The 72,089-nt window shown below is 37.8% G+C and overlaps 2 protein-coding genes across 3 annotated transcripts in view; both read left to right on the top strand.

The window, feature by feature from the left end:
- Positions 1-36,793, top strand: part of LOC145989156 (uncharacterized) — a 64,095-nt gene extending 27,302 nt beyond the window's left edge. Inside the window, exons 2-5 of the mRNA XM_083124453.1 lie at positions 27,507-27,657; positions 30,205-30,348; positions 32,594-32,980; positions 36,413-36,793. Of these exons, the coding sequence (XP_082980579.1) occupies positions 27,507-27,657; positions 30,205-30,348; positions 32,594-32,980; positions 36,413-36,499 (769 nt within the window). The 3' untranslated portion in view covers positions 36,500-36,793. The remainder of the gene's footprint in view (positions 1-27,506; positions 27,658-30,204; positions 30,349-32,593; positions 32,981-36,412) is intronic.
- Positions 36,794-51,550: 14,757 nt separating this feature from the next.
- LOC145989145 (uncharacterized) lies at positions 51,551-71,033 on the top strand. Of its 2 annotated transcripts, none has more exons than XM_083124438.1 (4): positions 51,551-51,642; positions 61,356-61,511; positions 62,105-62,331; positions 70,568-71,033. In XM_083124438.1, the coding sequence occupies exons 1-3, from the start codon at positions 51,588-51,590 to the stop codon at positions 62,302-62,304; spliced, it is 411 nt and encodes a 136-aa protein (XP_082980564.1). In that variant the 5' UTR covers positions 51,551-51,587; the 3' UTR covers positions 62,305-62,331; positions 70,568-71,033. The 2 variants fall into 2 exon arrangements, with proteins under 2 accessions (XP_082980564.1, XP_082980570.1); XM_083124444.1 differs by lacking the exon at positions 70,568-71,033 and adding an exon at positions 65,673-65,981.
- Positions 71,034-72,089: the final 1,056 nt, after the last annotated feature.

Below are 72,089 nucleotides of genomic sequence, written 5' to 3'. Positions count from 1 at the left end.
CAATTTCTCTGGTCTGTCTTCTAAGGGGCTTTCCAGAGCAGATTGTGGATTTCGTTGGACCCGGCATGATTTGATTTTTGCATTTCAAAAATATGCAGCCAAAAGTAAAGAGCACGAACATTCAATGCTTTAGAAAAGAACACAGGCAATCGTGTTATCAGATTGCCTTCTCGTAGTGATTGTTGTACACGATAAACAAAATAACCCCCACCCCACTCGGCTTAAAAAAAACCAGGCCACTGCTCGATGTCGCATTCAGAAAATGAAGTCATTCGCCCAGTAGTTTCTCTTCGTTATAAACGTTAACGCGCGTGCGTAATACTACAGTTTACGATCCGCGCACCGCACGCATTTTTAAAGACCGGATTAAATCAAATTAACCACTGATAAACTGATATGAGCCGGCACCGACAATCTACACAGTAAAAATAGTTTGTCATATTTGTTTTAGCTTAATTTTGCTGTTGGCACCACTCGTAGTCTCAAGGCCAGACCAGTACGTAGAAGAGTGGTGGGGAGGATGACGTAAGAGGAAGTGCTCCGCAGCGATCTGCGTATATCGGGACTTAACTTGTCAGGCTATAGTGATCAGTTTGCATTTCATTCTCCGTTATTTTATGTTACATTTCTACCAGTTTTGACTAATAGCGACGATGAGGATGAGTGATGATACTGATGAAGAAAAACTCACAAACAACACTCATACTCAGGTCGGGACTCGTGCCCGGGAACTTCGGTGACGAGATCAAAAATCGACTCTTTGACGTGTTCGGGCTACCGAGTCGACAGTGACTAATTTGATACGATTATATACTTCATTACAAATTTTGTTCCTACAAAAAACTGATGAGTACACATTTGATATGTAAGCACATTATGATAAGGAAGCAACAAATCCTTGCGTACACTGATTAAGGAATCGTGAGAATGAAGCCGCCTTAGTTCGGGTCCCGACTCGGGATGGGTATTTCTTTGCTTACGTCCCCCTTCATTACTTTCATCTAAGCATCATTTATCCTCATTGTCACAATCAGGGCCGGAGTTAACTCTTTCCCTCCTTGCCTGTACTGTTCAGATCTAAAAAAAAGGTAAAGTGTTCCCCTGTGCATACCACCACGCCATGAAGGCGTATAGGGGGTGTGGGGGTAACGCCCCACACTTTCTTGATCCGGTCGTGAGTGGAGGTGATGTGATCAGCATCACGCCCCTGACCGCCTTTACCCCCCAGTGTTTCTCCCAGGTACCCATGTTATTCGACGCTGGGTGGGCGCCGGGGCCGCTTCCATCGTTAGAAAAGTTCCCGGATTTGAACCGGCCGGGGATCGAACCCGGGACCTTGAGCATGGTAGTCAGACGCGTTACCGACTGAGCCACCGCGGCCACCCACTGTTCAGATCTACATACATCAATTTTTTCAAGACTCTTGCGTCACTGTTAGAATTTTCTTCTCTTTTGAGTTACTTCAATACCAATTTTCACTTAATGCTGCCTCGTAACCAGTAATCGGCCTCACATACTGTAATACTATTATTAAAAAATACATTTAATATTCCTCTCAAAACAGAAAACAATGTTTTCCCCGTTTCTTTGCTACTTTGAGCTCTGTGGACACGTTCAATACATTTGGACTTCCAAGGAAAACGTACAAGCCCTATTTTCTATTGTTAATTTAACATTTTCAATCTCTTTTTATGGAAAATATATTTCTGTAAACATATTGAACGATTGCTAAATTTCTCACACTCATAGCAGCAAGACTCACAAGACAGGATATTGCATAGTTTAAGGGATATACTTTTTTATGGGGCATTATGTGGCGCCTGAATCACCCCAAATTCGTGCACCGTTAGATCTGGGCCTAGGCTCAAGTTTCCCTGATCGGAATTGGACTTAGAAGGGCGAAAAAAACAAAAAGACACAAATACTGAGAGATAGTGTTGACAGACATGTTCCTATTTGTTGCTCTACGTGTGCAAGATCTCACAGTGGTTCTAATGGAAAAGGCCGTACCAACCAATCCTAGGCTGGAATAAGAAACGTAGCCACGCACATGGTATTTTCCGTGACAGATGAACCCAGCACCATATATGCATATGTTAACTGACAACGTCATTCTAAGAGCGGTCGTGAGTGGCGATTCTCTCACGCTAGAACGGGAAATGACGTCAAGTTCTCAGGTAAATCTAATGTGACGTATCTCGTGCAAACTGCAGAGAGAGATATTTGAAGGACAGAGGGATTTATAGGCATTAGTGTGGTATTGAAGACAAAAAGCAGCTGCTAGTTGCGGTAGAAGGGGCTTGCAGCGTATTGTATTTTACACACTCACCTGATATTCGAATATTGAGCCAGAATTGCGTTTTTTCGGGGGACAAGGGGCAGTGCTCCTGTACGTGAGGAAGATCTAATCCACTCGTCCGCCGCCCAGGGACAAGAAAATGTAGATAAATAAATGTTCTTTTAGCCCAGATATGCATCTTGTATGATATTTAGTACTTTAACTGTCAGGCCGAATTTTCTTGTGGAGCCCGGAGCCATTTTGATGGTGTGTGTAGTTATTATGAGCATGGCCTGTGTAATAATCTTAAAATTTTTTTCCCTAAGTCGTTTTATGTACAGAATTATACACACCCTATTATAACAAAGAAGTTTCATATACACATTTGTTTTAAAAAAAGCTGCTTATAAGAACTATACACGCTGTCTCCAATTTTTATATCAATCTGATACACGTAGCCTGTATCAATTTGACATATCTACACATGGCAGTTAAAGTTTTGGGGTATGACTACTCCCCCTCCCCCAGGAAACATCCCCCCCTGCCTCACCCACTCATTTTCTTCTGGCGCCATAACTGATGTTTGCAAAAGTTGTTAAAAGTTAACTGGACCTGCCTTACAGAATTCACAAAAGCTAGTTTGAAAAAAATAACAGTAACATATCCTTTGACGAACCTCCCTCAGGGAATTTCTGTTATTTCTCAGTGAAAACATTATATAGACAAAAATAACTTCAAACATGCAAATAAATAAAAAAAATAATTAGATACATAAAGAAAAACTAGATTTACTGTAACTAGTTACATAATCTCAGTTGACAGACAAAACGAACAAACGTGTTAAAAAGTAGCTTGATGTTAAAGAGAAAGTTAAAAAAAGAATGCGTATTACATTAGTAGCATATTTTTTTCTTTTTTGGGAAGTTGTTGTATTAACAATCCTTTTCAGATCAAAAAAGCTCGTAAAGTGAATTAATAATCCTGTTGCCTGGAGCAGTGACAGGAAACGAGGAACTAATTTCCTTACGAGAGCTTCTAGACAAGCCCCAGAGGGACACGAGAATTCCTGCCCCAACATACAAGGGGTTCATAATCAATCTTGAAATTTTAATATCGGCACAGAATGTGGGATGTTAAGTGTCGTCAGAACGGTGGATAATATTCTGAAAATTGATAAAAAATCGACAAAGGAGTAAATTCTAATTTCTATTTCGTGAACCTTCAATAACTTTTGTCTTTGTGCCGTGCACTTATGCAAGACGCGATGAAGCTTTGTCGCTCACGTAGTTTCGAACTTTGTTGTCAGGTGGCAGCACAGAACTGTTTTCCTTAGAATACCAGTGGAATGCTTTATACGTATTTTTGTGTTAGATAGAAATGGTTCATTTTTTTAGTAGATTCTCCTGCATTTCTACAACGTTTTGTGTTCCTGTACATCCGCTTAAGACTATGTCTAATTTAATGTAGTAGACCTTATTTAACACTTTCATAATCATTAAATCAGCACTTTTCCCGTTCGAGGTCATAATTATTTTTTTAAAATTCGAACTGCATATCTAAAATTCACAATCGATCAAATATCGATTCCACATTTAAATTTTAACAAAATAATTGTCTAAGACCATTTATTTAGACATTTGAAGAAATATACAAAAATGGGATGTTTGAAAAATCTATGCGATTGATTGATTGAATTACGTTATTTTACGTCGCTTTACGGCCACTTTTGGCTAATCGCAATGATGAGCATGAAATTGATGAAGAGACATTCACAACAAACACTCATGTCCAGCCCGAGATTCAAACTCGTATCGGAGAGTAATAGGGATTGGATCTTCATGACTACGGGGCGTGATGCTGATCACATCACACCCACTCATGACCGGATCAAGAACAAATGGGGCGTTACCCCCACACCCTCTATACGCCTTCATGGCGTGGTGCTAAGCACACGGGAGCACTTTTTTTATCTTCATGACTGCATTTTTTGTTGCTGAAATGTCTAGAAATTGATGTGAGAAACCTAATGAAATCATGGCGCTCCTTTAGTACATATGTATGCATATTTTGCCATTTCTACGTGGTTTATCAAGGTATAAGTAACTTTCTAAATGTACTTAGCTATTTCAGAAGTGCATTTAGTTTCTTCTAAAATATTGACTAAAGTTGTTAAATTCCATAGCTCTGCGACATATCAACTGGGTCAAGTAGCAAGAAACCTGCTGTTACTCTAATATTAAAGAATATGGAATACGTATTTGGAATATATAAAATAAATTTGCGTACATACTTTCCAATATCCTACTTTTGATTTGTTTCTCCTATATTTTCTTATTCTTACGTAAATAACCAATATGAGAAAACACAATCTATTTGTTGGAAATTTACATTACCAGGCGCCGTGCCACGAAGAAAGAGGTTCCGGGTTGGAAACCTGGGTAAGGCATAGGCGTATCATTGTATTTGTCCCATCATCCATTTCATCTCTTCATCATTCATCATCATCTTTGCGATTAACTCAAGAGGTAGAAAAGCAGCAAAATAGTAAGAAATAGAAGCAGGTTTATGTTGTTAGGCCATATTCTTATGTTTTAGGACATAGTGGAAGAATTAGTCATAAGTACATATTATATTTTGTACATATTGGTGATTAGGTCATAGAATTCTAGCCTGATTAATAACGTTTGCTAATAGGCTATGAGAAAAGCAAATATACTTTGCCAAGTCTTAAGACAATAGGAGACGAGCCCTCCATCCCAAAAGGAGCGGTTAAAGTTCATAACGCTATATTTAATGCTATCTAATTACATTAAAACAGTAATATTACTTAAGAAAAAATCTTAAATGAGCATCTTCATTAATATCATTATCTAAATGTTTTATTACACTTTTATTTAAAGTTTTGAAATTTTTCGATACGCAATGTGCCCGGATATTAAAATCTCTGTTCAACTCCCCTAATTTGAAAAACTGCTGAAACACCTGATCACTAGCGTTTATTTAATTAAATTAAGATTTATATGTATTTTCCGTCCAACTAACGACATTTATAAAAAAATCAAACATATCTTGGACTGCAATACTATTCCCTAATCAATGAATTCCTGTGGTAAACATATACGAACCACTTATTATATATAGTATATCGATCTTTCTCTCCTCTTCAGATATGAGAAATGACATTAAAATTGTCGTGTGGGATAAAAAAGAGCTTGGAAGCAGTTTCAAATTATCATGCTTGCACTGGCATGGTGTAAATTCCAAAGATCTACACTTTTCTGGACTTCAGCCTCAAAGGCACCGGGATATCTCAGACTAAGAAAAATAAACCAAACAGTAACAGTTACGTCACTAAATTCCACCGGAAACTTTAGCTGGAATTCGCTTCACCGTGAGAAACTACGAAGCGTGGGAGCAAACACATGGCCCCGCAATTAGCAAGAAGACCGAAAGTCCTAATTGCACTCGTAATTAACAGAGAAATTAATTTCACCCGGAAAAAATTGCTTCCGATGTAAACTGCAGGAAACCAAATATCGGACTTGTGTATTATTTATGGTAGTGCAACGACTCCAAGCTATGGGCATAAGATAGGATAGGATAATAAACCTTTTTCGAGCAGGCCTCATCTCCAGGAATCTATCAACTCCGGGCAAGCCACGGCACCTAGCGACCTGTTGGGTGAGATGAGTCAAGGTAAATGGATAATAAACCTTTTCTTGCTCCCACAAAAATAGGCAATAGCTAGGCTGGAGAGTTCAAATGAACTAACCGATCTCTAACTACGCACTCAGTAACCCTTATAAACACCGCCCTGGGCATAAGATAGTGCTCAGTTACTAAGTGATTATTGTAGATTGTCTTACAACGCCACGGAAGCCTGAAAAACTTTACGAATTGTTACAGACTGTTATTTACTAGAATTCATTTTATCCGTGTTCACATTTACAGTTTTAGCTGTTGAGAATTAACAGGAATTTTCCTGCCATCACAAGAGAGAGTTTCTATGTAAGAAACCATGATCACTGATAGTATTAAACTCACCCCCTCTCTTGACAATATAATGATCACACTTTTAACAAACAACTTTCTTGTAAGGGTACACATGAAAAGTTTTCCTGAAGCATGTAAATATAAAATTTGAAATTTGATCAAATTGAATATTAACATTAGGGTACTTATATTTTTTCAGTTTATATCCAATAACACATTGCTTTTATTGCTTTTAACCAAACGAGAGGTACAGTCACTTGCAATAAAAAGGGGCACCTATATCCTGAAATAGTCGCTTCCCTGCAAAGCGTTATGAGTGTGAAAAACTAAATATGCTGACCAAGGCAGTAATTTAATAAAATAAATTACTGCCTTGGTCAGCATATTTAGTTTTTCATAATCATGGAAACAAGGCTTAATGGCGTTATGAGTGTTCCCTAACTACGCGGTGGTAGACATAACGCCTTGCAGAGAAGCGAGTATTTCAAGTTTCAGGATCTATGTGTGTGTGCCGTGCCGTGACTGTACAAACAGAATAATACACACGGTACGTAAGATTAAACAAATTGTGGGTTTTATATTAGAATTTCAAATATTCAAATTTTCTCTGTAGAGCGTTTTCTTGGGAACAATGCCACAGATTACTATCCAAAGCGGTTGATTTTGAAGTCGTATTCATTCCTAATTGCGAACAGTCATAATTGCGAACACATGAAGCCTGAACAGGAATATACTCGAAGGACTATGTCCTAATCGCGAACACATTTTCTGTCTTGGGACCTACAACTTTCTCTCACACTTCCCGAGTCAATTTAACTTTTTATTTAATTTTAAAGGGACTTAGTTCCAGTTCCAGACTTGAGACTGGTCAGTATTTTTTGTTGGATCGTAGAAAATTCGACATGATAATTCGACTTACTGCACACTTCTTAACTGCAAAGAGCTTCGTCATTTAATAATACAATTGAAGGGCTCGGGTGTAGAACATGGTAAGTGACATTTTGGCCATTTTTGAATTACAAAGTAAAATGTGCCATCCTTCAATTTTCGAGAGAAATTGCCCATGTCATACAATTTGCATTGGACTCAGTGAAGCCTTGTGAAATTGGTAAACACAACATAAAAACAATTTATCTACAATATAGCTGATAACAACCTTTTTTCTTAATGAACTCAGAAATGACCAAAATGTCACCATGTTTTACACCCGAGACCTTCGATTATTAACTACCTAAATTTCAAATTCAAATTTCCAAACATATGACACTGTTATTATAAATTTATGTATACCACCAATCTCCTTATACTTATACCTCTCGCCAAAAAAACAAAAACACATTTTTTCTTCCGTTTTACATCTTCCAGGCTCATTTCCATCCTACGAATCATGCCACTAGACTTCTATGCCTAGCTCACTGTTGATTTCGCGGCTCCACCCCTCCATTAACACACGAACGAAAGTCAGATTACGTCGACACACTGAAAGGGGTGAAATGATCTTGGAGGGATTTACAAAGCGGAAGACCATGATAAGTCAATCAGGTCGGTTATTGTTGTTAGTCAGACAAGCTGTCTCTCTGCGTCACTACCTTATCTGCTTTTGAAAACAAGTTTTTCAGTTTCATGTGTTTGCAATTACAACATGGAATTATTTTTCACTTTTATGTGTTCGCAATTAGGATGATTTAGGCATTGTTCGCAATAAGGACTGTTTGCAATTAGGACACAACCTTCATTATAGCAGAAAATATTCAAAGTACATTTATTGGTTTTTGCACTCCTCTTCTCCCAAGCCGTGGCCCCCTAGGTAGTTTAACAGATGCCCCTTCCTAGTTGCGGTACTCCATAAGAGCAACGAAAAATGCATAAAAGTAGTTAGTGAAAATGGAAATGGAAAGGCTAATTTGCCTACCACTTTCCACACACAATTAAGATATTTACAATGTTAAATTTGTGAAGAAGTTGTTCAATGCACACTATAGATGACGTTGGATATAAGACTTCCAAAGAACAACAGTATTATAATTTTAACATTGTCATGTAATTGATTTTTTCAGATATAGGTAAATATACGTTCAGATGCAATCTAGAAACCAAAATACGCAAAATGCACTCTTAAACTGGGGTTTTGTTTACATTCTGAGTATCTTCTGCATAAGAGTATGTTGAAAATTGACAAATTAGAACTAATTTGTTTAGTATATATAGCTATAGTTCTTGGTATAGTGCGTTAATACATGTGCAGAGTCATGTAGTAAAAACAATTACTTGGCAACCCAGTCCGATCATAGACACGCATGCGCAGAGGTGTTCCAGAGGTTATTTCGCCCATCAGTAGGACATGGTCTGAATCTATACGAGTCCCACGAAATCTCTCTTGTACGTACCAAGATGTACGTAGTCTATCTGATATTGTTTATTGCCCTTTAGGCACGTACACGTATATCATCTTTTATGTTGTTGATATAGTGCATTTCCAACACTGTTTCTTTTACAGAAATTCACTAAGGAATCACCCCTATAATTTCTCTATCTTGTATTGGGTTGAATGGTGAAATTCCTTTTGGTGGTCATAATATTCCCCATATCTTCATAGTGTGTTTCCATCTTGACCTTCTCCTGCTGCAGCATTCCAGTCACCCATTATTTCTTCAGTCTTTTCTCAGTTCTCCTCAACTTATTCTTCTGTTAACCCATTATGTTGCATGTAAATTGCACGAACAGGAAATCATTTTTATTTCCTTATAGTCTCATCACTCTGTCATAAACACAACACACAGATGCCATTTTAAGTTTCACACTAGGTCCAAGATCAACTTTAAAACCTTATTTCGAGAAATCTAATTTAAAATGCTCAAATTATAATTTTACACATATAATTACAAGATACAATAATCCAATAGCAACGTCCTGTAATTATATTTCACATCCCTATGGGAGCCCATAAGATTAAGTACAAGGTACGTTTGGCTCCAAGAAATTTAATCAAAGAACAAGCTAGTTCATCAGACTGAATTTATCTTTATTTTAAGGCTGGTTGTCAAGATTATCGTGGAGTTAGAGATTTTTAAACCAGCACCCGTAATCTCCTTTAGATCGTACGTGAATGCATTAGGGTTTTATTAAATGTCCAGCGGACCTAGGGGAGAATTAAACATTAGCGTGATTAGATCAGGTGGTGTAAAAGCGTGAACGTAGCACAATTAATGGCTGATCGATCAGTGATTGAACTAATGCTACAAGAACCAGCTGCTTAGCCAGAGCGTGGTGTGTCCAAAAGCCATCAACAGTGGTTTTCTTAGCTGGTGAGGTTCAGATTTGTTATATAAAAGGTAATGTCTTTTTACATTTAGTTTGATCTTGTCGTGTTTTCATTCATGTATGATACCCAGATATGTTACTTCGGCTACATTATCAGCATTTTATTCTTATAGAATTTGTTTGACTTTGATTTGTTTTGTTATTTATTTGACTTTGATTTGTCTTGTTATTGTGTCGCATTTCTGTCAGTTTTTGCTAATCGTGACGATGAGGATGAGTGATGAGTATAATTAAATTGATGAAGGGATACTCTCAAATAAAGCCCATTCTTAGGCCGGGATTCGAACCCGGGACCTCTGGCGTTGGAGCGCGCTGTGTTAACCACTCTGCCACGGAGGCCAGGTTATAGAATTTGTATACGTTAAGTTTAAGTTAAGAGTGGCTTCTATCTCTACCAACATCGAACACAATATGTAAATATGTAAATTTAATTTTTGATTGGAGGAGAATTGCCATTGTTAAATTCAGGTGTGCACTCTGTTTTGGGGTAAGTTCCATCATCATCATCTTCATTATGATTAACAATTATTATACTTGATGTCAACGGACGGATAGACCGACCTGCTATGAGGCTCTATGGATTTCTTATCAACCAACTAGCACGAGTTTTATAGTTAATAGGTGTTATTTATATTTTAGCTACTTTACTTCGCTTTTCTTCTACCTCTCCACTTTAATAGCGACTGTGAAGTTGAATTGACTAACGAAAGAGGTGACTGGACAAACCAATGCTCATCCGAGGATTCGAACCAATGGTCTGTGGTGCCGAGGAACGGTATTCTAACCACTGCACCACAGAGATGGGTTCAACACGTTCTTAGATCTAGTAACTGCTCATATTGAAACGTGGATTTTCCACTCAAACGAATTTACACACCGCAGTTGTATTGTATTCCTGTCTGTATTCATATTTTCAGGAAATCCGTCTGTAGGAAATAAAGATAATAAAAGAAGGATTTTCTCCCCAGAAATATTTGAATATAAATTGGATGCTTCTGGTTGCGGGATACTTCCCTGAGATAATCCAGTTCAATTACCACGTGAATTCATACGACAGAAAATCCCTTTGTACGTAATAATTAGACGCTTTCGTCTGAAATGGAGGATTTATCTTCCGAAAGAGCAGCGAATCCATTAGGTGATTAAAATACTCCATCCAGAATGCAACGAGGCGACGTTATATGTGGCTGCAGGGCTGTTTCCATGGATATCATCTTTGTGTTCTGGTTTGTGTCCCGCACTCCACCCCCAATGTAGCCTCTTAGATCGTATATTGTTTTTAGTATTCTCAAATCGCACCGAAACTTCTGTACTTAATTCCAATTAGAAATTACTATTTCTTGATTTATGATTTAATTGTTAAAATATCTAGAAACTTATAAATCAAAAATGATTACTATTACTAGAAATTTATTTATATTTGATTGATTAATTTGTTTTATTTTACTTCGATTTTCTGCTACTCTTGGCTAATCTGGAAGTTGAGGATGAGTGATGATATGAAATGTATGAAGGGATATAAAGGTTACGGAGGGGACGAAATTAGTGCATCCTCTCTCTTCCTTCGTCCGTCTGCTACGAATATTCCGAGAATTAATTAATAAACATTTCTCCAGCGCTAAAGACTGTTTGACTGATGGATCGTGAGGAAAATTAGAGGAAAGGGAGGCACGAGAGCAGTAATTCCAGAGACCTGGAAAAATATCTAATTAATCACAGGCCGTGTCTTAATTTTCGGTGCAAATCAGTTTCCGTGTGACGCCCCTTTACGCTAAACTGGAGAGGATGGTCATGCGAGATTTTAGTGGAATCTGAAACCTGATTTTGCGAGTCTTTCCCTGATTCTCTTCTGTGATGTCGGACCCTACAAGCGATCAGAAATCGCTCAGTTAAACCCTGTGCTGACGTGTCACGTCAGAGAAACAAAACACTAATTACATCAAACCTGGGCTGTATCCATGGTTCCTTCCTTGGTGTCAAAATGAAGATTGTGTGATAAAGTACGACATATTGAATTCTTCGTAAAGTCATGTTTACGAAAAACAATCGCACACTTTATTCCCCTTGCTCACTATAATGATTGAGCATAAGGGGTGACCCTTTGTGAAGACACACAAATGCCAACCTCCCTTCCGCATGGTACACTTTGGACTGCATTTTGAACTCGTATCTTGACTCCCAGCTAGTATAATCCTCTCTGTGGCTCTGGCTCGTTATGTGTCGTTTCTATATGTTTGTGCATTGTTCCTTCATCTAGCTTACTTTACCACTATTCATTCTCATCCTTGCGATTAGCCAAAATTGATAAAGAATCGAAGTAAAATGAACCAAATCAATCAATCAATCGCTTGAATATATTGGAAACTTTCAGAAATTCACGACAGATCAAAAGCCTTGAAGACACGCGAAAAAGAGAGAGCATAGACATTAAAAATGCATCTCAATAATAACTTCGACATAAACCCCCGAAAGCGAGAAAGATGTAAAATGAAAGAAAAGAAAACCAAAGAGAGGGGTACGAAAGCACAATGATAAATAGAGAAAGTAAAGTACGGACAATGAACACCGAAAGAGAAACTCGTGTAACATTTGTGCATCAATGAAGCCAGAACGGATTTCCTTTGTCAAAGGGAGGGTCGAGCGATCTTCTCTTCTCGATGGTCCCTGTGAGTGACTGTGGCCGTGGACGAATCTGCAAGTCCACTGATAATTTAAACTATAGCTTTCCGCAACGTTCCAAGTGTCCGGAAGAGCACACAGTTTGTTGTTTTCCAGATAGGTGTCACTTCGAACAAAACTCGCCGCTCTCTGGGGTGTGGGCGCCCAAATTCGAAAGCGGAAATACAGCCTATAACTAATCATCACAATGCCTTAGTGTATTTACTACTGAAACTGAAAATGCGTTGTGCGGTTTCTTCTTTTACAGTCTTCTAAATACAAATTTAACAAGAGAATGAATTTATTCTCTGAAATGAACGTTATCTGATTAATGGGTAAACTCATTATATCACACTCAACTCGCCGTTGTTTAAAATTACCTGAAACATATCCCAAGCAAAATCAACTCACGGAAACGCAACCCTTATCACTGACGTATATGCAACCCGTCATACATTAGAACTATTTGGGTTGCGTTATCTGATTAATGGGTAAACTCATTATATTTTTATTTTTTTTATTTTATTTTAATTAAAACACAACAGGCGCATGCCCAATTACAGTGCAAGAACATAACTAAGAAAATTAACAAGAAATATGAATGATGCAATATACATTTTACTTTTAAGAATAATTGTGAGAAATTAATTAGATTAACTATTAGATTATAGAAGCAAAGGGAACACAGAGACAAAACAACAATAAATGACGCTAAACTATTGGATATAACCTTACAAGCTGGATGAAAACCAAAATTCAATGAACAAAACAAAACAAAACATACAGAAATTCAGCAAAAAGATCTAATGTTACAATTACATTTAAATAGGTCTACGCTTGGATTATTCTTAGAAACTAAATTAAATAACTTGCACATTCTCCTCATGGGTTCAGCTTCGGTCATTTTGGTTCTTCCAAGGGGGATTTGAAAGAGATCAGTTCTGGGCCTTAACATACAGTTTGGCACATAAAAATTTAAATTCGACAACAGATTAAAATAATCTATTTTACCATTGATAAGCTTGGAGAGAAAAGTTATTTGACTTGTTTGCCTCCTTTCGTCGAGTGACGGAATATTAAAGATTTCGCGTAATATGTTGCTAGGAGTGAGTTTTGGATATGTACCATCAAGTTTAAATAGTAGATATCTGAGAAATTTATTTTGAAGCTTTTCTAATTTTTCGATATCTTTCTTGAGTTGCGGGTTCCAAACAAGAGAAGCATATTCGAGTTTAGATCTGACGAGCGTATAATACAGGAAGAGAAATGTTTCCTTTTTTCTAAATTGATTACCCATTCTCATTACAAATCCCAAATTTCTGTGAGCTTCGCTTAAAATGCGGGCAATATGTGATTGGAATGTTAACTTTTGGTCAAAAGTAACCCCTAGGTCGGTAACGATATTCTCACTTTGTACTAATACATTAGAAATAGTGTATGAATGTTGAATAGGGTGTCTGTTGTGGGTGAATGATACAAGTTTACATTTCTTTAGGTTTAGGCTGACTTTATTAATTTCACACCACTGAAGCAAGTTATTCAGCTCTTCATGTAATATTGTACAGTAATCAGCGTTTTCGATATTTTTATATATTTTAACATCATCAGCAAAGATTAATGTCTCAGATTTTGTGAGTAGTTCAGGCAAATCGTTTATAAAATTAAATATAGCAAGGGATCTAGGTTCGACCCCTGTGGGACTCCTGAACTGGCCACGTATTCGGTTGATCTGCAGCCTTGATACACGATATATTGTCGGCGGTTCTGCAGGTAGGAAGAAAGAAAAGTTATAAGTGGAGGAGAAAGGCTATTGTTGGCTAATTTCTGTATTAATATATCGTGGTGAACTGTGTCGAATGCCTTTGAAAAGTCTGTGTATAAAACGTCAACTTGCCCTTTATTAGCTATACTGGGTGCAATGTAGCTTGTCAGTTCGACAAGATTGGTTACGGTTGAGCGCTTTTGCACAAATCCGTGCTGTTTGGGGGAAAGAATGGGTTTAATATGAAAATATATATGTTTGTATATTATCTGCTCGAAGAGTTTTGCTGGTACTGACAATTTTGCAATAGGCCTGTAGTTACATATGTCAGCCTTATCAGCAGCTTTGGGAATCGGACAGATTTCAGTTGTTTTCCACATTGCTGGAAATCTCGAAGTTCTGATAGCCAAGTTGAAAAGGGTGTGAAGAGGGTACTTAAGAATTTCCGAACATCCTTTAATTACATAAGGGGGGATTGAATCAGGGCCGGCGGATTTTTTAGGTTTGAGTTTTTTAATGGCTTCCTCAATTTCATTTAGTGATATTTCAGAGATATTTAAGATACTAGGAAGTGAGTTCATATTTACATTAGGATGCGGATCCTTGTAGAAAGATGGTTCTTTGGAATATACGGATTCAAAATACTTTGCAAAGAGATCTTGGATACTTCCATTATCGTCAATGGTTTTATCATTATAACTACTTAGTTGGCTGCACGGGTGGATTTTTTCTTTGATTTTTAATGAAAGACCAAAACTGGTTAGTGTCGTGAGCAAGATTGATTTCTGAAGTTTCAATATAGTTTTGGTAAGCTTTACTGATCTCCCATTTTAATTTCGTTCTTAAGGTTTTATACTTAATTTCGTGATGTGTTACATTTCCCATTCTTTGTTTCCATTTTTTGTGGTGACGTGATTTTGCTTTCAGATTTTTAATAATTTCCCGCGTGAACCAACATGGGTAAGATTTTTTTACAGAGGAGCGAGAGCATGAAACACATTCATTAAGAATGCTTTCGATTATTTCATAAAATTTAACAACGGCAATATCTACGTCTTCGCATTCTTTTAGTTGTGTCCCAGTCAGCTAATTCGAGTTTCCGATACATATTAATGAAATCGTCTTTCTTGAAATTATATCGTTGGATGTTTGGATTTAAAGCTCTTTGTTTAGGTATGGTTTGTGTTAAAGTTATTCCTAGAGCCGGATGGTGTTTATCTTCGCTTACCAGAGGCTCTTGGCGAAATATTTTAGTATTTTCAATATTTGTTAAAACTAGGTCGAGAGTTCTACTATTGGCGTTCTGGATGGAATTTTTGCTTTTGAGGTCGTTGAAATCGAGGAAATATTTCAGTTCGCGACATTGTGCGCCTAACGTGAGCAACTCCGTGTTGGAATTTTTAATTTCAGGGATGTTGAAATCACCGGCAATGACCAACGGGCTACCCAGAGGGTAATGTGCAGTTAAATGACTAAAGAAGTTCTCGTGTACGGCCACGGGAGATGCAGGTTGAATATACACTACACACATGTAACAATCGCGACCAGATTCTGTTTTAAATTTTATAATTAAACTGCCAATGCTTTGTTCGTGTAAAAGAGCATCGACCATTACAGGATTAATTTTTTTTCTTTATGGCGATGAGGACACCGCCACCTAGAGTTTTGCCAGTTTCTAACGTGTTGCGATCTGACCTGAAGACGCTATATCTATCGTCGAGTAGTTCGGAATCAGAAACTGAAGAATTTAGCCACGTTTCCGTGCACAACACCACATCGTAATTGTTACTCAATACACTTAAAAAGAACTGTTTGGTTTTTGATCGAACTCCTCTCAGATTCTGATAAATTATGTTCATGCTAATTTTGTTTTTTTCATTGTCGCACAGAGTTTTGGGTGGGTCAGTTCTAGCAAGAGTGATTGACGTCTCCACAAAAGCAGGGACAAGAACAGGTGAAGTAAACTTCTTACCTGACAAGTTGCGCTGGGCGTGGCTACCTTGACATCCTCAAAGAGCTCGGAGACAGCTACCTCTTGCCCACTTGCTTCCTCTTCCATCCTGCATTCCTAGATTTCCTGGACGAACGAGGGGTGAGGCACACTCAACTCGCCGTTGTTTAAAATTACCTGAAACATATCCCAAGCAAAATCAACTCACGGAAACGCAACCCTTATCACTGACGTATATGCAACCCGTCATACACTAGAACTATTTGAGTTGCAGAACTGTAAGGATACAGTTAAAATCCACTGATACGGGTTATTTGTTGTATCCAGTCCATACTCTCAGCATACTCTTATAAAGAAAAATTTAACATTGATAAGGCTAATGAAAATATCTACAAAGGTTGTGAGATATTTAAAAATAAATATATCGAATAATACCATTAAAACATGGAAACGTCGTTTTTGCTATTTTCGAAATTCGAGCGAGAAGCCGATATTGTGTTTTCATCCTCTTTCACAAGTTTCTACTTGTGGAAAGAAAACCAAGACAGTTTTAACATTAAAGTTGAGAGGCCAGGAATAACAAGAAGTAAAAGGAATAGATAAAGAAATGCAAAGATGTCATTACATGATTGTAAGGATGCAGTGAATATTTGTACTTTCTTACAGTTTACGTAGCTTTTATGCCGCCTTAGATTAACCACAAAGATAATATACATGGTGAACAGATGAAATTGGTGGAAGCAGAAAAACAAAGGAACATTCATGTTGAGGTCGGGCTCGAAACGTCTGAGCTTTCTTTGGAGAGATCTGAGTCCTTTAATGGTGGTATCGTAACTTGCTTTAAAAATGGGGATAAGATAATAATGGAAAGAAAGGTACAAGAAAGTGCAAAATTCATCTGAATCAGAATCAGCCTGAAGTTTTGAGGGGAAAAAGGTAGTCTCAAATCTTGGTCAGGATGATCGACTGCCAGATTTGGACTTGGTATTTTCCGAATTAGACTCCGTCATATATATAGAGATACTCAATTGTTCCATTGTCCTTGACCGAGGCTATTATATTGTCTCTCTTGACATCTAAAATCAGGGACAGAAGGTAAATAGAAACGAGGGCAATCTCTTCATGACAGCTGCTTGTCTCTGCGGTTGGTTTGAAGGAATTCTGAATTACTCCAATTTTGCAACCTCTGCGGTCTCTGATAGCACGTAAGTTGTCAGTCGGAGAAGCCTGAGATCATCTTCACAGATTATTTGGTTAATATTTCGCTAATTTCATGCATTGGTATTCGCTCGAAAGAGAGATGGGGAGAAAGAGATACATAGAGAATGAAAATGAGAGAGAGAGAGAGAGAGCTAATCATCATTCATCCTCGTGATAGGGACTAACCTAGATAGACAGAAAAGGAAGAATAACTGGCAACCAAAATATTAATGTTTGAAAAGACGATTATGAGGAGAAATATAATAACATCTGGAAAGAAGAAAACGGTGAAAACATTTAAAACTAGGTCGTGGCCTCATGAATCATAGCCAGATTCCTAAATTTTCAGGAGTTACACTTGTGTAAAAGTAGAATAGATTGAGTCAATTAGGAAGTTCCCTAGACTGTTTTCGAATAGGAAGAAACTCCAGAGGTCTTCATTTGGAGGGAGATTACTTTCTATATTGACTTCCTCGAGATGCACGCATTCGAGGACCTAATTTCTACTTGCGTGACCCGAGAAACCCCGGCTCGCATCCTATCTGGAAAATTCTCTGGAGAAAGTTCAGAGAGAGATCTCGTGTCGAGAAAAGCAGCAAAACTTGAATGGAACCTGGATTTCCGTGCCTTTGACACATTGGGTGACTTCTCTGGATGGTCAATTTTCAAAGTCACGCACGGGTAAGTGAAAGGGGTGAAGAGGAAAGGGGAGGGGGACAAAGAAGATTGCATGGACGAAATGAACATCCGTAGTTGAAATGGACATTTCTGACAGGGAAGATGTCACACCTTGGAATGTAGATCCATCGTAGATATAAATTACTGGTGACTGGTGTCTTTCTTCCATTTGGAAATTCTGAAAATAATAGTTCTTTGGTGACACGTTGCGTGTTTATGTGCCGGTGCAAGTGTTGCTGAGTCCAGAAATCATTCGGAAAGTCTCCAGACAACAAGTGTTCACTGTATTCTGAGGACAACTGTTTCGCAGTGACGATATTCAAGTGGTGATTTTAGAAATCGTGACAGCAGTGATTTTACAGTGAAAAGCTAAAGTAGTGGTTTTGGAAACAGTGACAATGGTGATTTTACAGAGAAAATTATAACATAATGGTTTTATAAATCCTGACAACTATGCAAGAGTTTCAATAATAATTTACTTACAGTGACAGTTGAATGCAGTGGTCGAAGTACTGTGAAACACTGCTAACACTGAAGTAAAGATTTTACTTTCTGAGTGAGCATTTATTTCCTGTTGAACATGTTCAAGCTATGCTATAAAGATGCGTGGGAACAATCGTTTTTCAGATCAATATTCAAGTGTCTTGATGAGCTTCTCGGAAGAAATTGCTGTGGAAAAATGGCGCTGTCTTCAGAGTGAGTTATAATAGTCAAAGGTATGTTTATCTGTTTCTTTAGTCTTTAATTTCCTTAAATTCTTTTCCAAACTCTCCTCGTAGTAAATGAAACTGCTATCGAATAGGTAAGAAATCCAAATAGCTTTTCCAGAATCAGAGAAGAAATATTTTAGTTGAAAAATGGGAGGGCAATAACGAAAGCAAGGAATATTCTTCGTTGTATAACTAGAACACTTACAGGGCTACTAACTTACTAATAAACTAAACATTCTTGAAATTAACATGATTTTCTAAAAATAAGTCCTCCCTCCAATTCACATTTAATATTACTTCTCTACTTTCCTGATTGCTTTTCATTGTTCTCTGTTTCATTTAGCTCTTTTAATTGGCTACAGATTTCAGCATTTCCAAATTCTACATCTGAACCAAAATTCATTTCCGGATGTGTGTATTCTCGTTTGTCTCGAACTTTCTTGATCCACATGTCTTTGATGCACCACGTGACATTAGTGTTAAATATATCGATATTAATCTAAGTGTGTGAAGACGTTATTGACATAATTATGCACGAATGGTTTTTGAATTTGAATTGCTGTTTTAAGTCAACTTTATGCACAGAAAGTTGATCCGAACCACTGTGCAATGTGTCTCCACACCGGGTATCGAACCCGTGATTCCTTGACTACAAGGCGACGACGTTACCACTACGGCATTAGAGAAGCCCCATAATTATGTACGAATTACTTCCAATAAGTGTATATTGTTGTTGGGCTAATTGAAACATTATGTACTTTAATACAGACCATACTTACCTGTTAAGTATTTGTAAAATTTCTCATCTTCAAACTTACACATGGTTTACATGTGAATTGGAGAATGTTTTGATACTATTAGTAACACTATTTATGCACACTTGTAAGGTAGTTAGTAACAATTTTTAAGCTCATTTCGAAGGTAGCTAGTGACAATGTTTTGAGTAGAACATAGTAGAGTACCAATTCCACAACTTCTCACGTAACACAAAAGTTGTGCATGTTGAATACGAGAATCCATTGTGAGTAATACGGAAAAGTGGCAAAGGAAAAAAGAACACGTGAAAATTATGCTGACTAGCTTTTACAGCACGAGACACCTAAGTAGTTGTAGGATATCGTCAAAAACTTGTCTGGTTAAGTCAAGCTGCGCAAATCGTATTTCAGAAGTTTTACATAAGCATTATCCGTAAGTATTGCGTATTTTGGATATTTCAAAAGCGTGAATAAGGATCTGTATTGGTAAAGATCGGCAACTTATGTGCAGTTACGTTTCAGTTACTTAACCCGAACTATTACAAGGATGTGGCCACCGTGCAAAAGCCAAACGTATTAACTTTTCAACCCATCGTGCCTCAGCAGTAACGAGAATGGATCTATCATCTTGAAATTCGGAGCATCACGATCGTAGCTGTTTCAGAAATTAATACGCTTTAGGCGCGAGAAACAAGTACTCTGCCAACATGCATGTTCGAACCTGTTTCTGTATTTTTTATTTGCGGGTTTCGTAACGTGAGCACACGCTCTCTGAAAACAAATACTTTCCCCGAAATAACATTGCGGGGCAAAGGTAAATAACCCGAGTACGACGAACTGGCAAAACCGCTTGGAATACTGGTTACCAATTATAGGCCACCCACACCCGGGGAGGAAGAAGGGGGAGAGAATGTAATTGTGGTTCGCATATTGGAGGAAGAGGACTGGTCTAACCGTGCCTTCTTTGCTCTAAGCGTATTTGCCACCGAAGGCGAAGCTAATGAAGTAAAAGAGCGAGCGAACGCGCGTGCGCGCATGCGAGAGAGAGAGAGAGAGAGAGAGAGAGCGAGAGCGAGAGAGAGAGAGGGGGGGGTGAGAGAAATCACATGGTATTGACCGAATCAGTGCGTAACAACTGCACGCACTGTTGGCTGAATTAACTGAATAAATTGGCACGACTCTGTTTTACAGGTTCGTAAATTAATTTAATTAGTTCAGTGAATGTCGTCCGTAACAAAACTATTCATTGATTGAGTTGGCCAATTTTACTTCGCTTTGCCACTTTTGGGTAGTCGCGAAGATGAGAATGATTGATGATATAACGAAATTAATGTAGGGACAGTCACAAAGAACACTCATGCCCAGGCCTGGATTTGAACCCCGGACCCCCTGACTTCGAATAACAAACAAGACAATCAATAGAAATAAGTTAGAATGAATAAAATGATGATCTACACGAGACGCAGTGGCTCGGCATTTTATAACTTTTGCTTTTTATGCTACACTATGGTATTGGAAACACCACAAATACTGATCTAATAAATTGGAATCAATTCTTTGACGCTGATACGTTTTTATCTCGAAATCTTATTAGCAATGAATGTTGTGGTAACATATTCTCACATGGCCACCTCTAGACGTGAGTATATACACAAATAACATCTGTCCCTTTCCCTGTTGTAAAACCCATTCACCAGGACTTTCAACCCTGACAGTCAGATAGAATTTCTTGCTTGTCCGTGACCATCACTATTTCTCTGATTACGACAACTGTGTTCCTCGACATATCATGACGTAATTTGTTAGATAATACCACAGAGGGTATATAAGTACCTCTGTGATAATACTATTCGGTAGCATTGAAAGTTTTTATGGACCAACCTGTACAGAGTCATCTTGAATTCTTGAAATCTACTAAAATGACATAATTTATGCCATTAACTCAGTAGTTTGTAAGTCTATCGTCTAACCTGGGTGATGAGATGGGAATAAGTAGGATCAAGATTTCCACAGCAACGGATCAACAACACCATAGCAACTGAGCGGTATAAATAAGGGTCGGAATCCATGCCACAGATCATTCCTTCGGCTGCAGCCCAGACGTTCAATTCGAAAGAATAGAAAAGAAAACGAGAGAAACATGTTAACATAATTTGTAAACCAGAACTTGGGCAATAAACTTTTTCCGAAGGTGTAAATAAGTATTTCCGATAAATACTCTAATTTGAGAAGGTTTGGAGTTGCTTAGGAAGAGTCTTATCTTCTTCTGCCAAGAGAGCAAATGAGAGCAAATCTTGCATTTCGCGAAAGAAATGTTACAAGTACTATTCGATACGAAGTCAGATCTGCAGATATGATCGTGGATTACTACTTCAAGTAATTGGAAATAGACACCGGTGATTTCGATATAGATAGAGCTCACAGGCTAGGGACTGGGTCTAAGAGACCAATAATAGTTAAATTTTCTAACTATAAACTCAAGCAGTTGATTCTTGCAAGGGCTCGCTTATTTAGAGGAACAGGAATTAGTGTGCATGAGGATTTTTCAAGGGGCGTGCGCGAAACCCGGAGGGAATTGGCAAACTATTTGCAACAGGCAAGAGAACAGAACCTATATGCAGTCATGAGGTTTGATAAGTTGGTGATAGAAGGCAGATCGTACACTTTAAGTTATTTGAGTGAAAATGGACTTCCTTGTGCAGCGTGTGACGTAATAAGTGAAAGTGTTGCCAATTCTCAAACTTCAAATCATTTAGTTAATGACAAGTGTGTCGTCTCTCCTAGTGCCGGTCGAGAAACTGAACATCTCCGCACCCAGCCCCTTCTCCCCGTTGAATCACCTACAGAACCAGCATCATCATCGTCACAGAACTTTGCTGATCAGCATCCACCCCCTTCCCCCAAAATAGCTCAAACCAAGAATAGGAAATCATACAGTGAAGCAACAAGGAAACTAGACGCACCACAATCAGCGATGCAGAACGGCGCCCGCAGGTATGCAACAGGAATCGAGGACAGAAGAGTGTTCAATCCTCCCCCTCCCTCAACTAGTCACAATAACTTACCCCCGAGGCACAATAGAAGATTTCCCTCCACGTACCAGGCTAGAGGTCAGCAAACCCGGTGACAAAAGAGATCTCACCAAAAATAACGGCCAAGTAAGTACAGGCAACTCCAAATGTATTTCAGAAGAACTTGACACTTCGTTGTTTCAATTATGTTACCAAAATGTTAGGGGTCTCCGAACCAAAACAAGAGAATTTTACACGAATGTCCTTTGTAATAACTTTAGTGCAATAATGATAACTGAAAGTTGGTTAGCAGATTCCCACGAGAATAGTGAACTTTTCGATGAAAGATATGTTGTATATAGGGGGGACCGAAGCAAAAAAGTGTCTGGTAAAACAATGGGTGGTGGTGTAATCATTGCAGTGAAATCAAACGTTAAGAGTGCATTAATAGATTCGCCGTGTTTACATCCGAATATAGACTGCATTTTGATTAAACTATGGTTAAATGGATTAGGAACTGTATATATTTGCGTGGTGTACATAGCACCTGGTAGTAACAAAGACACATACACTTTATTCTTTAGGTTCATAGAAAAGCACTGTCAACCTGGTGACGCTAAACTCCTGATAGGTGGGGACTTTAATCTGACAGATATAACTGGTAGCAATTACAATCTAACTAGTTCATCAGCAACAACGTATTTCGATTTAAACAACTTTATTAATGTATATCAACTAAAAAGCTTGAACGACATTAAAAATAGCAATGGCAAAACACTCGATTTGTTTTTGATAAATGGGCAGGGAATAACAGTAACACGAAACACACAGCCACTAGTTCCTGAAGACACACACCATCCCTCGCTGCTAGTAGATATTAATTATGTCAAAGAAACCCGCGACAAAACTTGTCATAAGCTACAGTACAACTTTAGTAAAGCCGACTTTCCATCCATCTATCACAAGCTGCTTAACACAAACTGGGATGTATTGAAAACAAAGAATGACGTTGATCAAGCTACAGACGTGTTTTATGAAATTATATATAAAATATTCGATGAATGTATCCCCTTAAAGAAAAGCCGCAAAAGACAGTACCCGTGTTGGTTTACGAGCAGCATTATTAAAAATATAAATAGGAAACATTATCACCACAAGAAGTGGAAAAAACAGGTGGGAGACTTTCGATACCACTACAATCAATTTAGCGAATTTCGAACAATAGTGAGGAAAGAAATTATTGATGCGTACAACAGTTATGTTGCCAATTCGGAAATAAATATTGCAAAAGATAGCACCCAGTTTTGGTCGTTTGTTACAAATAAACGCAGGAAAAGTAACAAAGATCCTGTACTTTTCAAAGATAAAGTGTTGTCAGACCGACTATCAGTAGTCGAAGCTTTTGCACAGCATTTTCAGTCGGTGTATAAAAAAGATCCCCCTAGATATGACATGAAAGTATTGCCTAACCATAAACAATATGAAACTTTGGATAATCTTAATATTACAGAGATACAAATTGAAGACGTAGAAAAAGCAATTAAAAACTTAAAACCTAAGAAATCAGCCGGACCGGACAAGATACCGCCCTATGTAGTCAAAGGTTGCAGTAATATATTAAAATACCCGTTATATCTCATTTTCAATTTAATTCTTGCAAAACACAAATTTCCTGAAAAATGGAAAGCCACGGCAATTTGTCCACTTCCCAAAAGCAATAACACTAATGACGTACAAAACTACCGACCAATAAGTATATTATCAGCCCCAGCAAAAATATTCGAAAAAATCATGCACCGTTACATATTTACCCACGTAAAACCTGTAATATCATCGTTTTAGCATGGCTTTGTACCACGTAGATCGGTGTTGACCAATCTCTCCGATATTACCAATTTTATTAGTTCAACATTGGACGAAGGAGGTCAGGTTGACGTAATATATACCGACTTTTGCAAAGCGTTCGACTTGGTTAACCACGATATTCTATTAAGTAAATTAGCATGCTTCAATATTTCTGAACCACTGCGTCAACTGTTCGCTTCCTATTTGCAGAACCGTAAGCAGTACGTAACGTATAAAGGCCACACATCCGACGAGATAAGAGTCACCTCAGGAGTACCTCAGGGGTCTAACCTTGGGCCACTTCTTTTCACATTACTTATTAACGATTTGCCGGATTCATTTGAAAACTCACACAAATTGCTGTTTGCAGATGACCTGAAATTTTACAGGAAAATAAGCAAACAAGATGACAGTGTGCAACTTCAAAATGATGTTACAAAGTTAGAAACGTGGACAAAAATCAATGATTTAACACTAAATATCAGTAAATGTCATTATGTAATATATACTCGAAAGAAAAACCCAGTTGAATTTCAGTATCAAATATACAACAATACTCTAGCAAGAAATTTTACAGTCAAGGATCTAGGGGTTATTTTTGATCCAAATCTTACTTTTAATAAACATGTAGAACAAATAATTAGTGGAGCGTTCAAGAACCTTGGGTTTATTCTTAGAATGGGGAGGGATTTCAAGAGTATACAGACACAGCAAAGTACAGTGTAGCAATTGAAAGAGTCCAATCGAGATTTCTTAGATTTTTAAAATACAAATTTCAGAAAGTTTACCCCACATTTGAACACTACGACAACCTAATATATGAATGTCGGTTTACAAAGCTGTGTCACAGAAGAAGGTTGCATGAAATAGTATTCTTGTGGAAATTGTTAAATCACGAAATAGATGCTGAACATCTACTCTGCCAGATTAATTTTCGAATCCCGTCGTCGAAAACTAGACTAAAGAATGAAGTTTTTCATATAAAGAAGGCTAGATCCGAAATTAAAAAGAAATCTCCATTGTGGAGAATGTGCACCAGTTACAATAACTTGCTAATCAAGAATAACACCATTGACATCTTTTCTATGAACCTAAGGGACTTCAGTAAAGCCAGTATTAACACAATGGCCTAAGCTTAAACACATAAGTTCGTATTTAAATTCTGTGATAAAGTGTATATATATAAAAATATTTTAATATTTATATATATATATATATATATATATATATATATATATAATTTCTATCTCTATATTAAAGAAATATATGTAATTGTAATGACTATGTATCCTTCATATGGGCTCTGTAATTAGGTATGTACCTGTTGAGTTCAATAAATAAATAAATAAATAAATAAATAAATAAATCTCAGAGTTACTTTTTATTAGAATTCTGTACCAGTTTCTAGCACTATTTGCAAATACATTAAAGAATATCTCAAGCAGGACACTTGGAGAAAGAAAAGAAGTCTGAAAAGTTAACAAACAACTATAAATATAAGAACCCCTTTGTTTGTATTATTTCACGCTGAAAATCTCCATTTAACTTCATGAGACCTCGCGTGGGCGTCTTCTTAATCATTCCTTTCAGAGCGACAGGATGCAGGGAACAAATGAAACACTAAATCAAGCCACGAATTACGGAGTCAGGGAGGAAATTTAATTGAAGTGGGAGAAGCAGAGAAGGTAGAAAGAAGAGAGTGGATGCTGTGTCGTGAATGAATGAGAAGAAGAGCCAGGAAGTTTTATATTTGTTGAGGAAGTATGAAATTAATGGAGGGAAACGGAAGAAAAGTAACGAGGGTAGAAGAGGTACAAATACGTAGAAAAAGCGATCACGTAATATTATGATGGAGCGGTTAGTGTATTCAGTGAACCTTTGGTTCAAATCCATTGTGTTTGTTTCTTTATTTATTTCATCCAGTCACCATCCTTCTTCAACGCCTTAACTTAGAGAAATCTACGTAAAATCACTAGGACATAAGTTGTGGTAACTCAACTACTTTCCACAAACACCTTTCTCTGGACATATTGATACACTACACTACTTGTGAAGTAAGCCGCCAGCACACAAAGAAAGAACACGATAACTGTTTCCATGGCAGAAACAACATAACTCTAAGGTTAATAAGAAAAATAATAAAGCAGACCATTCCGCCATCGAGGTCGGCAACGATTGGGTCACGCGGGTCGTAGGTTATCAACCTAATAATACATTACTATAAATGTAATAAACAGGGAGATAAACGGTACGATTAAAGTAACTTCGTTACACTCACCGCTTGTGCGTCAAAAACATAGCTTCCCTAGAGAGACACTTTTTACAGGAAAGTAGGATTCGACAAATTCTGAATTGCATTGCTCCTTACTTTGTTAAATTTTTGCTACTTTGAATAAATATTAGCATATGCCATTTGTACCATTGTACGTATGTTTAATTGGGAGTAGTTCTAAAAGTTTTAAATATTTATTATTATCATTATTTCAATGTTCATTATTATTGTACTGTAAAAATGCAGTGTTCAAGTTAATATTTCCATTCTCCTTTAACTTATGGGGTAAACCGGAAATATATTTTGATCAACAAAGGCTGGAGAAAGTGATATAAATCTATTTTCAGTATGTTATTCAAGAAAAATTTCAACTGTCTCGACAGTCGGGTAGAATTTCTTGTCTCTCCGTGTCCATCGATTATAACAACTGTGCCCACAACTTCCTCCCGATTCCCACACAAACTTCCATCTCGCTAGAACCGAGGACTTTTTTTTATTACTCCCCAACAGAATTCTGCGTACAGTAGATATTGATCAGAGTTCATTCAAAAACGATTATGAGAAATTCGCTCTGGTCCTAGTTCGCACTTCTTACAGTCAAAAATAATCGTATTGTCAAGTACAATTTCAAGAACATTATCGAAGTGTTAAAGAAACCTCAAAAATAGATGTAGCAAGTTTCTCGCTACAGATGAAGGGATTTTGTAGCGAAGCTTCAGCTACAGCTACAAATTTTGTAGCTAGTTACAGCAGCGTACTGCTTTCGAACACTGGTAATTACTATATTGCACAATACTCACTTAAATACCAATTTTGCAGTTTGAACAATACAAACGTAGGCAAAAAACGAATGAGAGAAGTAGATCAGAGATGGTCAAAGGGAAGGGGTGAAGTGTGGGAGGATGCTGTGACGACAAAGGAAACAGGGAAGAAAAGGCTGTGAGAGTAATAACAAGCTCCCCAGGGAATCGCCTAGAATCACCAGGAACAGACCTCCTGATCTTGTTTACGCTTTACAGCACCACATCTTTAAAGAAAATAGAGCTGACCGGTTTTATCCTCCCCTTTGCAGGTTTGACAACCCCAAAGTCCAGTTACGGCTGGAAAAGCTTATGGGCAGCCACCACGTGAAGATCACGGACCGCCAGTTCATGAGGAAGCTGCAGGACAGGATAGACGAGGACCACTTGGAGAACCTCTTCAAGCGCATCAGGGAGAGGGAGGTTGGTACCGCCAGGTCAAGGCGATATGTAGGGTGTCAAGTAGAACCTGAGACCCTACTGCATGCTTATATGCTTCTACGAGCATAGTAAAGTACAGTAGTATTTGGAAAGTTACTTTTAACAAGTAACTCGGTTGCAGTTACACTTATGTTGCTTAATTATGTTATAATTACTCATTTTGAAATGTAAGTCAGTTATAGTTACATAAGCTATTTCTCGTAGAAAGTGTTGCATACATAAGGTGAAGCGGACTTCTATTTAATAGTCATGTGACCATCTAAAAGGAACAACGCTATTAAATTAAAATAAGCGTGATACTAAGTAATATACACATTAGCCTCCTAGCTTCAAAGAAAGATCCATTTAAATGCTACATTTCCTCTCGCGAAACTCAGCAAACAGTATTAATTCATAATAGTGGCGCCGATATAGAATTTTGTTCGCGGGTTCGGTTCCCGGCCCGGGCATGAATGGTCGTTCTGAATGTCCATTCGCCAATTTCATCACATCATTACTGATCTTCATCTTCGTGATTAGCCAAAAGTGGCAGAAAAGAGAAGTAAAATAAACCAAATCAATTAATCAATCAATCTCTCTCTATTTTTCCATGGTCCGTATGTCTTTCTATTTCTCTTTCTGTTCCTTTCACTTTCAATTTTTCTTCTGCCTCTCTGTATAGCTTCTTTATTTCTACTTTCAATCTCTTTCTCTATCTACTTAGCATTTCTTCTCTCACACTGACAAATCGTGACGATAAGGATGAAAGATGACATTGATGAAGGGATACCAAGGGGTGTTCGCGACTCGAACGAAGGACGGTGGCGATCGGAAGTAGACCACTTAACGCGGTCGGACACCGGGCAGGCTCTACATGCGTGCCACTACATAATAAATGATGCTGAAAATTTCTCACGCAGCCTCTTTGGATGGGATAAAGGTGGCTAGAGCCTACCCTTCCCCACTCGATGGCGGCGCTCCATGTTCTGTGGCCCTTTTGCCGTCATCATGCTGAATGCCAAGGGTCGACATGGGGTTCGGTTAGGTGGAAGCGCCTTGCAATCTCATTCATGCCTAGGGAATAGTATTCGGGGCGAAGATGTTTTCATGTGGAGGCTCCTTTTTTGTTTGGTCCTGCCAGCCACGCTTTTGCACTCTAGACGCAGGTTTTTCCCTTTGAGGAAAAAAAGGGGGGGGGGTAAGATTCAGAACACGTAACACACCCACTCTGAGACCTGGATTCGGTTACGTTTCCCTTTTGTCCGCCTCTCCCATGTAATATGACACCTATGCAAGCAAAATGAACTTTGAAAGTGGATTTGCCCTGCGATGCCCCTTGTACATCTGTTGCAACTGCAGGGTGAAGACCATTTGCTATTCCGATGATGCTCCCAGCGTCCTGCAGGCTTCTCTATTAAATCAGTTCTGGGGCTCTTCCCTTAATACAAGGCGGCATATGCGGATTTCTTTTGAGGAGCTCAGTTTCCGAGACGACCTCGTCAGAGGGGGAGGCGAGGGAAAGCCCCCACCTGGTTGCCTAGTCTATCCCCAAGTAGACTAGGAAACGAGATAAATATTTGTTATCTCGCCCAAATATGTATCTTTGTGTGGTTTCTAGAGATACGTAAGACGTGAGTTGTGATGAGAGTTTCCCGGATGCTGTCTCTAAAGGAATCCTTCGGGTGGTTCCTGAGTTCATCTCGTCTATCTGTCTGATAATTAAACATCGTATCTCATAATGAACATACAATTGATATATGAATATTGCTAGAGAAACATTTACAACTTTAGTGTAAACCACACCAACGAGTATATTATTTCAATAAATGATCCACAAATCCTGTTAGCGTGATTATATACTGAAAATTGGTTTAAGAACAAAAATTAACAGCACATTTTCATATTTGTACTACTTAGTCAAACTGACTTTATCGTTGTCCACAACCTCGGAATTCAAAGACAGAATATTTTCTTCTTTCGTCCTCTTCCTTATGTCCAAACATGATATCTTAGATATATCTCGAAATCTTCATCCTCCCTTGTAACTTACAATCCAACGTACAAACATCAACTATCATAACTTCTTTTACACAAAATTTGCCACTCTCTCCTGATATCAGAGCCAATTCCGTGTGGAACTCAAACCTTTATAATTCAATAAGTGATTCTACAGGCTTTCATTTCTCTAAACTAACTTAAACTGCAGCGTGGATCAGGCAGCTGGCACCTAACTTGATATAAACGTAGAAGCAGGCTGTGCGTTTCAGAACAGTCTTCAGTCTCATTGTCACTAACTTAATTACGTAGTTTATAACACCAATTGTACACATTTATTTAAGTACTTTTACAAGTACCGTGAATTTTTTGTCGCTTATAAAAAAATCAGGCTCACATTTTAATATCTAACGAAACTTTACGGTTCATTTTTGAGAACTTTTACATCATTCACCCTATTCATGATTGTAAAATTTGAAATCGAGAGTGGGGTATGATGCCCCTTTCTTTACGTCACGGAGGAAAAAGTTACTGAATTTGTATTCTTCTTTGCAGACGGACGAGATGCTGAGAGAGAAGAAGCTGATTCTTGACGGGAGGCTGAGTATGGACGACATCCCGAAGGAGATGGCCGAGCATCCCATCTTTAGGATCTCCACTGTCACGGATAAGCTATTCGGGGCTCCAAAGAAACGCAGGGTAAGAAACATACAACATTTTAAAACATTCAAATATATTTCTTCACTTGTCTTAAGGATAGAGACCGCGTCACTACATGCGAAACGAGTAAAACATATGACGTTGGGGAGAAATTCTCGCCACCTCAACGCTACAACGTGGTTGTTGTGTCAATGCGCAGAATGCCACGATTCACCTAACTGTGCATTCTTACATACAGTAAAGAACTGTCTGTAATCGTTATAAGCTTATTGACTATCTTCAATATTGAATACTGAAAATTGACGCCGAGTCATCAACATAAATCATACCTATTTACTCATGCTACTTGAACCAACATAAATAATTAAAAACAATGAAAGTACATAATTAAATGAAAATGTTTATATTTTTCATTTAAAAATTTTAAAAAATGGATTGGTTGGTGTATCTCCCAATATAATATTATATTACAAGCAATTTTACTTTTTAAAATCTTATTTGTAAAGTGAATAGTTTCCATAATATATATATATATATATATATATATATATATATATATATATAAACATTTGTCAGTAGTGAATTGCCTGCCATCTTTACGATTTTGGAACATTTGCACCCAAAAGTTACGCGAGATATAAAGTATTTGTGGGAAAGTAACAAACAGGATCTAAAGTTCTTATTAGCTGTCTACTCTTCTGAAGCCGTTACGCACTCCTCACAAAAAGTTTTGAATATTGTTATATTAAGCACAACAAGATTTGAATATTATTATGTTAGGCAATAGGTGATAGACACGGTGGCATATGTCGGTGAAAAGACGAGAGCGTCCACCAGACAGATACCATGTGTTGTTGCATTCCAAGGCCGTGTCTATCATCTATTGGCTAATATAATAATATTCCAAACTTTTTGTGAGAAGTGTAAGTAAGAATAAAAAGAATGCACATAGTATTACTAACTTTATAAAAATATCACAGAATGTTAAGTTCTTTCTTGGAGGTAAGAGCTGAAGTAAAAATATGTATACTGCTCCCCAGCCTGTGTGACTCCTACATTAACTTCATATTCGCAAAACAGATGAGTCTGCTAAAATAAATAGAAGAAAGGTGCTCAACGTGCATGGACGTTATTCCTGTATGATTACAAAACAATAACATGTTGACATTAAGAAGTGTCTAATCATGGAAATACGTATAATCATGATTTGTCTACATGTCGAAAGATGTATGTACGTATTATATTATTGCACTTTCAAAGAGGAAATCCGTTATAATTTTTATCTGCAGTGTGGCAACCTCCGTGGAGAAGTGATTGGCACACCTCGCTGCGCCGAGTCTGAATTCAAGTCTGAGCATGGGTGTTCTTTGAGAGTGTCCCTTCATAAAATTCATCATCATCACTCATTTCCATCGTTGCGATTAGCCAAAAATGGCAGAAAGACGAAGATACATAACAAAACTCAAATCTAATCAATATTTTTTCAGTGTTTATAATTTCTCTCTTCTAATTCTCACCTTTTTATATCAATTTTCAAGAATGATCACTATCTCTGTTTTTACTCACCATTGTTGTAGTTATGTTTATTATCAATGCCTATTATCACGTTTAACACATTATTTTCTTTCTTCCTGGTCAATTCATCAGCATTCATCCTTGTGTGTGTGTGTGTATTCACGCCATTCTCTCAATTCACAGTGTTATTTCAACTTTACATAATTTTCCTACTTCTATTTTCTCAAGTATTCTGCTAACCTTTTACTTCCATTATCATATCGATATATATAGAATTAACATTGCCACCAATGTTAAATTATTCAATATGATGTTTTTAAACGTATTCTTTGTTTTCAAGCCGGACCCTGTGGCTGAGTGGTTAGCACATCGCGCTGCGACGCCAAGGGTCCCGGGTTTGAATCCTGCTCGGGCATAGTTGTGTGTGAATGTCCATTTATCATTTTCATCATTTCATCACTCATCCCCATCTTCGCAAATTAGCCAAGAGGCACAAAAGGCGAAGTAAAATAAAATAAATCAAAACCAAAATCTTTGTTTTCAAAATAGTGTACTGTGTTTCAGTAATGTAGTGCGTGCGTGTATATATATATATATACACACACACATACACACAAGTTTAGTGTATTTTTTTCCAGAGGGAACGATCCGATATAGAATAAAATACTCGTATAATAGGAAAGTCACAAGTCTATGTGTCAGATGATTCGATTGAAGCAGTTTCAACAAGAAGTACATATTTAATATCTAATTCCTGTTGTTCTCGCAGATCACCCACACCACGTTAGCCCGCAGCGGCTTCAAGGAGCAGAAGAGCATGCAAGTGGTGATGAAGGAGAAGCTGATAGAGACGACGGACGTGCGCGAGACGGAAGAAGGCATGAGGGAGAAGGTGGTGAAGGTGATCGAGAAGGGGAAGGTCCTCAACATATCGGCGATGCCGGACGAGAAGGAGGAGGAGAAGCCGCCGGAAGAGGAGCCGCCGAAGGTGACCATCGTGGAGGAGCAGAAGCCCATGTCCACCGAGGACGCCGAGAGGCTGCGAGAGGTCATCACGGAAGAGGAGGAGGTCGACAAGAAGTACATGTACACGCCGGAGCAATTCGCCAAGATCAAGTACGAGACGGCGCTGGTCAAGGAGCTCAAGACGACAACCGTAAGTACTTATCAATTTTGTTATTATCTCACACCCATACTTAGTACACGGTTAATTGCACATAACAAGTGTAGCATGTGGAAATCAAAGGCTCAAAAATGATAGGCTACATCTTCAGACATGAAAATGGGAATCGAATGGAGTACAGAGGGAAATAAACCATATTGGCAAGATGGAATTCACCAAGCAAACCGATAAAGCTATGGAGAAATGAAGATATTAGCAGAAGATGAGTACAAACAAAGAAATGCATCAAAGTAAGAAGACGACACAGCCAGCCTTCGGGGTACAATACACAAAGAAGAGAAGGAAAATATGAAGTTAGCAGGGAAACAAGGAGGGGGGTGGGGTTGTAACATTTTTCGAATTAAAAAAAAAATCTCAAGTTAACCAACCTCAAGGATGGAACACTTAAGAAGAAGAAACTGTTAATGTAGGAAACATTATTAGCAAATCTATCGCCCGCTCCACGGTGGTGTGGGTTATGAAACAGAGGCCTAGAAGAAATGCTGTTTTATCAAAGCTCTAGAATACGAATATATCCTACAGAGGCAGAAAAGCGAATGAAGAACTACAAATGCAAATAAAATATTATAACCTAGACAAGAAAACTCTGAAACCTGAAGATTTGTATGCGTGCGGGTATAGGGAAACTGTAGAAAAGTATCCATAGTGAGATAGAAAAAGAAAAGAGAGAGAGAGAGAGAGAGAGAGAGAGAGAGAGAGAGAGAGGGGAGGGAGGGAGGGGGATAACTGTTGCAGAAAATTTCCAATACTTCGTTTGCATGCGTTACCACTGCCATGAAACCGAAAAAGGGTAAATAGTAACTTGAATTTGTAGCATTTTAATTACAAATATAAAATGTAGCTATGAATGGTATGTATATATATACATACACACGCTGGGCTCTATCAATAAATAAATAAATGAATATACATATATTGTGCCTGGTATGCAATAATTTCTGCCGGCCTCGTAAACAAACTCGAAACATATATGATAAAAAATGTGTTTATTAAAGTTTAATTTTAACTCTCTTGCCTGATTTCTTTCTCGGCGTAGATATTTTTTGACGCAGATTCACGTTTCATTCTTGGCATTCAATTAATTCTCCATTAATGTGTTACTGTAGTGAGGTAGTATCTCGAGGAGATTGTATTGAAGAATAGCAAAGACCGAACTTAAGAAGCAATATCAAAGTACCGAACATTGACGTGAACTCGTTACACAATTCCTATTCCCCAACATCTTAATGTTAAACAATTTATATCTTTGGGGACTGCACATAACAATAGAAGACCCGCCATTATCTTTCATTGACATGAGTACTCACCAACTGCAGATCCTCCAACACGGTCAAAATGTGGTTGTACTCATCTGAAAAGGATAATAAAGTATTAATTATTAACGTGTGAGTTTTACACTAACACCATTACAGGTACAGCAATCTTTCAAGAAAACTATTATTACAAAGCCCAATATAAAATTAAAATAATAATGATACAGAAAGCAACGACCTTATACACTGCAAAGTTGAAGCATAAGTTGGAAACTTTTACAACAGACGTGTCAGAGAAGAGACGCCGTCATAAAAGAACAGTTTATAATAACAGTTTAAAATATAGCTTGATTATGAATATCATTTTCATGCTCAGACTGAAAAACTACGCCCAGCAAATTGTCCAAACAATTTTCGTTATAGGCGTCACGTCCCGCACCTACTTATAGCCGTCTCTGTATCGGTTCATCCTACTGAGTCCTCTAACGTTTTATTTGGTGGATTAAAAAACAAAGTCATGTACTACAAATTCTTGGTCGCTCTCTCTCTTTCGCTCAGCAATATATAAATGCTGTAGAAATTGGGTGGATTGGGAAATTGCGATTAATATCTTAATGCATTATATACATTTTGATAGGAATAACATCTTTCTTGGTGCTAACTCATGACGTCATATCCAATTAGATTGCTTGTAAGGGTTATTGCAGTAAACACAACTTTATATTCCACCTTGTATCGCATTGTAGAAATTTTCTTAATTTCTTGTGTGTGGGCCGATATAATAGCTATCGTGGAAAGAAACTCTTTACCAGACACTGATATAATTTAACAAATCAATAATCCCCGGCACCAGCTAGGCCAATCTAGGAAGCTTTATACAATCTGTGGAGGTTTTGGATTTCAGCTGAGATTAAATCCAGATTGATCCGAGAACTTCGCCACCCGGTTTCTGTTTTGTTCGACTTTATGAATTCCACAGTTTTTCCTGAATTGTTGGAGGCGGCGGGAATTAAGTTTCATCCTTGAGGGTGAAATTGTTTCCAGAAACTATGCACACAGATTCATCAGGGAATCAAATTCTCCTCGGCGTTATTTTATAGCAAGAATTCTCGGTGATGAGCTAATTGTGATTTTGTTCGTTTAACATTCAAGCTACAACAACAGTCAAGGCAATAAGTTAACTACAGATTTACATTTTTAAGGGATCAGTTCGATTTTTGGATTTCAGGATTATTTTTTTTCTATATTTTAAGAATCTCAAATCCTGCAACTTATTAATTAAAACTAGATTTCTAGATTTCGTGGCACAAGTCTTCTTAGACCAAGTCTTGTTAAGAGGCTCTTCATTTGATGACGTATGATCAGCGCATCGAATGTCACTGCCGATGTTTTGTAACCGTTCTACAAGTTGCATCAACAGATAATAATGAAAACAACAATAATTACGTTACCATCTAGATACCGAATTATTATTTTTTCCACAAAATAACATATATTTGCATGGCAGGAACAATTGTTAATACGTTAACACTAAAATTAAGGGAAACATTTCAAGCTGACATTGATGAAACCTATTCTAATGTATTAATTATATTTTGTATAATTATAAATACTGATTGATTGATTTGGATTATTTTCCTTCGCTTTTCTGCCACTTTTGGCTAACAGCGAAGATGAGAATAAATGATGACGAAATTGATGAAGGGACACTCACAAAGAACACCCATGACCGGGTCGGGATTCGAACCCGAGACTCCTGGCGTCGTAGCGCGCTCTGTTAACCACTCCGCCACCGAAGTTGACCCTTGTAGATAGTGTTCAACAGACAACTGAGTACTGCATGATGATTTCATATAAGTATTTCATTGAACGCAAATATATGGTCACTTATAATTTTACATTGTTTAATTGAGTGGCCACTCATGTAAATTGTTATGTAGCTTGTGTTATTTATCTTGTTAAGTGCCAATGAATTAAACCTGTAAAACTCTAGAAACTATGAAATAATGCCATTGACTTCATGACAACAATAAGACAATACGAACGACCAGGTGTTTTATTTCAAGTCTCTAATTGATGTCAACTTATGCTAACTTACATTGCTTTCTCAGTTTGTGCATACCTTGTTTCATTGGCTCTTGTACATTTCCAGGGCGTGGAGGACTTGTACTCGCTAGCAGAAACCATTGTACGGCCAATGAGGGTGCAGACAACATCGAAGAAGAAGGAATGGGATTAGAATGCATTTTCCAGACTGATTTGTGCCTGATCACTAACTTCGTTTTTTTCTCGTGCAAGCTTTTTGCTTACACCTCAAGTGATCAATATCCATGCGACTCGAATAGTTTTTTTTGTCGTGTACTGTTATTCAGCAACAATGAGTGCCAATTAGAAACTTTTGTATGTTGCAGTACTCTACACGATACTTTAGAATGCGTAGTAATTATTTTGTACGTAAGAGTTACGAATATGTATGCATATCAGTAGGTTCTACCGATGTGAAGGTAATGGTGCCACAGATTTATAAATAGTAACATTTTGAATGTTTGTTTTATTCATTATTTTTCCACTACGTATTTTATGCGCAAAAATCAATATCATAAAAATATAAAGTTTTACAGTTTGACGAAACGTATACCTATGGGAATATGAAGGGGAATTCAGAGGAATGCAGATATCATCATCATCATCATCAACAACAACAACTTTATTGGCCTTGCAGTTTTACATTTGGCTGTTTGTGCCCAGCACGAAATGAAGTTTAGCCGGGTTCCTTGGCGGAATGGTTAGCACATCGCGCTACGACGCCAGGGGTCCCGGGTTCGAATCCCGGCCTGGGCCTGGATGTTTGTGAGTGTCCATTCATCAATTTCATCATATCATCACTCATCCCCATCTTCGCAAATTAGCCAAAAGTTGCACAAGAAGTGAAGTAAAATAAAGCAAAATTAATTAATCAGTATTTTCATAGCAAATTTCTACTTAGCTCGTTGATGTAAGACCCGTAGTGTAGCCCATGTCCTTTCTCCAGTGAGAAGCATAATAACACAAAGTTTGATAGATGGAAACGAGCAGGGTTAAATTTTTGACACTTTTATTTCCGGAGTCCAAAGCGTCCAACAGCAGTACAAGTTATTACAACAAGCGCCTGAAGTGGAAAATATTAGCTGGGGAGATGTTTGGTCGAGCCTTTGGGGATGATCCTATGGTTTAACATGGTGATAATGAGATTTCGAGCACTGATTACTACAATCATATTTTTAGGCGCTCCTCTCAAACATTGGGAAGTTTGCTATATCTTCCATGTTCTACATTTACCATATCCGTAACTGTGTTTTGAAGCCACTCAATCAATAGCAGTTAAACTCTCTTTGAAAAGAGTTGTAGAAAGTAGCAGAAGGACAATGTTTTCAGTTTTCAACTGTCCATCTAGAGCACAGCCCCTAATCCGCTATGGCTTTTTATGTAGCTCACCCTAGTACTCTTAAAACCTCTAACTCATCGTTTCTCAACATACGGGGCGCGACCCACTGCTGCGTCCTGAGGGGTCGTTTGGTGTGTCGCGAAGTCGGGCTCGAAAATTTATTTAATGTCTCTTGGAAACCTTTTACATTTAAATTACTAAGATATATTGTTTTAACCATTTAAATTCAACCCTGTTGTACATAGTCTAAGCTCTACATTTCTGTCATTTACGATCTACCATTGCACATTAGTCACATTAGTTCGGTGAGTAAAAAATAAAAATGTTTTCAATTTCAGCATGTGGGTTTAGTTAGATGTTAGACTAGAGTAAATTAGTCTTTCAAATTACATATTAACTTTTCTAGAATGAAGTATGTGTAATTTGTTTAAGCAAGAGTAAGAGAGGGATTCTTAAAGTACTCGATGTTAGCAAAAATATGATTATAAACTGGGTACACACCCCTACAAGTAATTCTACCTGCACCCATACATATGGTCACATGAAGTGCAATATCCTTCAAGGTGGGTCGTGGACTGAAAAAGGTTGAGAACCATTGTTCTCATCTTGGGGCATTACGTTTAGTGCAAATACAATGTAATATGCCGTGTAACGAATTGCTCAAGTGGTTAATGGCTCTACATAGACAAAGTTTGGATATCCCTGATGTAGAGCCAGACATCTATTTCCATGCAACCTTGATTTGATATTTGTGCTGCTTTGGAAGGAGCCAGATACATTTCCGCTCAATTTCGCATGGATTCATCAAGGTTTCTGCACTTTCAGGCGAGGAGATTGAAGACAAATATATACTTTAATGCAGATTCGGGAAACAAACTCGTAAAAAGACTATAAAATGTCTCATTGCACACACAAGAAGGAGTTGTAATACCCGTACGCACCTGTTGTGCACGCTCACCTGAGCTGACGTAATTAAGAAATCCGACCGTACAAAATTCGAGTCTGGATCGTATCCTGGTATGCAGTTCGTTCCTCCTTTCCAGCCACTGGAAAATTGCGAAGTCGTAAAGCTGGAAAATATGTCAACCACTCCCACCATTCCCGGCGCCGTGATAATGCCGGAAGGTGGCGCTGCCTCAGTTTAATTAAAGCAGCTTCCTTCCGCAGGCTAGGGACACGGCTAAGTGCACAGATATCCCTTTGAATAATTAACGTCTTCTTAGGTTTAAGGTGTTGTGTGTAAGGCTCAGGGATTATGGAGAGAAACCGCTCCTTTTTGAGGATTTTCCGTCGTCCTACGCGCAGCTTGGGTTCACGTGCCTCATTGAAGGAGATGGTTGTTTATGAAAATTGAATTTCCATAGTCATGGTTTACCGGCATAAGCAAATTCTTTCTTAGGGGGGAGCGGAATTATAAAGGTGAATATTATATAGCAGCGTTCTACGTGGGCGGGGGCCCCATTTGGAGTTTTTCACTCTATTAAAATTGTACTCAAAGACAAAATCGTTAATCGAGGGTTAATTTATGTGAGTTTGCATTTACCACTTTGTTTTTTCCAGAGTTCTTACTGCCTTCATTTGAAAATAATGATATCCTCAAATTTCTGGGCGATGTAGCTTACTGGGTGCGCCAGTATTTGGACTGTGAGGATTTACTATAGCTCTTGTCTACTCTTACGGCGGGCGCTCTACATGCTGGCAAGGAAAGTGGGGAGAGGGGAATACGCCGCAGACCGACCAGATAACAGCGGTGGCGCCGAGATATACGACGCGGCGGAAGGAAGCACTACACGCACCTCGTTCTATAGGCTGCTGCGTTTCATATCGCGCTGGATTTGTAGCTTCCCCGCTCCCCACTTCCCTTGCCACCATGTAGAGCGCTCGCCGTAATACTGGAAAAGAGTTATAGTTACTTGGTGAAAGTGGTTGGCTGACCAGAATCGGACTGCCTTCTTGTAGTACTACCACTATACCGAAACAAGGATTCGAAACTAAAGCCGCTAACTCTAATCACTAAACCGGCGAGGTAGGAACTGGAAATAACAAGTATGTAAACGGATAAGACGTGGTCCCATTATACCTTATATGGTTGAAGAGAGCCCACCACCTTAATTTAGATCCGTCAGTAAACGTTTAATTTAAAGGAAACGATGTGCTTTGTGCTTTACTCCCGTGCAAGATGTTAATATCATATCCGAGTTATCGTATTTCATTTTCCTCTCTCGTCTTCTCTGTGAAACCAAAGAGGAAAAGACGCGGCCGCAAGAGATGTGAGGGGGAAGAGGGAACAACACTTGCCCATTATCCGATCTTCTCATTCTGCTACGCTGGTCGCCTACCAACGTTGTTCCGCTGTCTCATATTTCAAGTCAACTAAGTTTGGATGGCGTGCGTTGGCGGGAAGTCGGGACAGGGTGTTTCTAAAGTTTTGGTATTGCTTTTTTAAGTTCTATTTACTGTGTTACCAACAAAAATAAAGTGACCCTAAGAATTAATTCTATTATAATTAACTTTAGGCCTGATTTTCCTCCCCTTCTTTTGTTTTCGAAATGTAATTCTCGTGTACAGGGTCCTGAGGGGGGTGAGGTACACCATAAATTTTGTGACACAAATAAATACAGTAAATTTAAATATTTTGTGCTGGCAGTTTAACAGTAGATAGGTACCCTCTGAGGACTGGTTTGGTATCGTATTTGAGCGAAAGTGGTTAAAGTATTTCAAGATTGCGGGCGAAAAACAGATTCTCTTTCTGTCACACAGCAGACGGTTGTTTATTATAATTGTTCAAATTTCTGTATGGATTACATTTTCGAAGCGTAATAAGAAACTAAACTCACTGAAATTTTATGGCACTGCTTTGGCTACACTTTTACTTACAAACTTTTGAAATATGTGTGGGAGAAAAACTACGGTAGATTCACAACTGGGACTACGATAACTGCCTTAAATTAGAGATTTTGAGCTGAGAATGTTGTAAATATATTAGATGCCTTCTAAGATTGGCTTTGGTGTTGCATTTGAGTGAAATCAGTCAACGGGCTTCAAGATCATGGACCAACACCCGATTTTTTTCTGTATTGCCAAGGCTCTAAATTCTCCTCTAATTTTCACATATCTGACAACAGCAGGTTTTATGAGCTTAACAAACAAGACTGCAATTTTTGGGCATTAGTTGGGCTATCATAGCTGTTAGCGGAGAGAAGTCGGTGAATAAGTTTCAAGGTGGCAGGTATGAAACCAGTAAGTTGTGCAGAAATTTGGAAAATACGTCTGGGACGATTGATCAACGATATTTGTTAATTCTCTTGGTAACGAGTCTTCAAGTAATTTTACTTGGGATAATGATTTTCAATACTGGAGGCAGACACGCCGTTTAAAAATTAGTACACTGGATTCACTTCAGGGTTAAAACATGCATGAGTTTAAGGGAGGGCCAATATTTACATTAGATTTCTGTCCAAGTCGTTCCAGGACGCGATGGGACGTCAAACGTTTGGTTTCGTCTTACAATCATTAACAATCTTTCTTTCTAACCAATAGTAATTTTGTATATTTAAAAATTATCAGTTTATATTGAAGTTGAAAAGCTATTCAACTCGATTTATACTAGATAGGGCCCTTTATTTTGTCCTGCAGGGTACCGCAAAACCGGCATCTTCACCACTGATTAAAGTTAATAGAAAACCGTGATATTTATTATAAAATATTGTAACCATTTTGTAGAAAAATAATATTTACATTACAGTTAACAATGCAAGATGTCAGTATTCTCGCTAATTCGAATGAAAATGAAAAAATAATCCTTATGCAAGGGCCGCGCTTCTACTCGTTTCCATAATCACTTCGACTGCAAAGTCGCACACTTTTTGGGCTGTAACGCCCCATTGAAAGTCAATGGGCTCATTATAACCCAAGAAGTGTCTGTGGTTTTAGCCTACGTAACACAACGCACACAATTCCGAAACCATATCCGTATTGAAGGGCCCCGAACGATTGACGACGGAAAGTCCTTTGTGTGCTCTATTCCCCGTCACACGTAATCTGCCGTTGACAGATGGACCATCACGCGGGAAAACTCGCGAAAATCAATTAACTAAGAAGGAAAAAACGACTGGCAGGAAATTAATGGTAAATTCCAAACAAAAACGAATGCGAAATAGAAAGGACTCTGTTTGTACGTCAACGAACGCGTATGCGTATTATGTCTTTTATGTTCGTGAACAAGGTGAGGTGCCTCATTGGCGCTGTGGATGATACGGGGTGGAGTTACTTTAGCTTCAGTGGGAGAAATGGAGCTTAATTAATGATAAAATCTTGTTAAGAGGCCGTCGAAGGTCACGTTTCAGTCGCCATGCTTCAATCAACAACGCTGCGTAACTTCGTTACTTTTGTAATCGCAAATTGGAAAGAGTCCACCCTAGCTAAAAGTAGTCTAAAAGTCCCTCGGACGTACATCCGGGTCAAGGAGCTAATCATAGGCACATATTTGTGTCAGAAAATGCCGTTACATACATGGGAAGCTTTCAAAATGCATGGAGCTAGCTTAACACAGTCTCTCTCTTGTAGCTAAATGGTTGAAGCTAATAGCTGCGGATCCCCCTTCGAAAGAAGAAAGATAATTAGGAGTTTGAAGGGAACAAAATATTAGCATGCAAAATTAATTGGACATTATTCATTAACTAGTTCTTTATTCTACCACTACGTTTCGAGAGAGAACCTCTTCTCTCGTCTTCAAGTGAAGAATTTCTTTTCTTACCGGTGGTGGGGATCGAATCTACGACATACCTGTGATTTTACTAAAAATCCGGTTGGCTACCAACTATTTGCTCCACTAATGCTACTATTTCTATCTTCTGAGAAGAGGGGACCATATATGCTTGATTCTACACTGGAATGACTTATAGTATAGGGTTTTGGGCTCCCTACGAAGGCTGCCTCATTAATTTGTCTTTGTTTATAAGTTATTTCTTTGTTATGTCGCTCCACTGAATTCTATGCGATTCATTCTATGCATGTTCGACTATTTTTGACCTATTTATTTCACCATTGCATGGGTGCTGTTTGTGTTCATCTATCGTCTTCTGTAGAGGTGTCCAGATTTTCCTATGTAATTTTGTTATGCATGTTAATATAGAACCACTGTAACTAGCATTCAGAAAATTATTAAACAAAATATACAAGTGAGAGTTAAATGAAAATATTATTATTATTATTTTATCTAGTAGGTTTATCTATGTAGGTTGCACACGTTTGCTGCACGTTAGCACAGACCCATTGCTGATCCACATATATTTTCTACTTTGAGTTAGTGTCTGTATACCTCACGAAGAATAAGTCTTTGGGGTCCGCATGCAGTCACTTGTGAGCCACTGGGAAGGCCTTTCCACCCATCTGCCTGAGAACTAAGGCCGTTGTCGAACTTTTTCTCTCCATTAGTACACTTGCTGGTGTGGTAAGCATGCACAGAGATATTGAATTTTCATTTGCCGAGAAATTTATGTAAGTTTTAAGCTAACAGAGGACAAGAAACCATCCCTCTTCACTGGTGCAAGTGTTTAGAGGAGGCGTCATCTTTAAAATGACAAAAATGGCGTTTTGAAGCTTACTACATTAGTGTTGCAGATTTGAGGCCATTTTCTAAATAACAGTTGATACCTCATGTAAATTTGAGATGTATAGAGTCTGCCTTGTAATTTTTATTGGATTTTTAAAGTTATCATTTGAATAGTGTAATAGCATGGAATTTGGGGGTTCGATTTCCAACATCGGCAAAAACATAAAAAATATTAACCTGAAAAAAATCAAGAGTCTTGAACGCCACCAGCAACTTTGGGGGAGGTGTGGTCGTTGATATATAAAATTCATTAAATACTACCAGTAATAATAATAATAATATCAATATCAATTATTATACCTGAATAATAACAATTATTATTATTTTCCACCATTATATGAATTGTACTCCATACTCCAGATAATTGATTATCTGCACAACCGGTTTCTTCATTAATTCAGATTTCAAATGGCAGAAATTTTAGTCACGACGTTTGTGTTGTATGCTCTTCCACACAAGAAATCTCGATTTTGGAATTTCGAAAACTCTCTCTCATAGAACCATTATTTTTTTTCCATTAGATGGCAGAATACGAAACTCATAAAAATCTACTTATTTTATCGCCGATCATAAATATAAGCTTTCTTAAATGTTCTACAATTACATGCACCGTTTCAATTTCCGTGTGTGTGTGTGTGTGTGTGTGTGTGTGTGTGTGTGTGTGTGTGTGTGTGTGTGTGTGTGTGTGTGTGTGTGTGTGTGTGTGTGTGTGTGTGTGTGTGTGTGAGGGGCGGGAAGGGGTGAATGACTTGTTCGACTCCTCGTTACGTCTCGAAAGGCGATGGAGGAATGGGCAAACTGTGAACTGTACAATGGGTATTATACAATTAAAATTAGTGCTACAAATACACTGTCATTTTCCTTGGATACAGATGGAGTGGCGCAGTTAATTTTGGTGAGCCCCATCAGCGCTTTCCATGCTTCTCACCAGGGAACAAGTTGGCGAGGCATACTTTCATCGTGCTAGAAGCGACCGTAACTCAATCTCAGGTCCCGAAGCGAATAATAAGGTCGGTGTTTTGAAGAGAACTCTGCAGAAAGGAGGGATGAAAAAGGTAATTCTGTTTACGGATATGAAGTGACCGTCGGTTCCCGTGGTTTTCTACATCAGACGCATTCCCTGACCAGATCACTCAGCAGGTCTGGCAAGGTCATCGGAGCAAGTGAAGCACTTTCATCAGATAGCTACTTTTTCAGTTACACGAATCTCCTGCAGCTGAACAACTCCATTTTTATCCTTTAAATTCCTGGTAAGGTGCTTCTGGTATTACGTGGATACGGATATCGATATCCGAAAGAATTCATTTCAAAGAGCTGAGGTTGAGTGTGTTTGTGTGTTGGAGGTGACCGGAAAGTAAGTTTGCTCGAGAAACAGAAAACAGAATGTTTTTGGTATTCATTTAGATATCGTCACTTGTAGTGGTGTTTTTCTAAATTATATTAGTTCTTTAAAAAGACTCCAAAGCCAATTGCCATTTTTTTTCGTTCAACTAGAGTAACACCATATCTACTTCGTCTGTTGTAAGCCATATTATTCTACTTGGTAGACCGAAAGGTATGGTCACCTTTCGTATCAATTATACGTAATAGGCTGTCTCTAAACACATAAGGTCCCTTGCGGCTAATAACGTCACGTTAAGGTTCTGTCAATTGTATATCTACTGGTGACTTATTTTTCACAAACAAGCACAAGGTAAGATAGAGAAGCTTATGAAGTACACATAGAAAAGTAAAAAGGTAGCTGAAACTCAAAAACAAATGTTGTAGGGAACATTAAAGAAAACGTTGCAAACTGACGTTATTACACAACTATATGGTTAATAACGCCACCAGGCAAGGGGCGTTCTTAAATTGATAATAAATTAAGGAAAGTGCATTTACACACAACAATATTAAACCCTAATAAATAGTATTATAATTGGGATGCATGTTTTTTACTATAGGGGCAGTTGGTTTTATTTATATTGTAATTAGTTCCTCAGTCCTGTATGTGTCATTGTCTAACATGGTAAGTGCCTTCTTTGACGTTAATCCGCGAATCTGCACCGAAAGGAATGCTACCATCTGTTCATCGTTGTCAATTGAAGAATTTCATCATTACGAGTCCGCAAGGCATTTGTTTCCTTCACACCTCAAGCTCATAATAAGTAAAGCAAAATTGTTATATTACTCTTTAAGAAAAATGAGGACGGACGAAATATGATTAATGAGACCTTCTGCTGGTAACATACATTTTTTTCCCTGTGAAGGTGAACTTCAAAATAGTTCTACTTGAGAACCATGTAAGCATATCGTAACATGACAGGCTGAACCTAACAGGAAGGGAAATACCTACACGACAGGAAACGCCCACTTTTGTGAACTTGGAGGTTCAACAAAGTTATAACGACCCTGTGACATTTAGAACGGATGCTGCTTTGTGTTGAATAAACTGTTCGCGAACAGGAAATTCTCCCACACGTTCAGCAATCAGGTAAAAATTGAAGAAATGATGTACGTACAGCATTTGGTTTTGCATTTTTCTTACAATTGTATGTTTCGATGAATCACATATCAATGCTCGAAATTAGATGCCCAAATGTTTCTATTTTATGGTCTTTGGAAAGTTACTTTTTAAAATCTGAGCATCTGAGTTATTTTCCTCAAAACGTAAATGAATTACAGTTACTCATTCTGAAAAATATCTCAGTTAACAGTTACGTACAGTTATTTTACTCTAGACGAGAACGTTATTTGACACAGAGTTTATAATGCTCTTTGTAAATCTATGCTGTTCTTTTCCAGACTAACGATCATTAAAAATTTGTTTTCATTAAAGTACAATTAATATCACATTCAAATATGAAAATATAGATGGAAGAAAATTAACAGTAATCCATAAGAAAACATAAAGTAACTGTAATTCGTTGCTCGACAAAAGTGAGTTACAGTCACTCACTTTAACATTTAACAGAATTACATCTATCGTTACTCAAGAACTGTTGCTCGCAAGAGTGTTACTTACAAAAATGATAGTAGTTTGCCATTCTGCCGACTAAGCAATTTTTATACTGGAACATTCTTTCTTTAATATTTAAAGATTTGATGTTTTCAAATAATTTCATTTACATTATTTGGCCGATCAGGTTTAACTCACTGTATAGCGATTCAGTTCATATTTATTTAAATACTTATGAAATTGAGCGCAACAGGTATATTATCCAGTTATTGCGTTCATTATACAATAGTTGAGATAACATTCTTGATTAATTACACAAATCGATGTAATATAATATAATATAATATATAAACAGAAAACACATTTAACAAACATACAGGTCTTAGGTTCTATCGTAATTTATGTAATTTTAATATTTTTCTTTTCAATATTGGGGTTGGGCAAAATAGGTCCACACTGTTTTCATTTTTATTGATATCATTAAATATCTTGCACATATTCCAAATTGGGGATGTTGCCAGTCGTAGGTTCTGCTTCGTTGGAGGCTGAAGAGTTGCTTTTTTGGTCGTAACTTGGTTGAGGGGACGTAGAAATCGAGCTGTGACAGGGTGAAGGGAGCTTCAATGTGATTATTTAGGATTTTGTGGAGGAAAATGAGCTGGTGCATGATGCGTCTGTTCTTAAGAGTTGTTAGGTTAAAATATCTGAGAAGGCTCTCACGGGATTCCATTTGAGGGTAAATACCATCTAGTTTGTACATTACGTGTCTTAAGAATTTAATTTGAATTTGTTCCATTTTGTTTGTATCTTGCTGGCTTTGAGGGTGCCACACTATGCTTGCGTATTCAATCTTTGCTCTAACGTAAGCGTTATAGAGCATTATTAAGCTTCCGACAATTTTCAACTCCTTGCATGTACGCATTATAAATCTCAGAAGTCTGTAAGCCTCGTTTGTTATGAAGTTAACGTGCGCGTGAAATGTAAGTTTAGAATCAAACAGAACTCCTAAATCTTTGATTGTTTCTACCTGTTTTAATTTTTGTTATGCAATATTCGTATTTTATTGGTACAGTGTTTCGAGTACATGACATTTGCTAACATTTTTGGCTATTTAAGATTAGTTTGTTGCTTTTGCACCATTCGACAAGACTGTTTATGTTCGCTTGTAACTCAGTGCAATCATTGTGACTGCATATTATTTTGTATATTTTTAAGTCTTCCGCAAAAAGTAACTTTCCCGATTGATTCAGATGTTCATGAAGATCATTTATACAGGGTGCTCGGAAATTCCCCTTACAAACTCCTAGGGCTAGTAGAGGGGACTGAGTAGACAATATTTGGAATAGGAACCTATGTCCGGAAACGTACCGTTTCCGTGCTACAAACATGACAATGTGTCGGATGTGCCTGTGTTGGTATGCAACCGGGTAGGCAGTACTTGACGTCAGAAGATCACCTGATAACATAAAGTGTAATCATTTATTACAACGATGTCAAATGAGGTGTTACGTAAGGTACAGAATTGAATGATGTGTGACTCAGTACATAATACGAACAAATTTATTTGGTAACAATGTCAAGGGAACAAAAAAGAAACGTACTATTCATTGATGACAATAACACTTGTGTCGAAAGTGGAACGCAACAATTTGTTTCTGTCTTCTGCATTGGATGTGTCGCATACGGCACTGCTCAACTACAATAGTGGCTCGATGTGAAGACCACCAACGTCGTTGCACACATTGTACTGACGAATCATATTTCGGTGCACTCGCTCCATCACACCTGGTGTCCCGTCAATCTCTTGTGCAGCAACCCCTCTGTCTCTACAGGAGTCTTGTACACCATACTCTTCACACGACCCCGCAAGAAATAGTCCAACGGCGTTAAATTCGGCGATCGTGTGGGCCACGCGGTTGGACCACCTCGGCCTATTCACAAACAGGCACGTGAATGGGGCTCCAGGCAGGATACCGCTACAGGGTAGACGTCACGTGCCATCAGGTGATCTTCTGACATCATGTACTGCCTACCCGGTTGCATACCAACACAGGCACATCCGACACATTGTCATGGTTGTAGCACAGAAACGGTACGTTTCCAGACATGGGTTCCTATTCCAAATATTGTCTACTCAGTCCCCTCTACTAGCCCTAGGAGTTTGTAAGGGGAATTTCCGAGCACCCTGTATACATGAGAAAGAATAAGGGTCAAGGTTGGGGAACTCCGGATGTAGCCCCTAATTCATCAGAAGTATTTCCCTGAAACGTGACGTACTGTTTGCGGTTTGTTAGTATATATTACATCTGCTTGGGCTCCACTATCCATCGCGGTTGCGATAAAATGAGTGATTTCTGATAGGTTGGCAGACACGGAATTTTTACTTAAGATACCATGCTGATAAGGAGAGATTACTGTTCGTATGTGATAAGAAATATGCTTGTAAATAATTTGCTCTAAGAACTTGGCAGGTGCTGCCAGGACTGCTATCGGCCTATAATTCTCTACATAATTTTGCTCATTTGTTTTTGGTATCGGGGTAATTTTTGATAATTTCCAAATATCTGGAAATGTTGAGGTCGAGAGCACAAGATTGAACAACGTGTGCAGGGGGTATTTGAGTGTCTCACCGCATCCTATAAGTATGTATAATGATATTGGCTAGTGACTGACTGATGGAATGTAATATGGAAAATAAAAATTGTCTTATTATGATTCGAACGTAGGACTCCTAACGTCACAATAGTAATCAATTTGCGTTCCTTGACTATGCCAAGCATTGGAATGTTGTGAATCGGTAGGTTTTATTGATTGAGTTGGTGTTTTATGTACACTTTATGCACAGTAAGTCTATTCGGGAATGGACCTACAGTTTAAAGTGCGAACGGAACCACTATGTGCCTCCATCGGGTATCCAACCCGAAACCCCTTGATTATAAGGCGACGACGTAGGGAGGACCTATGTTAATCGGTAGGGTCTGAAATGTTATGTTGATCAAGAAGTTCAGCTTGAATACACTAGATTTCGCTAAATTGAAGAAAATTTATAATAACTCCAGATTATTTTCTTTATTTTTCTTTTTGCACATTTGGTTGATTGATTGATTTGATTTGCTTTATTATACTTTGCTTCTTGTGCCACTTTTCGCTAATTTGCGAAGATGGGGATGAGTGATGATATGACGAAATTGATGAATGGACACTCACAAACATCCATGGCCAGGCCACGATTCGAACCCGGGACCCCTGGCGTCGTAGCGCAATGTGCTAACCACTCCGCCACGGGGACCGGATTTTTGTATATTCGGGTTTTATAATTTTAGATTTTATTATGGAATCAAATTTTGGAGACTTTTCGCATTGTTCGCACAAGTATCATGCGCTAGTTTCATGTGCAATGTGAAATACTGTAAGTACTTAATGTAATTAAATTATGGAGGGTTGAGTTAAGAACTTAGTGCAGGAGATTAGCAGTCAAGATTGACAGGCGCTTGTGTGAAGACTCAAAAGATATAATCCCAGTATTACAGGTATTATCATGATACCTGAAAGAGTTTAAGTTCACAAGGATATACCTGAGTAAGAATCGAGCCAACCAAGGTTAATGTAGATTGGTTTTGATAAATTTTGCTTGGAAACTTGAAAAGAGATCCTTCACCAGCAATACGTGTACTAAACAGAAATAGAGATGACGTGAGAAACATCACGATGTACTTGTTCTTGCAGGAAATGCAAAAGATGTGAATGACAGCAGTTCACAGTTAAAGTATAATTTGAAACCAGTTTTTGGAAAGTCGTTTTTAAAATCAACTCAGTTACAGTTAAAAGTAACTCTAACTAACCTTGTTGTGGATAAGATATAACTTATTCAACATGTTGTACGCATGAACTGTAAACGAGATGTTTTCTTTATTGATGATCATCTAAAATTAGCATTAATTTTCATTAACTTCCAAAAAGCTCACAGTTTGTTATAATTACACGTGAAAGAGAAAGCAAATTTAAAGTAATCTTCTATACTTAAAAAAATTGCTTGTAATAAAGTACATACGAAAATTAACATTTTATTTCTATTTTCATACAGTATATCATAATTTTTGTCATTACTGTAGAAACGTACAGAAACAACTCGAAGTTGCTTTTACCGAAAGAAATAACTGACTTAAGAAAAGAACTAATTGCATTTACGTTCATCGAAAATTGTAACTGTTACTTCCAAACATTGTTTCAAGCAAGCTTTTACGTCATATACATACATGTATGTATCACTGGAATAATATCAACGTCTTTTTTTTATAAATCGACAAAATTAAGACTGGAACGTAAAATCCAAATGAGCTTCAAAAAAGGATTAACTTGAGGAGCACCTTTCACATAGAATTTGCAAATTTCTAAATCTCTGATAGTACAGTCACAGACACTTCTGGGTTGGAACGATCCCATTAGCTTTCAATATAATCGTTACAATCCAGAAGTGTTCATGGTTTTACAACACACGCATTTTCAGAATCCCAGTCACTATCGGGGGTGGTACCGAAACAGAGAGGGGACCGTAAACTTCTGGACTGTAACGAGACCAAGTCCAGACCATTTGAAACCTGTCGTGACAGAGAACGAGAAAGAGATCGCTAAAATGGAGACGAAATGATGTCTCGGTTTCTTCGATAGTCTACGACTTCTATGTACCAAGCAAATATCGACCGTGTTATTTGTAGAAAGTCATATTTTTTGTTTATTGCAATTGCAAAGTCATTCAATAATCAGTGGCAATTGGGGTGTAAGGGATGGGGATGATACCTTACAAAGACACCCCAATATCAAACTCCCTTCCACGTAGTACAGCCTGGAATGCATTTTGCAGACTAGCTAGGCTCTGGCGACCGGACTCACAGCCAGTGTAATTTTCTGTAGGGCAGCTGTTCTGTCGTCCCTATATGATTGTGATTGTCCCTTCATTCATCACATCTTATCACCGTACATGATTCATCTTCGCGATTAGCGAAAAGTGGTAGAAAAGCGAGGTAACATTAATAAATCAATGGCAATTATGAACCTTGTTTCGTATGTATATTCTGAATACAGAAAACTCTTTTCCAAGCTGTCTCGAGTCGACACCGAGACCCTGTTAACCTAACTTGAGATAACAATTCTTATACAATGTGCTATTCTAGGACGACCGTACTTTATCTGTTTTATTATCGTTTTTTTCACATCACAAGTATTGAATAATCTTGAGTACTTTTGTGGGAAGGTGCAGCACTTCCCTTAAAACACTATCCTGATAGCGCGCATATAAGGCGAGATATGGAGTGCACATTAGACATTGAGGATTGCGCCCAACTAGAATCAAGATGAGGATTTTAGCACCCCTCGCCGTAACACTACTCATTGCTAGCGGAGTTTTCGGTAAGTTTCAAAATTGATAATATTATCCCATCATATTCTTTATACAGTTTTGGCTGCTTTTGCCCACTACACATATCGAATACATGTATGTATCCTTTAGGTACAAACTTCAAGTACAGTAGTATGAACAGGAATTGCTCGGCAAATTGTCCAGGATTATATTAATTATTTTTTCTCGTGTATCCTACGCGTTTTTACTACATTTTTTCGTAAGCTGGTGCAAAGGTTATTAGCCGTTGGTTTGGTGTTTTTTATTAAATTTCAAAAGCTCTCATTGCATAAAACACAGAGGATAATCATGGAGGAGGACATGCTTGGTAATACTTATGATTGAATTGTTTCAATTGTTGCTTTAAGTCCACTTTATGCACAGTTAGCCTAATCGGTAATGGAACTACAGCTTAAAGTGACATCCGAACCATTGTGTAATGTGCCTCCCGGGACACCTTGATTACAAGGAGATGACGTTACCACTACGTCATCGGGGAGGCCCCGGTAATACTTATGCATCCCACTGTACATCGTTAGGTAACATATCTGCACATAAGTACGTTGACTTGTTCACACTTTCCAAAGCGTCCTCATTTGCTATGATTCGATTATTGTGCTCTACAGCAGTGGTATTCAACCTTTTTTCTCCGCGTACCCTTAAAGAAACTTTTCCACTCAAGCGTGTACCCCCCTCCTTCCTAGAGTTATCCTTAATTCAGATTATACATAACTACATCTAAAATAAATTATGCAAATCATTACCTATTAAATAATACACTTTTACTATAAAAAGGAGAATTATAAAATAAATAAAGAAAAATTACGGATATAGCAAAAATATATTATGAACTTTAATATTCCTTACCTGTTAATGAGATGGCTGAGCTTGTTTTCTGCACACCAGCTCCTCGATTCGTGGCTGAATCTTTGTTAGTGCGAGTATCAGTGGTGATTCTGGATTCAGGCAATTTCTGTGTTTCGTTTTGATGGCTGTCAATGCATAAAAACCCTGCTCACACAAATAAGTGGAGGGGAAGGGGAGAAGGCGTGTGATGGCAGTGTCACTAAGTTCAATATACTCTTTGCGTGCGTAACACCAGAATTCGCAAATAGACACGTTTTCGAATTTTATTTCAAGTGGTCTATTAGTGGACATTTTTAGCAGACTTTCTTTTAATTTTAAAGGAAGATCAGAGGAATTGATGGCGGTGGTGGAAAACGGATTTGTAATCCAATCTTGTGTGTTATCGTCTTTCTCAATTTCTGGAAAGTATTTGAAGAAACTGTAACCTGAGATTTTCTAGGTGGAATTTGATTATTTCCAAAAGTTCACCAGCAATACTAAAATCATTTTGTCCACAATATTCCAACACAGTTGGAAAACTGCAATATTTCCTTCATTAACGCAATCAATCCAAAGTAATACTTTCTTATATAATCCCTTCACTTTCTCACGGGCTTTAAAAATATTTTTATCGAAGCCTTGGAGTTGAAGATGAGATCATTAAATTTGTTGAATATATCCGTCAAGTAAGCTAGTTGGCAAAGCCACTGTTCATTCTCAAAATACGTCACCAAATCGGATTTTAATTTTGAAAGGAAACATTTTACCTCATTTTTCAGTTCAAAAAGGCGAGTCAATACGCGTCCTCGCGATAACCACCGCACCTCGGTGTGCATAAACAGTTGAGTGTGTGCGGATCCCATCTCCTCGCACATTTTTTTGAAAATACGGGAGTTCAGTGCACGCGACTTGATTAAGTTGACTACTTTTACAGCAATGTTCAGCGTTTCGTGTAAACCAGAAGTTATTTTTTTCGCGACCAAATTTTCTCTGTGTATAATGCAATGTTCCCAAACTATTTGAGGGTGCATTTGGCGACTACGAGCAACAAGACTGGTTTTCAGACCTGTCAGTGAAGCAGCACCATCTCTTACACACCAGTCCCACGACAAATTTAATTCTAATGTTATGAAATTATTAAGAATTTTAAAAATATCCTCTCCCTTTGTATGCTATGGAAATTGTTTACATCCCAGAATTTCATCACTAATAGCACATTTCTTAACGTCAAAGTACGGAATATATTTCGGCATCATCGGAGACACCCACCGATTCATCGATTTGAATCGCAAATCTTCTGTCCATTTTAATGCTTTCTACTATTTGCTCAACAACACCAGTAGTGAGAGAGGGGGCACGAGCGGCCACCCCCCCCAAAATCTAACAATTTCATTGTGAGCTCTCTTAGTGTAATTTAACCGAAAATCATGATTTTAGCTGATTTTTCGAAGAGTAAAAAACTGAAAATTTGTTTTACGCAAGAGCATAAATTCCAATTTTATTGTATAAAAATTCTAAGATTTAGATAATTTCCCCTATGATATAAAATTTTTTAAAATTTTACTTTTTTCAAATAACTAAAGCGAAATCCATTACTTTTTTAACTGTAAAAAATAATTGACTCACATGAGTCAATTTTAAATTTTTTTGCAAAATACCCTAGTATACATTTGGAGTAGTTCCTTCAAACTAATACTTGGTACGAGGCCTATTATTATTATTAATTTAAGCACAGTGGTAAACCTTTTTTGACGATGTTTTTGTCGATTTTATACTATTGCAACTCTGTGATTTTTCATCTCATACTTGGTACGAGTGTTATAATTTCTTTTGAGTTAAATTACGTAACACCCACACCCACCCACACCCACACACATTTACTTCCGGTCCACTTCCGGTCTACTTCCGATCTACTTCCGGTCTACTTCCTGTCTGCTTCTGGTTTACTTGACAGACACCTGTGGGTTTTTCCAGTTTCTTTTAAGTATATAGTTTTATTAAGTATATAGTTTATGATTTGAGCCCCAAAAAACTATATATAATTAAATACCAAAAACAAAAATAGTAACAGACTAAGTGTACACACTAATCGATCAGATTGAGTTTTGATGTGATCAGATGTTACTTGTTGTCCCCGGAAATTCTGTATAAATAACATATCTGAAAATTTTATCGTAATAGCTACAATTATTTTATTTTGAAGATGGTTCAAGTCGTTTTTCACACAGATTGAATTTTGACTTGATTGTGCGTTTTGTATGTTTCCCGAGAAAATTAGTAGTCATAGAGGGGGCACGAGCGATCACCCCCCCCCCCAATCTAACAATTTCATAGTGAGCTCTCTTAGTGTAATTTTACTGAAAATCATGATTTTAGCTGATTTTCCAAGTGCAAAAAACTGAAAATTTGTTTTACGCAAGAGCTTAAATTCCAATTTTATTGTATAAAAATTCTAAGATTTAGATAATTTCCCCCTATGACATCCAATTTTTAAAATTTTACTTTTTTTCAAGCGAAATCTATTAATTTTTTAACTATAAAAAATAATTGTCTCTCATGAGTCAATTTTAAAAATTTTTGCAAAATACCCCAGTATACATTCGGTCCATTTATATCTGAACCGAAGGTACCGTACTTGCATATTCTCATATCCTCCAGTGTTATGATATTGTTTGTGCTTGTAACTAATCAGTAACATCATGGCGGTACAAGAAATATACAAGTTTAAGATATTTTAGTAATATTTTGGCCCTAGCAATTAGCTACGTGAACTCGAGAGCGCTCTGTCATATGTCTTCAGCTACTCGTATTACTGCTGGACGATATATAAAATCATTGAGTAATGAAACTTTTTTCCAACAACTATATTTTTTTCAACTAGATGGCAGCATCTAGTGATACTTACTGCTTTCATGTTTTCCAAGTACATTTATTTGCAACTAGATGGCATCGATGATATATAAATTACTGTGTAGGAAGTATTTTTTTGGGAATCTAACTTGCGTCACATGCAAGAATTCTCATGTAACCTACTTTTTGTTTTACTCACACAAACCAATAGTTTTGTCAGAAGAATTCTTTGCATTCCAAACATTCCTGAGTGTATGTGTGAAGATTGCGGTACTTACGGGAGCGTGTGAATATATAGGCATTGACCTGTTAAGAATGAAATGAATCTAAGTAAGGTCATAGGTTTTCGTAGTGTTTTTTTTCTAATTTAAAAAAAAACAACTTTTTCTTAACCAGTAACTTTAACCAAATTGAATACTAACAGAAATGTTGGCAAGAATTCTCATGTAACCTAGTTGTTTTTACTCAGACAAATCAATAGTTTTGCATTCCAAACATTCCCCGAGTGTGTGTGCGTGTGTGCGTAGAGATTGACGTGACGTTGACTTGTTAAGAATGTCACATCAATAATACTAGCTTGGGAATGTCATGACCCTCTCTTTTCTTTATATAAAAAAAGAGAGAGGGTCATGTAACTTGCTTGGCTATGGGGAATTTCCTGAGAATTCTTTCTATTCTAAACATTCCTGTGTGTGTGTGTGTGTGTGTGTGTGTGTGTGTGCGTGTGTGAGTGTATGTGTGTAGAGATTGATGCGCTTATGTATGTGTGTAAACATTAAGGCATTGACCTGTTAAGAATGTTACATCGATAATACTGTCTTGGGAATGTTATGCCCTTCTCTTTTCTTTATAAAAAGAGAGAGAGAGAGAGAGAGTCATGTGATTTGAGCTGATTGGTTGTCTAAGGGGAATTTCCAGATTACTTGTTTTGTTAAAAGAATTCTTTGCATTCCAAACATTCCTAAGTGTCTGCGTAGAGATCGATGTAACCTAGTTGTTTTTACTCAGACAAAATCAATAGTCTTGCATTCCAAACATTCCCCGAGTGTGTGTGCGTGTGTGTAGATGTCACGTCGACCTGTTAAGAATGTCACATCAATAATACTAGCTTGGGAATGTCATGACCTTCTCTTTTCTCTCTAAAAAAAGAGAGAGGGTCATGTAACTTGCTTGGCTAAGGGGACTTTCCTGAGAGTTCTTTCTATTCTAAACATTCCTGTGTGTGAGTGATTGATGCGCTTATGCATGCGTGTAAACATTAAAGCATTAACCTATTAAGAATGTTACATCAATAATACTGTCTCCGAAATGTTATGCCCTTCTCTTTTCTGAGGGTCATGTGATTTGAGCTCATTGGTTGGCCAAGGGGAATTTCCCGATTACTTGTTTTGTCACGAGTATTCTTTGCATTCCCAACATTCCGAAGTGTAGAGATTGATGTACTTACAGCTATGTGTGGACATTAACCTATTAAGAATATTACATCAATAATACTGTCTCGGGGATGTTATGCCCTTCTCTTTTCTGACGGCCATGTGATTTGAGCTTATTGGTTGGCTAAGGGGAATTACCCGATTACTTGTTTTGTCACGAGAATTCTTTGCATTCCAAACATTCCGAAGTGTAGAGATTGATGTACTTACAGCTATGTGTGGGCATTAACCTGTTAAGAATATCACATCAATAATACTGGCTCGGGAATGTCATGACCCCTCCCCCTGTGGCGAAGTCATGTGATTGGTTCGCTAAGGGGAATTTCCCGATTAGTAAATTGAGGTTATAAATATAATATATTCTCACTACTTATGTGTGTCTAGTTTTTTTTACACCACAGATAAATGGTTACACAGTGCAACATTAACTCGTCTACTTTGTTGATTTGGTGTTAAGTATTGTATTTGGTGTCTGCATGTGTAGTACTATGTTCTGGAGTGGTGTAGTGTGTAACGTAACTATAAAGAGGGAGAGACGAGAAGAAACCGCACCTTCACACAACAGTCACGAAATAACACTGAACTCCCCTTTCTCTCCCCTCTTCCCTCCCTCTCTTTCTTTCTTTCTTCAGTCCGTAACGTACATTCACAAACACTCCCAGTATTGTCAGCTTTTGAAACAAACAATTCAAAAGCCATTCGGAGCACGATTAGCAATGAGCGCAGCTGCAAGATTTCATTGTTGCAAAGAGTAAAGAAAAGCGATTCTTGGAAATAGAGGATAATACAAGTTCTGAACATAATAATAAATCAGAGGTAGAATCCTTTAGTCTGGTGGTCGGTGGGGGGAGTAACATGAAATCCTCAATCGATCCCTTTTTATATGTACTTTGAGAAAAATGTTGACATAGAAATGTCTATTTTCTTTCCTTCCCTTTATTCCATTTTCAAGTTATCTCTGTCAGAAACAGTTTTCATTATTTATAATTATTTTCAATTGTGCGTTCTCCCCTAAAAAGTCTTCGCGTATCCCTAGGAGTACGAGTACCCCAGGTTGAATACCACTGCTCTAGAGGCTTTGGGTCTCTTTCATCGCACAAGCCTCAACCAACCACCTCGCCTTCGGCTTCCCACGTCTGTTGAAATGCATTCATTGTTAGCTTAGGCTTGTTACATTTAGTCCACTTAGCTTAAATAATACATTGTTGGTGAAGCTACGAAAAACTGCAGAGAATGGAAACGGTGTGGAGGTTGGTTGAGGCTTGTGTGATAAGTGAGACCCGTCTGAAATCGTCGACTTCCAGACATCTTTTGGTGCAAGGCATTCTTCGACGGCTCGCGTCTTTATCTGCCAGTGCTGAAGTTCGCTTCAACTGCGTCCCCAGTCACATAGACATCAAGGGGAATGAAGGGCCTGATGCTGATCCCAAGTCTGCCGATGCAGACCACCTTCTACTAGCCAGTATAATCAAGGGGTCCCGGGTTCGATACTCGGTGGAGGAATATAGAGATTCGGATCTCTCTTTAAACTGTAGGTCCAGTCCCGATTTACCTATCTGTGCATGCAATGAATGGACTTGAAGTAAAACTCCGAAATACTCTACCAGCCAGTAACCTTAAGAATGTGTTACGTGCGCAATGGAAACTCTAACCAACAAAGCTATTGGACAAGTAATAAGAATTTCTGGTTCCACCCTTGAACACGCTTCCCTCTAAGTTTCGTTTCTTTCCTCTCTGCATCAGTTTCCACCATTTCTATTTGGATACTTTATTTTCCACCGTTTTAAGCATGCTTCATTTCCTTGCAACACCAGGACGCGCCGTTTCACGGCAGGAAGAAACGTCACAGATGCGATCAAATATCAAGTTGGGTTGCAAGCATACAGGCGACTGAACGCCATTTTTTTGAAGGTTCGTAATTCCAATATGACACACCAACGACAAAAATGTCACTGAGGCAAATTTTGTGCTTTGATGTCCTCTATACGTTATTGTGGTCTGCCGGCGCCATTTTGATAACAATCTGTATAATTACCACTTACTAATTTCGACATATTCTTAGGCAAAATGTATTGCTGAAAACTGTTTCAATACAAAATAAAAAATGAGTGGAATTTTTCCAGGCATCCGGGTCAGCGACAAGCGCTACTAAAGCAGTGGTCCCAGGTTCGAATCCATCCTTGGTGATGCATGCAGGTAGCATCATCAATTTAATTAGTTCACCACTTGTCCTCATCGTCGTGATTAATCCATGAGGGGCCAATGCGACATTTAATATCCTAAATATACAGAAAAAAAGAATAGATTTTTTTCCCTTCAGCCTTTTGACTCCCAGAGTATTCTATCCCTTAATATGTATTGGTATTTCACTGCGCTTGAAAATGCTCACGAAAGCTTCGCCACTGCCACGTTTTGTAAGTGTACAAGTCACAAAATAAGTGGAGTGTTTGTTCAGTTTCACGGATTCATTGCGACTTTATTGGTTCTCCAAGTCTTGAGGGCATGTACAGTGGAATCCATGAGTATTACCGTGCAAATTGTCCATGACTATTTACATTATTTTTTCTCTTACATCCTAGGTGCTTTTAAGCAATGGATTTTTATGTATGCTGGTGCAGAAGTTGTCAACAGCTTGATTTGAGTTTTCTATTAATTCTTGAAGCTCTTTCTGGGTCAGATAAAGTGCACGAACATGGTGATGGACAATTTGCACGGTAATACTCATGGATCTGACTGTACACTCACCGGTAATAAAAATGGGGCACATAGATCCTGAAATAATGGCTTCCCTGCATGGCGTTATTGCATATGCGTAAGTTGGCGGGGGGAAGGGGGGGCGCTTGGGGCCTCGAAATTTTCAGGTTTATTAAAATTTACCAGTTAGGGGACTTGAGAAGCAAAGTAATACAGAGTAATATTTGTGATTTCGCAAACATCACTGTTATTTAGCAATTAATCCTGGACGCTTTTTTTTATGGAAAACTTATCGAATCTTTTCCCCAAACTTAAGCAAAAGGTTTGATTCTACCCCCTCAAAATTAGGCCCGAAGTTTGATTCTGTCCCCTGAAAACTAGGCCTAGTTTGATTCTGCCTCCTCAATATTAGGCCTAGTTTGATTCTGCCCCTCAAAATTAGGCCCGAGTTTAATTGTGCCCCCTCAAAATTAGGCTCAGTTTGATTCTGGCCCCTCAAAATTAGGTCCCAAGTTACGCCCATGGCGTTACGTGTGTTGCCCAACTTTACGGCGATAAGTGGATTTCAATAGCAAATCTTCAATGGCAACTTCTACCACCTCCGTAGAGTTAGTCAACACACATAACGTCCTGCAGGGAAGCGATGATTTCAGAATCTAGTTGTCCCATTTTTATTGCCGGCGCCTGTACCTGATGAGCTTCGAAAACCTGATAAACAGGTTTGTCGCGTGGGTTGCATAATATTTTAAGAGTGTTATCTCGCAAAAGAATATATTCCGGGTCTCGAGCAGGACTCCAAATGCAACTCCAACTTTTCTTTCTGAAAGCAAGGTTAGAAGCATGGAAGTGAGCACCGCACTGGAAAACATAAGACACATAAGAAAGCATTTACGCTGAACCAAACAGCGTTGAGTAACTTCACATGTTCAGGAAGTACGTAGCGCGTAACTTCCACGTCGGGGAGTTGGTGGGTACAGGGCTCAGGGCATACATTATACATAGGGACTATAACCAAATTTTTTCAAAAGTATGAAAAAATCAGATTTTTATTGCTTGATCTGCAGTACAGGTGTTAAAAAACCACATTATAAACATTATTAAAATTAATAACCAATTAATTTAATATATTTCGTATCATAAAAACATTAAAAGTTTCTAAACTATTATTTCTTTTCATTTCCGATGTGACATTGGTGCGACGTTCGTTATATTTAATTACAAAACTGTGTGTGTTCAATATCAAACTGCTATCTTAAGTATCAAAGTAGCAATTTTTAATCATATCCAAACACATTCTCTATCATAATTATATTTTTTGTTTACTTTCATTCAATTTTGACGATGTAGTAAATTTACATTGTTTCACATGAAATAATATTTTGGCTTCATGATTTCTCTGTAATTAAACGAATAATGTTAACTATTTTTGTTTGAAATATTTGGACACTATGTTTATGTAGGATTATGTTTAGAACATTATTCCAGTAATTTTGGATGTTTTAAAGTGAGTTAAAACAATCCATGAAGTCAGGAAAAATCAGATTATTTGCATAATTGTAAGCATCAGACTCGTATGAACTGTAAAGGAACCATTATTTTTATTTGAAGGGGGGCTCCCCTTCCTAGTGCCGGCTCTGCGGGTAACAACTTCCTACTGCTGAATATGAAAGTTGGGAATGTCGCAAGCTCACTTTGGTCGATTTCACTGAAGCAATTTCAAATTTATTATTTCTTGCTTCCTTTCCTTGGGAACCCTTTTTAAGTTGAAAACCAACGATTTCATTTTTTTAAAAGGGAAGGGTAAATGGTATCTGAAAATCATTAGTGTTAGTGTAAAATGTATCAATGGTAAGTAATGCTTTGTTACTTTGTAAGGACAATAATTAATTTGTTATCAACAGGGAGATACTGCTATCAATGTGAGTTCGACATCCGGGAAGGCAACAAAGGAAATGCGTCATGTTATGGCAAAGACGTAACAAAATGGAACATCCAAACTTGCCCTACAGGAATAACATATTGCACTACAGGTGTGCTCGAGTACAAATCCAGCTCATGTAAGTATTGACAGAGTTCGATTAATTTAGTCACAGCTCCGGATCTACTCCATTAGTAGCTCGAGAACGAATCATGCTGCTCCGGGTCTCACTCATCGCACGGAAGATAAACACCTTTGTGTTCGTATCCTCTTACCTATTTTAACATAAAGTAGCAGTTAAGGTAAATTACACTTAATTTTTAAAGTATAGTACTAAAATTAAAGAAATTACTTTTAAAAATAAACTTTGTGCAAATACTACTAGTTATTAACAGGGTTGGGAAAGTTACTTAAAATTGAATTTTGTGATTCAATATTTACAGATAAGTTATTTCAAGTGAACCATATGCATACGTTACTATCAGCACACTAATATCTTAATACATGTCCTCATCAAGAATTCTGAGAAAAGTTCATTTGCCAGAACTTTTGTCAACGTATTTGCAAGCAAAACAATACAAGTAATGTAACGATTATTACTTTTGAAAAGCAACGCATTGCTGTTACTGGTACTAAACCAATTACTAAAAAGATAACACTTTAGTTTCGAACTCTGGTTATTAATGTCTTACAAATTATGTAATCTAAAACTTTCAATGTCATATTTTTCAGCGGTCATCGCTTTCGGCCGAGGATGTGACAAAGAAGGAGGATTGTACGGAGTCATGGAAAACGAAATTGTTAGGGAGTACAAAACCGTTTGCAACCACGATTTGTGCAATAGCGGCAACGGAATCAGAAATGAACACAGCACCACCCTCTTCATTCTATTCGTTGTAGCTGTTTACCAATCACTGAGATTGAAAATGTAATCATGTAACGATTCAGTGGACCAAAGGGTTAGTATGTCTTACGTACTTGCAGACGCAGCATGCTTTCCTTCTTGTTTACATTTTTGTTGTTAATCCTTCTTATGTTGGAAGAAAGTTGCCGGTCTCCTACGAGTAGAAGAAATAGTTCCTCTCGGATATCTTCGTTAATCGGGTTGTTATTTTGTTACTCTTACAAAACCTATGCTGGTAAAGTAGTTCAAACATTCTAAATTTATTCAGATAACAGGTCTTATCTGATTAGAAGATAAAAAATGAAGAGGGATCAAGTGTTTCCTTTTGACTTTGGATTAGTTCGTCCTTTCTCTTTTCAATAACTAAGATTGTTTTACTATGATCATCAATGTATTATCTAAAATATATATTTTTTCTAGTTATTATCGTTACGTAATGGGAGGTAGGGAAAGATTTCAAAATGCATAGTCTCTCTCACTCTCTCTCTTTCTCTCGCTCTCCCTCCTGTAACTTCTTCCGATGCATCAGGATAGTACAGTCACGGACAATTCTGGGTTGTAACGATCTCATTAATTTCAATAGTATCACTACAACCCAGAACTGTTCGTGACGGTACAAGATTACTGAAAAAGGATAATGCAAGAAGAAAGCTCTGTTCATTCGTTGAATGAAATGAAGAAAAGCCTGCGTATGTATGCGTAGATAACAGCCACTATAAAGCTCTCGCCACGAAAACAGTCCAGTCAAGGTCGGAGCTTCCCCTTGCCTCCTCCACACCGCTGACCCTCCAGGGTTGCCACACTTCTTCTAAGCTGCTCAGTCGACACTTTTCGCGTTGGGTCAAGTGCCCATATTTCGGATAGGTTCATAATTTCGGACACCAAGAAATTTCCACCTTAGAACAGCAGCGCCGAAGTGCCGATAATGCGAACTAACACGTTACTTCGTCCCCCAGTTGCACCCTTGTGCTTGACCTTGAGCAATGTGTTTTTAGTGTGTGGCTGATATTTTTTTCTTTTCCGGATTTTTAATGTAATATTTCACCATCCAAACTTAAGGCCTACAACTAGAAGGTTAGTATTTACTCACTTCTGTCTACATTTTATATAATCTTGAGAGATTCAGCAAACATTATTACGTAGTTTCAGTCTCGTTACTTCAGAGGGTAAACGCACAGAATCGCCATATTGAATATGCGACTGGATTTCCTAATTTCGGATGCTACACGGGTACCTAATTTCGACTATCCGAAATTGTGCACCCTTTCTAAACACTCATGATGTATTATTTATTTCACAGATGCCTGGGCGAAAAAGGAAAAACTGGTCCCAAGAAGCAATGAAAAATGCTATCGAAGCTGTGAAGAAAAACGAAATGGGATTTCTAAAAGCATCTAAAGTATTTAAAGTTCCAAAATCCACTCTTTTGGATTATGTAAAGAGTGAAAATGTTGATGAGCGATTGTCATCATCAATTGGCCGGAAGTGTGCACTTGGCAGTGAGCTAGAGGAGGAACTTTCAGAATATTGCAAGGTGATGGATGAACGTTTCTATGGATTAAGAAGACGTGACGTCCGAATATTAGCGTACCAGCTTGCAGTGCGGAATAATATTAAACATCCATTCTCAGCAAACGAAAGGTTTAGCTGGAAAGAAATGGTTGCGACGCTTTTCAAAAAGGCATCCTATACACTCATTCAGAAAGTCAGAGCTGATTTCGTTAAGTAGGGTTAAGAATTTTACCAAAGAAAAGATCTCGGCATTTTTTGATATTCTTCGACCAGAACTGAAAAAGGTGACATTTAACCCCACAAAAGTTTTTATGTTGACGAAACCGGAATCTGTGTAGTTCAGGGTACTCCGTCTCAAGTCCTGAGTATCAAAGGCAAGAGGCAAGTAGCTCGACTGTCTTCAGCAGAGAGAGGTTCGTTAATCGCAATTGTGACGTGCATGAGTGCTGCAGGACCGTTTGTACCTCCACTGATCGTCTTCCCACGTGCCAGGATGAAGCCTGAGCTGCTGATTGGAACGCCACCAGGGACGGTATCAGCCTGTCATCCATCTGGGTGGATACAAACCCACATTTTTACCTCAGTGGTTTGAACATTTTATTCGAGAAGTCAAGCTATCAAACGAAGATACGGTAGTTCTTATATTAGACGGGCACTATTCCCATACAAGAAACTTAAACATAGTTTTGTTAGGAAGACAACATGGAGTCCACATTGTGTGCTTCCCACCACATTCAAGCCACAAATTGCAACCCCTCGATGTTAGTTTCATGGGTCCCTTCAAAAAGTACTATTCACAGGAAATAGATTTGTGGCTTGATAACCACCCATTCAAAGCAGTGTCAACGTTTCAAATTGGTGAAATATTCGGCAAGGCATATGTGAAAGCAGCAAGCATGCAAACTGCTAAGAACGGTTTCAAGAAATGTGGAATATCACCCTTTGACCCCACAGTTTTTAGTGAAGCTGATTTCTTACCAGAACAGCAGACTAGTGGAGGAAATATAAATCAAGAGGAAATCTCTGAAATTGAATCTCCTGCACGTGTCTCGCCTTTCAACCTTCGGCCTCAACCAACATTGCCTTGCTCCTCCACGATCAGTAGACAAGCTGACAAAGCAGCTGTGATTAGTGCATGTCCTTATCAAAAGGAACTAGTTGGAAAAAAAAGAATCAAACAAGCGAGACAAGCAGCAATAAAAAATTGAAATGCAAGAGAAATGTTTTCAGAGAAGAGAAAAATGACGAAGGAAAGAGAAAGAAGAAACCAGCTGTCTCAAAAAGATCGAGAAAAAGCAAGCCAAAATCGATTGATAAGGATTCATCCTCGGATGAGGGAAGTGTCTCCGAAGAATCTATCCATCTCGTTTCCACAGACGACGAAGACAGTGCAGATGAAGAATGTATCTATTGTTCCGTTCCCTATCGTGAAGATACATCTGGAGAACATTGGATAAGATGTGTGCAGTGCCTCAGATGGGTCCACGAGATGTGTGCAGGAACAGACAAGAATGAATGGAAGACTTTCAAGTGTGAATACTGTCAGTGACAAAGAAAACTAAAATTTATTTCATGATATTTTTCAATTTGTAAGAACATACACGTCCTTTCTATACAATCAGTTGATTTCATTTTATGAGTTTAGCAAACATTTTGACTGTATTGGAAGTTGAAATTTGTCATTAGTAATCCTATCCGAAATTAGGAAATACCCTATCCGACATTAGGCAACCTTTTTGTCAGACTAAAAATATGCATATAATTCTTTATTTCATAAAATATGACAAGTATTTCTTATAAATGTTAATATAACTTTCAGAAACATTAATACATATATGTTCAATGTTTATCAACACATGTATGGCTTATTTTGTTTACATTTAGGTACTGAAAATCTAATTTGAAATGAAGTATCCGAAATATGGGCACTTGACCCTACGTATGCGGTTGATTTCGTCGGTTGAGATTGTTGCTTATTGGCAACACTGTAGGTGGGTGGCGTGACCTTGACTGGATTATTTTCGTGGCGAGATCTTTCTATTGGTGCTTGTGGCGCTGTGTGTGCAAGTTGGCAACATGGAAGCATGAGAAGTGGATTCTCTAGGTTGATATGAATGAATTAGCTTTACTGTTACATCATCCTTGTTGAAGAACCATGTAGATGTATAACAATAAAAGAAAATAAAAACAAGTAAACACCAACTTGATCTAATATCACTGCTTCATGTACTAAATGCTTTATTACGCACAGTAAATGTTACAATAATAATAAGAAGAAATGATAATATTTTATTGCATTTTACATTTCTTACGTTCTAAGTCTTGTTATTGGATCTATCCTTGTAAAAACATATTGGCCTGTTTTTGAAAAAAATATTTATTTCCTAGGACTAAAGCCTATACCGTGAACGCGCACCTTGTAGGATCTGGACGAAAGGTCAAGCAAGCATGGTTATATAAGCATCCTTAGGAGTCCTTCTGTAACACTAGCACGAGAAAGCAGAGTTTCTCTTTTGGACCTCCCATCCATCGTCATTTTCTCTCCCAAGAAGTTGCGAAAGGGTAACAAACTGAAGGGAAATGTGTTGTTTACTCTTGGCTTTCTCGTAGAAAGAACAGTTTCTAACCCCAAGAGACACATTCTAGTTTCTGTGGGAATATCCTGAGAGGAAGAGGAAAATGAGTAAGTTTTCTTGTGCGCGTACTCTGCTGCTTATGTTTTTACGCTGTATATTTCGAACACGCATTTTATTCTTCTTATGTTCTTGCACCTGAGGTTGCTTTGTTCATTCGAAAAGTTCTCTCTCTCTCCTGTTATTTCCCTACTTCATATTGTTTGCTTCCTTCCTTGTGGATTTAAGAGAGCTGTGAAACTGGGTTATATTATCTTATTCTTTCTTTCTTGCATTTCTCCAAATTTTAACTGATAACTTAATATATATTTATATATCGCCCAATTTGACTAATGTAGTTTCAATATTTTGCGTTCATTGTTTAGCCTGACATATTTGCCAGCTAATTGGCTCCTAAACACATTCATGTAATGGATCGGAAAATTCTCGTCATTCCAATATCGCAATACTCACACAGGTGAAAATGTGCCTCATCGGGCATAATCAATTTGTTCAGTCAATGTGGTTATGCATTCAAAATATCACTGGTTATTTATTTCAAATATTTATTTAATTTGATATTAACTTATGTTACACTACCATTATTTTTTTAATGAAAATGTTTAATTTTAATTAAACTAAAGTAGCCTAACCCGCAATAAGGTCACATTCCATTTCCGTAAAACCCTTCACTATAGGTTTATTTATAAGTATGTAGACAATAAAATAACAAAGCTTTGATATGGCGCAGTGGTAGCGTCGTCGCCTTGTAATCAAGGGGTCCTGGGTTAGGTACCCGGTGGAGGCACATAGTGTCACTTTAAACTGTATGTCCAGTCCCAATTAGCCTTACTGTGCATTCTCCCTTCTGGAATACGTTTGCTGCTTGGGCTATATTCGGTTCCGATTTCCTCCTGTATTTACCGTATACGATTTCCTTGCTACCAAGGATTATCCATGTTTATCCTCTTGATACATCATCTTGTTTGGTAACTAGGGATCTTGTCTGTTAATTCCCCTCGATCTGGTAACAATATTAATAAATGCAGGCAATTAGCTACTATATGTCCACAATGCTTACTTCCCAATTAACCATTTGTTAGAAAATATTAATTCCTTACTTTTACCTATATGCAGAGCCATAGCTAGAGATTTCTGCACCCGGGACATATAGATTTTGGAGAGCTCTTCACTAAATTCGCCCCCCCCCCTCTTCCCCGCTCCGCTTAGAACAAGCTGTTTGGCAAAAGCTATAATTTATTTCTCATTATGTAAAATACTTTCCTCTTCACCTCTTACACTTTCATTTTTTTTTATTCGCGCCCAAGAACAGTACTTCTTCGATCAAGTAAAGCACTGATTGCTCATGTAAGCACTAGAGTACGCAGATTATCTTTTTTTCGGACATGGTTACGTTCTAGGGGAAGTGGGATACCGAATAACATATTTCGTATTACCATCTTTAATTTTCGTTTATAAAGTTGTTCCAAGACAGAGATGGTAATAGAGGGTCATTTTAAGGAAGGTTTGAATTTACCAATGTAGTTTTATACACACGTTCTTTACTACTTTTGTTTGAAAATTTTGATTTTCTCAAAATTTCGGAGGAGCCGTAGCCCCATCAGCTCCCCCTGCGTACGCCAGAAGCTGTAAGACGAGTGACTTTTGAGACTTTGTTGGTATATGTGTATATATTCCAAAAGTAAAATTTGTTCAGCTATACAGGGGGCATGGATTATAAAATGAACATGCCTCGTACATACATATAAAATAATGAAATACGTGCAGGTTATAGTTATAGTTTACGTATAACTGGTGCTCTTCTACAGTTTAATAATTCCAAGCTATATGTACAATATAAAACAAGGGATTTTTAAGTACGATTCTTACGTCATTACGAATTATTGAAGGGGCGTTAGGTGTTTTGCAGCTATATTCCCAGATTCAGAGACAGTGTTCGAAAACTTGTGAACAAATTTAGGGAAATAGGGTCTGTTCTTGATAAGAAGCGAAGGGTGAAACGGCGTGTGCTTAATGAGGAGAAACTAGACGACATTGGAGCACGATTGGAACATACTCCTCAAAAATCCCTCTGGCGCCTTGCACAAGAAACAAACATTTCCATGACGTCTGCGTGGTGAGATACCAAGCTTTAAAACTTGAAGTCATACATTAGAAGAACTGAGAGAAAATATCAGGAGAGTAATTGAAGCAATTTCGGAAGATGAACTGATACGTGTTGGTGATAATTTCCTAAAAAGATGCCGTCAATGTGTGGGTGCAGGAGGATAACATTTCCAACAGCACTTGTCAAAAGGTACGCGCTCATCCTAATTGTAATTGCCAATGTAATTGTACGAGCTTATTTCATTACATTGCTAGGGGTTCCAATTATCCGGATGTTGCATACCTTAATATTAACAGAGTATCAGAGCGTGAAGTAACAGAAAGCTCAAAAACGTATATTCAATATGATGTCAATTCTATTGTAAATATTACGGCCTACACATTATGCAACTCTCCTTTCCCACTCCTGACATGCTTACGGAAAATCAGATAAAATAATACGCCGACACCAATAACCAAATATTCATGGAAAGTGGTGTGCATGCATTAAGTTGAAAAACTTAAAATGAAATTTTGTAATAAAAATGTAAGTGTAGTCCCCCCCTTTTTATTCATTCCAGAATATTCAATCATCCTCCTCCCCCCCCCCTCTACTGGCCACAGAACTGGGTTTCTTTTAGCGCAAAGAATACAGATTAATGAAAATACCAAGGCCTTACGCCTCATATATTCAAAACCTTCCCTCCCCATCGCTCCTCTGCGCCCACACTAATACAATACCCAGTTCTCACATACCTACACTATATTTCTAAGTGAGAGTATTAGGAGGGTCAACTGCTTCCCTTGCCACACCGCTTGCACGCCTATGGGTGAAAAGTGGCCATAATCCCGATAGCCTTGTGAAAGAAAAAGCAAGGCGTCAATTATGAGAAACCTGTGGAGTTCCCAACCAGAACTTTCAGCTCAAAAAATAGCGCTGCAAGATGTAATACAGGCATAAGGCTATTCAAATTCCTTTACAGCCTTTAAATTAACATTAAATGTATATTCCAACGGTATTTGTGTACCTGGCTATTGCAACATTAAGGCAGTTATTCCATGTAAGTGCTCGTTATTGGGTAAACATTTTCGAATGGCTAAATCTAGCAAGGACCATAACAAGTATGAATGCCAGCACAGAAACAATGACGACTCAAAACAAGAACAGTGTTCCCAGAATTTGCAAAAGGTCAGGATACTGAAGATCTTCCGACCTTTCAATTTTCCCGTTTTGAGGGTTGTTGCTTGCACGCTGCAGATACGTTGCTGAGCAACGGACCTCCATCCTACCGTCAACTCTTCCTCGCACGAATGTAGAAGTTTCGTAACAGAGCGAATCAAAAAACGACACACATGATCTGATTGCATGCACAGAGACGGGGTTACGCTGTTTCCGTACGGAAGTTGTTAGCAAGAAGATTCTCAGTTTGTTATCCAGCGTCAACTTCCTCCCAGTATCGACGTTAATCATTAGCGCTCCCTTCAAGAATGTTCTATTATCACACTATTAATTAACATGCTATTTCTCCTTCAGCGCCTGATCGATGTGCCGTGATAATCCCTTTTTTTTTAATTCTCTGTCCCGATATTCTTCTTGCATTAATCGACTAATGCCCATCACTAGGTAGAAATAACTTCACATATCAATGACATCAATGTGGCATATTCAAATTTTCTTAAAATATTGTTATTTCTCTGTTTACCTTGAACTAATTCCCCCACTGAACGAGTGCTTTTCGTATATGTATGAATGGTTTGCGGATAAGTGACAAGAACGCTCTTTTAGTTCAAACTTTGAAAGCTATGTTGATTAATAAGGTGAACTCTAATCACACGTGTGTAAACTTTTACAAAATGTTATTTGAAAAGAAGTATGTACTATTGAAGATGATCCATTTCTTGACAAAATATCAATGAATTACTTTTATATCTAAAGAAGTGCTTGGTCGGAGTGCAGTGCACATCACCATATTGTTATTTACACAGTATTTATTTCATTAGTTTTCAAACATAAGTATTTATGACGAAACAATTTCTATATCAAATTGTGTACATTTTCAGGTCCCTTTTGTTGTTTCAACAGGCGAGGTTGTTTTCTAGTTCGATTTCGAGAGTTCCTTTGAGTATTGTTAGCGGTTTTGGGAAGTAAGAAGAAGCCAGAACAAAATATGAACAATATACGAGCAAGCATCAGAACAAGTATGAACAGGAACAATGACGACTGTAAATGTAAAATGTACAAATGGAACTACTAGACCAGGAAGATGCTCATCATATAATGTTTCAATATCCACCTTATACAAAACAAAGGAAATCCTTTTACAAAAATCTGGCGAAGAAAGAAGTACCCCTACCAACTCTTTTATCCTCTTTAATTGATATCAGCCCCAGATATGGGAATTATATTCATAATATTTTAACTTTTCCATTATATTAATGTAGATATATAAGAAATTATATTTATTCAGATACAGTATTTTAATGTAACATTAACGCTAACCGTGGAAAAGACGTTTACATTGTGTATATTATAGAAAAATATAGGACACTTCGTGTAGAGCTGGTATAACAGTTAAATCCTGTAATAAATAAAGATGTTGAGGATACGACTATAAGGAGATTTTTTGATTTCGTTCCTTTTAGTGAAAATAACAAAACACTATAATAAACTAAGAGTTTGTAAGAGTTACAAAAATTATAGTTTTGGGTAGAGTCTAGGGTTTAGAATTATGATAAACATTCCATGTTTATGCATATTTCGTTAAAGTTGTAATCAAGCATCAATAATTCCTGGAATTATTTGTTGCGTATATGCTACAACAAAATAATCAATCCCGCTGTAATCTCTTCGCATTATGCGTGTAAGTGCAGGAATGGGAAGGGTTATTAATTTACCATACAATCAATATAGTAAGAACAACATTATTTACATCTTGACATTGTAACGTTCTTTTGCTAATTGGTTTCCTAGTATATTATGAAACTCAGCCTTCCAGCACGCAAACAGGACAAGCAAATTCACAGTGTCTAAATATAAAACAAGAACATAATATTTGAAGGAAGATGTTTACATATCGGATCTTAGGCCTTTCGTTCCCTCACTTCACGATAATAATTATGTTTAATTGTTCGCCATAACCTTAGTGTAAGCAAGCGGCTCGTTCGATATTATGGACAAACTCTAGGAGTGCTTTTCTTAGTCATATCTAAAGATCTTCAGTATTGACCACTGAATGATTGAACAGCTTGTACATGAAACGCCACAAATTCGTTTTGTGGCTGGTAGTTGAGTACAACCTTCATTGCAGCAATGAGATTATTTTCAAAGATTTTCATTGCATTTTCTGGCGTTTAAAAAAGGTAATATTTCCTTTTTTGCAGCTTGCAGTGGTTTGATGTTTTCTTTTTAAATTCGAATTCCGTAAATACCAGTAGCATCCAAGGTAAATATGTACAGGTGCGTATACCATGCACTTCGTGCGTTCGTAAACGATCGTTAGGATTCGTCAATGACGTAGGTTCGAGGGGAAATTTTGAAATCATCAAGGCATGAAAGTTATTATGGAACATCTTTTAAGAAACC

Source organism: Lepisma saccharinum, chromosome 1, assembly GCF_977018435.1.
Source record: "Lepisma saccharinum chromosome 1, izLepSacc3.1, whole genome shotgun sequence".
In the NCBI taxonomy this organism is placed as follows: domain Eukaryota; kingdom Metazoa; phylum Arthropoda; class Insecta; order Zygentoma; family Lepismatidae; genus Lepisma; species Lepisma saccharinum.
Note: the sequence above shows the minus strand (reverse complement) of the source record. Positions and strands in the feature narration are given on the sequence as shown.

Bases quoted from the DNA above. Each gene is read 5' to 3' on its own strand.
- LOC145989145 (XM_083124438.1), top strand. From the start codon at position 51,588: ATGAGGATTTTAGCACCCCTCGCCGTAACACTACTCATTGCTAGCGGA. The intron at 51,643-61,355 runs GTAAGTTTCAAA...TGTTATCAACAG, and splicing joins CATTGCTAGCGGAGTTTTCG to GGAGATACTGCTATCAATGT. The intron at 61,512-62,104 runs GTAAGTATTGAC...CATATTTTTCAG, and splicing joins CGAGTACAAATCCAGCTCAT to CGGTCATCGCTTTCGGCCGA.